This window comes from Euleptes europaea, chromosome 4 (assembly GCF_029931775.1).
Source record: "Euleptes europaea isolate rEulEur1 chromosome 4, rEulEur1.hap1, whole genome shotgun sequence".
Classification (NCBI taxonomy): Eukaryota; Metazoa; Chordata; class Lepidosauria; order Squamata; family Sphaerodactylidae; genus Euleptes; species Euleptes europaea.
Window position 1 is genome coordinate 50,422,918 of NC_079315.1, and position 72,089 is coordinate 50,495,006.

The 72,089-nt window shown below is 43.4% G+C and overlaps 1 protein-coding gene across 1 annotated transcript; it reads right to left on the reverse strand.

Annotated features, from left to right (window-relative positions):
* Positions 1-911: 911 nt before the first annotated feature.
* Positions 912-34,820, reverse strand: LOC130476981 (uncharacterized). The gene is made up of 9 exons (XM_056848982.1): positions 34,767-34,820; positions 29,592-29,672; positions 20,171-20,293; positions 16,609-16,701; positions 12,046-12,106; positions 9,370-9,482; positions 7,610-7,717; positions 2,892-3,084; positions 912-949 (listed from the first exon to the last, which is right to left on the reverse strand). The coding sequence occupies exons 2-9, from the start codon at positions 29,658-29,660 to the stop codon at positions 912-914; spliced, it is 798 nt and encodes a 265-aa protein (XP_056704960.1). The 5' UTR covers positions 29,661-29,672; positions 34,767-34,820.
* Positions 34,821-72,089: the final 37,269 nt, after the last annotated feature.

The following is a 72,089-nucleotide window of genomic DNA, read 5'->3' on the forward strand; positions in this document are numbered from 1 at the left end:
ACACCTCGCCCTCCTCTTTTTGCTTTTATTTTCCTTGGCCATGCACGCCACTGCGAAGCCCCTTAGGAGGCCTCCCAGCTGCGCCATTGCTGTGCCTCTCCCTGCTGCAGCACAGCGCCTGAGGCCTCAGGAATGCACTGTTAGTATAAGCTATCAGACACATATCCATTAATTATATACCTCTAACTACTGGCTTGAAAAATGATTAACGATATCTAATCTACAGAACTCCTACCAAGGCCAAAATGTTTTAAAACATTTTGAGATAAAATATCAAGCAATGGTAGTATTTATTCATCATTCCCATTTTAAACTATTTCTAATCTCATTCTATCTGGATCCTCAGTATTCCTTTAAAGGTTTATGGAAGAGGTGCATCACTCGACCAGCAGATCTCTTTTAATGTCTGTTGTGTGCCACTGACCAAGGTGCATTTTCCTAAACCTGACATAAAACCTAAGCAAGCAGTTTCTCTAGCCTAGGAGTGAAAGGCAGTGGAAGGAAGGATTTCTGTTCATGCTGTCGTAGTATGATTTAGGACGGAATTAAGCAATGGACTACATCAACACAGATGTGTCTATAGAGCATGTCTGTCCCCTTGAATACACATGGTAACACATGTGAACTGCCCAGGTTTAATTTTAATTTCATTTTTTATTATTACTTTATTTTTTAAGTTTAATTTTAAATAATTTTTGATTAAAAGAACTGTCCGGGTTTATTCCCTGTTCCAGAGATTATCTAGGGTAGCAAAGGACCACCAGACATGCCTATAAGAAATGATCCAGCTCCATCAGATTCTGGGATTGGATCATTCCCCACCCTACCTTTTCCATGTTTCTTTTTAAAAACTGGAGTTGCTGTGATATGCTAGCCAAAAATGATGGAAAGTGGGATTTCTTATGTAGTAATTAGTTCTTTATAGCTTCTTTCTGTTCAATCAACAATCCTGTAGAAGGGAAAGGCAATACACATACGGTAGCAAAAGCGGTCTTAATCCTGAACGGCCAGCGCCACCTGCTGCCCATCTGACCCCTTCATATGCTTTGAATTCCAGCACAGTGAGAGGACATATGAGGATTTTCAGTATAGTATCCCATTCTAGTATCCCATAGTATCCCATTCTATCTGATTTCATGCACAGAAGTAGCAGTTTTTGTTTCCTGAGCAAGATTCCAGCGCTAGAGATACGGTTCTAAAACAAGCATTCTTGTTTAGAAGTTGGTAACATTCTAAAAGGACAGTCTTTACATCAAACAACAATTTTCCATTGTTCATGTTCAAACAAAGCATACATAGATAATCAGAGTTTAGAATACTGGGATATTTGTAAGCTCCAGCATTTACAGAAGTATTGTATATATGTACTAAATGAATATTTGGAAGCTACCACTGCACATTGCTCTCATTGTTAGTATAAAGCCAAGCAAACAGAAGCCCTTAAGAAAGATTTAACTCCCAGCGAACACTGCATCCACTGAAATCCAAAAAGTTCTTCTAGTAGAATTAAATTAAACATTGGAACATTGCTAACACAAGCAAGAAACTCCCCCCCCCCCAATTGATTCAGGGGACTCTTGTACAGAAAACTTAAACATTTACCAGAAACATTTTCAATGTTATGCAATGAAAAGAATATCTAATGCTTTTAGATGGCTAATCTACATTTTGGGGGGGGGGGGAAGACAATTTAATCTGGAAATAGGGTTGCTAACCTCCAGGTGTGGGTTGGATATTTCCTGGAATTACATCTGATCTCCAAACTACATAGATCGCTTATTTGTTATTTATTTAAAAGATTTATTCCACTTCTCCTGGAACAAATGGCTGCTTTGGAAGGTGGACTGTATGGTATTATACCCAAATGAGGTCCCTCTCCTCCCTAAACCCTACCCTTCCAGGCTCCACCCTCAAATCTCCAGATATTTCAGAACTGGAAACTGGCAACCCTATCCAGAAACATCATGGGGATATTTTATCCCATATTGGTTTTATTTTCATTATGGTTACAAAACACATACAAAATACAGGAATGCTTTTATAACCCTTATACCAATTTTAAGGGACTTTAAATGATATAATGTGCAACAGAGTAAGAAGGGTCCATCAAGAAGACTTTCTGGAATAGGTCTAGAAATCTGTCAGTGATATTGAGCAATTTTCAAAGAATCACCAAGTTAATTTTTTCACTTCAGATCTGTTTCACATAGGTTTCCCCTCTACATGCTTACTGCACAATCTTTCTGTTTCACAACAGGGGCCTTTTCCCAAAGTTGATGAACTTCCTTCTGCTCCTTTGTCTCTCAAGAACTCTAAAAAGGAATCATGTTGTAAGCATATATGTACAAATTCACACACACACACACTTTCAATAATATTAAACTGTGCACTACTTATGCAAGTAGAAAACAAACAAGAATTTACTCAGAATCAAGACAGGAAAGTCTGTGAATGCCAATGTCACTTTCATAAATCTCCACTACTGGGACTGTGATTGAGAAGAGAAGCCAGTGCAGGGGGAGAGGAGCTTAGTGTTTAACCCTTATCCCTCTCACTATTTTTTCTGCTGAATATTGCTACCCCCGAGCTGTTTACAAGACTACATTTTTTTTCACCAGTAGGGACAAAGTCGTTTGGGAGTGAAATTTTGTGGGGGGAAGTGGTTGATCAGAAAAGGTTAAATAGTTCTTATTTCCCTGTGCTCATTTCCCCCTTACAATCATAGCTCCAGCAGCTGCCCTACATAAAATAAAAAGCTGGTAAGAAGGACCACGGAACTATATACAATGTGCAGTTCTCCCTCAGCATCTTGACATGTTATAAGCATGCTTCGTTTGCATGTTCCCTAGGGCCCTTGGAAAACCAAGCAAATATCTGGAGTTAATACTTACCTACTCTGTCCACTGATTTTGTCAACAATGCTGCATTTGCAATTTGAGAGTTACACCAATGTGCACTTTGTAGAAACTCACTGATATCTTTATAACGTTTCTGTAAAGACTCTTCAACCGTTTCCAAAGTTATTTTCACTTCCAATAAAAGTTTCTTTTGTGGCGAGCAATCATGTCCCCCATTCATTTCTACCTGAGAATATCAAACCAGACTTGGTCAGATTGGACAATTCCAGGACCTACTATAGTATGTGACCATATACTTATGTTTAAATTAGGAAGATGGGACAAAACTTTGCAAGGTTTAGATTAACAGATTATTCCAGATGATCAATATAATCTTCCACGAACAACAACTTCCAGTGTTTTGCTTCTGGGCCCAATTCAAGCAGCTGGTATTGACCTTTATAGCCCTATACAGCTTGAGGCCAGCATACCTCAAGGACAGTCTATTCCCATATGAACCTACCCAACCACTATGGTCATCTTCGGAGGCCCTGCTTAGGTGCCTTTTCCATCTGAGATTAGACTGGTGGCAACCCAAGAATGAGACTTCTTGGTCATGGCACCAAAATTATGGAATTTCCTCCCCCAGATTAATCTGCCCCTTTCTATCATTGTCAGCCACCAGCTTTAATGTTTTGACTGTTCGCCACCCTGGGAAACCTTTGTTTTAAATAAATAAAATAAATATATCCCCATTAATACAATTTTCTACCCCTTGAGAAAAAAAACAAGTAAAGATTGTGCATATGGGGCAATCATACATATGAGCTTCTACACTGAGTGCCAAGACTAACAGAGCATTCCTGAGCATTGGGGCCAAAAGTGCTTGGGAGGCCCACAGGACCTCGTGCTGGCGCAAGCAGCACTTACGTCGGCATAAGCGGGCCGGGCACCAGTGTAAATCGAGTTATTCCGTTGGCAGCAGGTGGCAGAGGGGGACGGCCACAAAATTCCAAGTGAAGGTGTTGAGCCTACCCTGGAACCCGAATATCTGCTGTCATCTGACGTGGGCTTCCCAAGCTCTACAGCCATGATTGCAAACCCACAATTCCACCACGTCGACCACCATGTTTTCCACCTCCAATCCTACCATGGCTCCCACCACCACCACCACCGCCAATACAAGCCCTCCTCACAGGGAGGGGAACCACTGCACTGTCAAGAACAGACAACCAGCTGGCACCCTCACGGAGCTACCCCTTCAGGTGTTGTCCATCTTCATAAGGGCCGCCTATCCTGCTAATCTCTCCCCAATCACACCTGACCCTCACCTGTGGATGCTCAGGGGAGGCTGTCCCACCCCCTTCCAAACTGGCTGCCAGCGTGTGGCCGCCGTGGCACTCAAATGCATTCCCTCATGCTCCACAACTGCCATTTGTACATCGAAGGTGGCCAGGATGTGGTGACAGACTGCATGGGAGGGGAGGGAGGGGGAGGGAGAAAGGGTGACTGAAAGGGCAGGGATGCCTTGGCCACTGGCCCGCAGAGCCCCCACTCTCATGGGGGTGGGGGATGGCTGTTCTGGGCAGCCACCAGTGGAGCCGCAGTGCCCACTGAGGGGGCGGCTGCAGGGGTAAGTTCCTCTCACAGCCAGTCTTCTGCCTCAGTCCGTGTGTCTGGTGAGACGGCCTGCTGTGGGGAGGCCCTCCATGGGCACAGAGGAGGGCTAGGGGGTGATGGCTCTTTACTTTGCCTTGCACGGTCAGGAGTCACCCATCTATGGGTCCCCCAGAAACAGTCTGCTGCCCCACCCGCTGGAGGGTCACCATCTATTTCTGCTCGGGTGGCTCATCTTGTTTCTGGACCAGCCAGCCTACAGTGGGGCCACTGGTGACCAGGAGCCCTTGATAAGACCCCACCTGGCCTGCTGGGAGAAGGAGAAGGAGCCCCTGCACCCCTGGGTGGAGACTGGTATGGGCCCAGGAAGGTGAGGGTGGTGCCATGGTAGGGGGGTGGGTCGGGTGCTGGTTACGACTCCCTGGAGGCCCCAGCAAACACTCTGTCCTCTGGTCTTGCAGGAGTGGCGAGTGGCCCCCATGGAAAGAGACGTGGCCCTTGCAGCCAGGTCGGACATCGCTCACCAGGTCAGGGCAGCGTCGTCCAAGCGTGGTCATTGCCAGGTGGGTGCCTCTTGGCCAGCCTCAGACACAGCAGGGGTCTGACAAGGGAGGCGCAGAGTCTCAGTTTTTTCCTGTCGGAAATTGATTCTGGCGAAGCCTCCACTGCCCTTCCAGTGATGGCCAGTGTCCGCATAACCCACCACCACTTGGCACAGCGACCTGCCACAAGGAGAGCAGTTGATGGGGACCCCATGGCCCAAGGAGTAACATTGGCTCCTTGGCTGCTTGCCTGGCCTCATCAGAGAGGCAGGGCGGGAGGGGCTGTGGTCAGGTTGTCAGCAAGCCCTCCCTGCACCATGGGTGGCCCACTGCTTTTCTCCGCCATCTTCCCCACCCCCTGCCTGTGTGTTCTTCTCTTCCCCAATGGGCCGGTGCCCCCCAAATAAAGACTGTTTCCTTGAGGACTGTGTCTCCTGACTTGGTGGCAGGGGAGCAGTGGGAGGGTAGGGGTGTGGCATGCCAGACGCAGCACTAGTGGACCCTGGGGAAGGGACGGGCATGTCTGTGGCAGGGGCTATTGTAGCGGTGTGTCGATGGCAGATAGCACCTGGTGACTGCAATCTTGGGAGGCTGAGGTGCAGTGGCTGACCAGCTCCCATGGTGGCCGCAGAGCAAGCAGGGAGGTTGAGAGGGCATGGCTTGGTGTCACAGTGCTGGCAGCTGCCAGACACCTTCGCAGAGATTTGCATGGAACCGCAGCTGTCCTTTGGTTGCCATCCGCTGCCACCCATGCCCTCCCAGTGCCAGCTGTGCAAGTGGGGGCTGGGCCCCTCTGCTGCCACCCAGTGCCCTTGACCCCCAAGTCCCCCAGGGCCACCATGACATGTCGGCCTTCCATCGCCACCCAGGTGGCTCGGCCACCGATCACGCAGCCTCTTGAGTTCTGGCTGTCTTCCGAGCTTGGACATCTCATGCCTATGAAGCTGGGATGCCTGGGGCCTGCATTGGCACGGGAACAGCCATCTGTACAGATGTGTCATTCCCGTGGCTGATCCTGGTAGCGGGATATTTTTAGCCAGACCGAAGTCAAAAAAGGGGCTGATGGAACTATCCATCGGCCTTTGCCCTACCCACCAGAGGTGCCCTCGCTTTTGCTTGGCACCTCCAAGCTCAGATGCCGGAAGACCCTCCCCCTCTTCAGGGGGTCTATCTTTCCCCTGGTTAAAAGACAGAGCTTGCAGTCACCCACTCTCTGTGGCTGACCCCGTCCCTGCAGGCCAGGCCATGGCCTCGAGTGCTGGGAGCGGCCAATGCGCTGGGTGGCCAGGAGGTGGTGGGCGATGGATGCAGACACTCATTCATGCAGGCGGGCTCCCAGCTGCAGAGGCACTGGTGAGGCGTCCAGAGGTTTGGGTCCTGGTGGGGGTCAATGAGGGCACTGTCGTAGCGGTGGAGGGCACAGCTGGCATAGAGGAAAGCGAGGAGGTCTTTGCAGCTCCCCTGAGTGGGGAGCCTTGTGGTGACCACAGAGAAGCAGTGGACCTTGCTGTCACGGTTGGCATCCAAGAAGGTGTGGCCCCATGTCCATGACGATCCGAAGAAATGCTCCAGGACATCTGGATGCCTCTGGCCGCTGGCACCAGAGCAGGTTGAGCAGGCCAGGGATGGTCCTGCAAAAGGGCACTGGCGAGTGCAGCCCACCCCCTCACAGCTCCTGTGGATGACTGCCCTGTGTAGGTGGAAGCACTCAAGGCCCTCCCTGTGCACTAACCACAGGATCCTGATGCTCTCCCTGTGTCTGCGGACCTGGCAATGGTGCTGCCAGCCATGAGGCGCCCGCAATACCGCTGTTGCCAGTGGATAACACCCTCGCCGCCTCTGCAGGGTCTCCCCAGATAACCAGGGACACAGACGGCAGGGGAATATGGCTCCTGGTGACTCCACATGAGCTTCCCTGTCAGATACAAGAAGGGAGGATCTGGTGCTTGGGTGCGACTACAGGTTGGGGTGCAGACCTGGGGGGTGGCGACTCCAGCCAGACAGCACCCCATATTCCTGCCACAGTGCTCCTTCTTGCCGCAACACCTCCATATCCCACCCAGTGCTCCTCTGGCAATCCTCTCCTGGCCTGGCCCTGCCCCAGCCTTCTGACAGCCCTTCCTGGCCTCAGCCTGCACTGTGGCGTTGCTGCGCCACCGTGGCCCTGCTCCTCACCCTCTCCCTTCTCGAACAGTTTTTTTCATTTTTTCGTGGTGGCGTACGCCACCGTGAGGCCCCTTTGGAGGCCTCCCGTCTGCGCCATTGCTGTGCCTCACCCCGCTGCAGCGCCTTGACTGCGGCCTCAGGAATGCACTGGAAATGTTACTTTAATGCTCTGTTGTGCAACTTCATGCAGTTTATTGCTGCCTAGAAAACAGCTGGGGCAGGCCAGAGTATTTAGGTTTTGCTTTGTTGCTTGAGGTGGACTTGCTGCACCAGACTTGTCTTGAGACCAATCAGTTTTAGCTCCCTTAATGCAGATAAAGCTCTCCCTCCTCCCATTCCACATCATCCAGCTGTTGTTTTTTAACAAGACCAAATACAGTAGCAACCAAGCGATATGTGTAATTGGATGCAGTGCTATTGCAAATGAAAGATGAAGGAAAGTCTCACCACAAAAGATTTAGCAATCTCATCAGGTTCTGTAGTCCCTGACTTCTGTGCTGTGAGATTAGACTTCATGTTGCCTGTATCTACACCTGTGGCTCTATTTTGTGTTACCTGAAAGAAAATTGATTTAGGGTATATTCGGTTAAATTGTACAACTTTTACCAGCAACACTGTATTCATTATTTAATTACATCTGTTGTCAACTTATGATGGAATTTGGAATCCAGGCTGCTGCCAGGCAACATTAGCTCTGCCTGCGCCTCTCCCAGCTATTTTCAGCTTCCATATATCATCATGTAATTGTCCACCTTCAGTGTTTTCCCTGCCTCCCAGCATTTTTTCTTAAACCCGCACTGGTTTCTAGAAAGATCATACTCAAACGGGTATGGTCACCATTTATAGTCCACTTTTCTCACTGGGACTCAAGGCGGAGTACAACAGAGTGAATCAATGTAATCAACAAGATGAGACATTCAATAAACCATGAAATACGATTTGGGTTGTAGAACCAACCAGTCTAACAGCCCATTCCTGAGAATGCGGTGTGCGGAGTTGGTGAGGAAGAGATGCAACGGAGCCTCTTCCTAAGCCGATTCATGCAGGCTGTGGAAACAAAAAAATATGTTTCACGCCTTTTTTTCAACGGGGCCAAAAGCGAGGCTGCACCTGCTAAATAGCCATTGTTTGGATTAAACAGCAGCTGCAGAACCGCCGTTCCGGCCGCTGGCCCAAGTGGCCGAAAGGGGATAGGAAGCCACCTAGCTGGTGGCTCCTCCTCCCAGCCCGCCCTCGGACGCCCCCCTGAGCCGGTGCAGCCTCTCCATGCCATTGCCAGCGACATGTAGAGGCCGTGCCAGTGGAGGGGCGAGGTGCGGTCCTGCAGTGCTCACCCTCTGGCAGGACTGGCCTCGCCGCCTGCATAAGTACGTTTAATCATGCGATTACGCGTACTTACACTGGTGGCGAGGTCATGCCGCCTCCTATTGAGTTTCAGCCCATTTTTCAGGAATGGGCTGTAAAAAACAGAACTGAAGCAAAGCATAAGTATCAACATGACACACCAAATGATGCAAAATTACACAACAGAATCTAACCCAAAGCAAACTATACACAGTAGAAAAGACCACAGACCCCAATAATTTATCCAAGTAACTTCAAGAAGCCTTTTGTTCAGTGCTACCCTATTGCCTGCATAGAAAAGCCCTCTTGAATAATTCATTTCTCCAAAGTTTCCCCATAGGCTTCAATGGAGGCATTTTGCCTCCATTAAAGCCTATGGAGAATCCTAAAAAGCCAAAAAAAAAAATGAATTTTTTCAGGTTTTTCAGATTTAGATTTTTTGGCTTCTGTTTAAAGGGGCTACTTTTTTGGTTCAGTAAAGCTGAATGCACACTTCTACTTCTTTGTGTGAAGATAAAGGAAATACTACAAAAATGCCTCCAGGAATCCTCCAAGAGGAACCAACCCAGGCAAGCACTAGCCCTTGGGACTTATCACCATTTAAGGAAGTAGGGTGTGCATAATAAGGGGGATAAAAATACATTAGATAGATTTAAACATTAAAGGCTTGACTTCCATGGAAACAACCATAAGAAGGTAAAAACAGTTACCATTAACAAAAAAGAACAGACAACTTAGGATATTACTGAATTCCAAGACTACAAAGACACAAGATCTCATAGCTATCAGTTAAACTGCTCTTAAATACATTGACCATTTTAAAGCATTTTTATTCTCAAAACAGAAAGTTGCAAGACACTTACCTCATCTGATATAATTAATGCTTTTTGTTGGTCACAGGGTAAGTCCATCTGAAAGTTTAGAATTTTCTGTACTTTTTCTAGATTCAGCCTACTCTTCTGAAGCTCTTCTATAGCTGAAGAGAGAGAAAAGAAGAAATGGCCAAAATTAATTACATTTTAATAATTCTTACTGCACACAGTGTTTCACTCTGGTGGTGGGAAATTCACAGAGAAATTATCTTATAGAGCACTTAGCTCCCAACCCAAGGGGAAGAGCAAATCTCTTTGTTGTGTGACTAATATGTTCCAACTCAGAACCCATACAAGCACCCCATCTCCTGAGATGGACACCAAAGTAGCAATCACACACTGACAGGTAAGCAGAGGTGGGGAACCAGCGTGCTCGACCCAAAAGTCCACACCTCCTCCTTCTCCCTTGCACATATCCTGGGCAGCGCCTTAACAATGCAGGCTTCTATAGCCAAGGTTAGTGGTGTGTGTATATGCAGGCAACCTGAAGCAGCTAATCCCACAGTATGCCCCATGTCATGCGATGGGGCATATTCCAAGGAAGATGCATCTAGGAGTACTGGCTACCAGTGGTGATAGTGGTAGGAATGCTTGCATCCCTGTTCCAGGTTGTTAGAATGGTCCCTTATTTATTTACAACATTTATCAGCTGTGTGACTAATATGTTCCAACTCAGAACCCATACAAGCACCTTGCAGAACTCAACCTTGAAGAACTCAAGGTTTACAATGTAAATAAAACAACGCTTTTTTAAAACCTATAACATCACAATTTAAATCTCAATTAGCATCCTTGAAATTAGGTGGAAAAGAAAAGTAGACCTGGTGTCTGGGGAGAAAATCCCTCCCACCCCTGCACTTACCTTCTTCTGAGAAGCCAACAAGCCTGCCATGGGAGTGCCGGGAAGCCTCCTGTGGCCTCCACTGCTTGTTGGCCCCACCCAGATGGCAGGAGCCTCGGGCAACCATCCTTGACTGCCAAAGAATGAGCAGGAGAGGGAAGGTGAAGTGACCCCAGCAAGGGGCAGCTGAGCGGTAATGGTAAACTGGGAAAAGGAAGGGCAACCTCTGGGGACTCCCTGGAGAAGGCAAAAGGCCCAGCAGGCCAGAAACAGCCTAGGAGAACATGGGATGGGCCCTAGCTTTGAAAAGGAGGTGCTAAGAGAGGCTTTTAAAGGCTTGGAGGAGAAATGGCAGACTGGAGAGGTTGGAGGCTCCCAGTGGCTTCAAACAGATATTAAATAGCATGGTGGATAACATTGAACACTGCGGAACTCCACAGACCAATGCCCTTGGGGCAGAGCAGGAATCCCCTAAACTACCATCTGGGACTGACCCCCCCCAGATAGGACTCATACCGCCATAACATGGTGCTCCTTAGTCTCAATGCTGAGAGGTAGCTTAGTAGGACACTATGCACGATAGTATCAAAGATCACTGAGTGATCCAGCAGAACTAATAGAGTCATATTTATCCTGTCTAGTTCTCAATAAAGCTCACCATCCAAGGCAACCAAATTAGTCTCTGTTCCCAGTCCCAGCCTGAAGCTAGACTAAAATAGGTTCAGAAAATAAGTCTCTTCCAAGAGCCCTTAAAGCTGAGAAGAAACCACTTGCTCTAACACCTTGCCCAAGAATGGAAGATTGGAGACTGACCAGCAGTTCTCCAACATAGAAGGGCTCAGTGAGGGTTTTTTTTTTCAGGTCAGGTCTAATAACTTCCTCCTTGAGCACAGTTGGAATAATTATTGTTTTCATTTTTTTCTCCATTGGGGGCCACATATAATTGGTCCCCCTGACCCAATCTGTACCAAACTCAGGGGTTCTTGTAAGGAGAGTCACCAGCAACTATGCTGCAAATTTGATGCCTCTACCTTAAAAGCAGCTCCCCCAGAACCCTGCAGAGATTTTCTATAGACTACAACAAACATACACCAGACCATAGAATCTCGCAGAGATAAGATTTCTCAACCATAGCCGATAATGGGGAGGGGAATGCCTTCATTATTGGCTCTGGGGAGGCTGTTATTTAAGGTACAGGGACCAAAATTGCTGCTAGTTACTCTCCTTAAAAGAACCCCTGAGTTTGGTAAATATTGGGTCGGGGGGGTCCAATATTATTGGCCCCCATTTTCCTCCATTTTGGGGACAATAAAATAGGACCCCCTGACCCAATCTTTATCAAACTCATGGGTTCTTGTAAGGAGAGTAATGAGCAGTTATGCTGCAAATTTGATGCCTCTACCTTAAAATACACCCCCCAGAGCCCCACAAAGATTCCCCATAGAGTATAATGGAGCCGAACTTTTTAAGATATCCAATAAGCCGAAAACCCCTCAAACCAGTATGGGGATTCAGCTTATTTCAGAAATACCAACATTTTTCAGGTCCACTATACCAAAATCCGAAAATTACCAGATTTTTATTTGGTGCACACCCCTAACCTTCAGTATTGGACTGTAAATTTTGTGCTTTCTCACAGTCTACTCATAATATAATGAATGGCATGCTCCAGCAGGAATCTGTTCTATGTTTTTCAATTAGGAGGTGATTAAAAGCACATAGGGAAAACTTAGGCATTAGATGGAACTGCAAATGAAGCTCAAAGAATGAATAAAGAAATTAATAATGGGGGCACTGCTAATTAATTAAAGCAACATCACACTTACTTAAGGTATGCTGGGTATAAAGACAGTCTAACTTCTGAGAGGTACTTTTAAGTAGACAAGCCTGAAAAAGATTAATAGCAGGAAATGAGTACCTTCAGTTTCCTCATAGAACAATAAGAAAAGTGACATAATTTGCAATCCACTCTACGCCTACAGGAGAGAGTAGGCCATGGCTTAAATAAATAAATAAATACGCAATAATAACATTGCATTAAGAGGTATATCAATTTTGGGAGAGGGGTGTGGAAATGAAAAAAACATTGTTTTCCAAGGTTTGTACATTGGCTGGAATACAAAGTTTTCCTGGTATTTGTCACCATACTCCACACTGTGTCGAGGGAGAAAGAGAGAAGGAAAGGAGCAGCCCCAAGAGAAGTTGCAGGGAAGAAGAAAGTCAAATCAGCCCTCCTCCAGTGGTCACTAGCGAACAATTACAGGAAAGTTACCTTATTGTAAGTAATACCTCACTCAGGAGTAAATGCCTACACAGGTAATAAGGCCAACTAATTACAATATCTAAATAATTTATTTCAACAAGTAAATATTAAAGATGTATATATAATGCTGGTTACATGAAATTAAAATCCTGTTTTATACTATAATCCTTCTTTGAGATAAACAGTTCACAGAAAACCTCCAGGCAAGGAGTCAAAAGTCCTATTCCACTTTGTAACCTTTCTCTTTTCCATTCTGTGATCTTTCTCAAAGGAAAATCTTTGGCAGTTAAATTTGTAAACTGTCTTCTCAGAATGGACAGATAGACGACTTCTGACCGGTGGTCAGCTCTTGCCCCATTTTGAAGTAGTCTTCATCAGAATAATTCTTATTTATCCATAGTAATAAATCTCAATGCATTATCATCATTCAAATAAATAATCTGCTCCAGAACTTGCCTCTGAGGAACTTGCAGTGGGAGATCCTCCAGAACTTGCCCCTACAGAAGGAGCTACTCCACCAGAACTTCCCTCAGTCCCACCAGGTCCTGGGACAACTAAATTCCAATCCAGGACTTGGTCCACAAGCCCATCAGAATCTGCTTCCATCTGGCAGGAGTGGCAGAGGCCGAGGACTCATGCCACGACAGCCCAGTGAAGATGTGGTGCCAGGCTGGCAGCCCATGCTCTATGTCCTGGGCCAGATCATGGTGGATGTAATTCATTGCAAGACTCTAGGCCCAGTTAAGCCTGGCAAGATGAGTCCTAAGTGCTGCTTAAGCTTGCGCACATCAATAAACCTGAGCCAAAAATAAACCTGAGAATCGCCTTTTCAGCTTATTTCGAGCTTTGGGTTTACCAGTAGCAAAAGGCAGGGGAATAAGCCAAGCCGAGTAGGAGATTCCCGGTAAAGCCGAATAGAGAATCGCCTTTTCGGGATTCGGCTTTCCCCCTGCCTTTTGTTGCAAGGAGAGCTATCTCCTTGCTTCCTGGTGCAGCCTACCTTGCTTTTCTACTGGGGAGGACAATCTAATGTGTGTGTGGAGGGAGGAGGGCTATGAATTCTCATTGGCCAGGTCAGGAAAAACAGTGTTCTTTGGCCAATCACAGAAGCTGGAATTATTTTCAAACTTTTCTGTGCTTGGACAAAGACTATCAAAGACCAGGCCATTCCTCAGAGGTTTGAGAGAGTTTAGTGGCTGCCTGGTTCTCCCTCTGCGTTCCTGGGTCCTGGTGCCTCATCCTGACCTGCTGGTTTACTTACCTGCTGCTTGGGTTGCATGGATTGGATTGGATTGGACTGGATGCCTGCCTGCCTGCTGCCTGGAGGAGAAGACATCGAAGGCTTTGACATATTATCATTTTCTTTTCAACCAGTTGTATTTGGAGTTCATTTTCTAAATTTTGCTAGTGGGGGGTAGTTTGGGGGCTGATTTGATTATTTTATGGGTGGCGGAAAATCCTGTTTCTTTCTCCTGTTTGCTTGCTCTAACACAGGTCAAGTATTTGGGTTTTGGGCCTTTCCATTTATCGTTACATTCTGCTATAGGCAAGCTGGCCTTTGTCCTCCTGTTGCTTGGTGGGGGGGATTGAATCTTTGAGGGGGTTGGCTTGTGGGCCCTCTGTTCTGATTTAATTTTGGTAGAATTTTGTTAAAAGCCAAGCCAGCCTTGCTGATTTTATTCTTTGGTTGGTTGTGGGGGGCGGGGACTGCTTGGCTTCTGAGCCCTCTGTTCTAAATTTTGGTAGAAACTGGCTCAGCAGGGCTTGAGCTCTTGGTTGGTGTGGTTTTCCTAGTTTGAATGGCTGATTTGATCATTTTTTGGGGGGCACTTCCTGGTTTTTGTTGTCATTGGTCTCAGTTTGTTTAGAGAGAGTTTCTTCTTGTGTTCTCTGGTCTCCAGCTTTTGGTGGATTATATCACTCTCTTGGAAGTTTAGCAGTGTGACTTCACAGTCACAACTAGCTTTAATGAGGGCCCCCACTTTTGATTTTGTTGTGGAGTGCTGTGTTTCAGGGTTTTTGTAGAGAGTCTCGGCTCCGTTAGACTTATCTGTGTGGTTTGTTGTGCTGTTGGATCGGGTTGGTGTCTGGTAGTGTAGGTAGGGCTTGTGTGGGTTATTGGGGAGGGAGGCACTGGCCTGAGCTTGTCTCCGCTTTTCCACTGGAACTTAGATCTGTCCTTCCATAGCTTGCAATGGGCCATTTCTTTTTGCATGGGCCCATGCAAAGCTATGATGGGCAGTCTATGGGGATTTTTTTTTGAGGCTCCTGCAGGGGTGTTTTTGGAGATAGAGCCCCCACATTTGCAATGTGGCTGCAAGTGACTCTTCTTGCATGAACTCCCAAGTTTGGTGAAGATTGGGCCCAGGGGTGCAGTTTTATGGGGTCTGAAAGGGGTCAACCCCATCCTCCGCCATAGAGAAGAAATATTGAAGTTGCTGTGGTCAGATTCTCTATTGCGAACTTTGCTTTGCTTCTCTATGGAGGAGCCTGGTGAACTTTCCCACCATTGACATTGCTTTCAGTGTTGGGAAAGTTTCTCCTCCATAGAGAAGCATAGCAAAGTTTGTAATAGAGAATCTTCACCAAACATGGTGATTCATGCAAGGAGAGTCCCATACAGCTATGCTGCAAAATTGGGGGTTCTACCTCAAAAAATGCACATCCAGGAGCTTCGCAAATAATCCCCATAGGCACAAATGCCTGAATTTTTTTGGGTTTCCCGAAAATAAGCCTAATTCCCATATTTACCGGTATGGCAATTTGGCTTTTTCGGGTTTCCTGAAAAAATTCGGGTCCAATAAACCGAAACCGGAAATTTACCAATTTGTTTGTGTGGGTGTGCACAAGCTTAGTGCTGCTCTCCTCTCAGCCTTGCTCTGGGAGGGGAAGGAACCCTGTGGTGCAGAGTGGTAAGCTGCAGTACTGCAGTCCAAGCTCTGCTCACGACCTGAGTTCGATCCCGATGGAAGTTGGTTTCAGGTAGCCGGCTCAAGGTTGACTCAGCCTTCCATCCTTCCAAGGTCGGTCAAATGAGTACCCAGCTTGCTGTGGGTAAAGGGAAGATGACTGGGGAAGGCACTGGCAAACCACCCTGTAAACAAAGGTCTGCCTAGAAAACGTTGGGATGTGACATCACCCCATGGGTGCTTGCACCCGTGACCCGGTGTTTGCACAGGGGACCTTTACCTTTTTTTTTTTTTTTTTTTTACCTGGGAGGGGAAGCTTGCTAGATTAACTCGTCATTAGGTGTAAGCCTGTGTCCCTGTTTCAGCTCCTTGCCTCCAACTCCTGTCAATGCTCAACTTCTATATCCAAGATGGAGGGCACTGCCACTTGATGAGACCTGTCTGCCTTGGCCTGCAGAACAGGCCAGTAAGATTACATGGGACAGTAAGATTATATTTTTTAAAAGGATGCAGACAGGAAGGAAAAGAGTCACTCTCAAGCTAGTTCATGCTATGCTATGCCTGCTCTGCAAAAGAGCTTTCTACTTGTCCATAGAATGGATACATTTTCTTCTACCTGCTTGAAATTTGTTCAAGATTTGTAATCCCTGAACATTTAATCCTAGTTGGAGAGGCAAGCACATTGATTTCCTACTATGTCTAGTTTTACTTTTGATATTAATGAAACTGATTCAGATATCAACAACCCTATTCCAAGGCCAACCTCTTGTTTTGCACACACCCTACTTCAGACTGCTCATTAAAATGATAGGAGGGTCCATTTAATAATAATAATAAGAGAAGGTTTTCATACCTTGCTTTTCTCTACCCTAAGGCATTCCTCCTCCCACCCCAACAGCCACCTTGAGAGGTAGGGTGGGCTGAGAGAGTTCCAAGGGAACTGTGACTGGCCCAAGGTCACTCAGCAGGCTTCATGTGGAGGAGTGGGAAATCAAACCCAGTTCTCCAGATTACAGTCCACAACTCTCAACCACTTCACCACGCTGGCTCTCATTTAAAATAATCTACATATATGTGGACATCTATATAACTTCATGGGTGAAGTTATAACTTCATAGTGAAGACAAAAATAATATAATTTTAGCTTTAAAAAAGCAAGTTAAAATTATCCACTAACTTCCTAATGAGGAAAAGAAGCCATTCTTGTTTTGAGTTACCTTTTCATTATCCCATTCCTCCTTTTGCAATCTTATTTGTGTTACAAGCTCTTCATTTTCTTGGCTCAGTTTATTGTTTTCTTCCTCCAGTCTCTGGATATATAATGATAGGGAAACAATGTTACTGTTATAATAGGTTGTAGAAAAAGAGTGTGGATTTGTCCTGATCTAATATCTACTCGCTTCCTCTACAGCAGACTGAATAGTTGAATGCCTATCAAAAGAGCAGCAAAACAGGGCCTCCAACAGACTAGATGGGGGGGGGGGGCTTTCTTCCTCTTGGTGGAACCTCAGGATATACAGAAAAATGTTACTTTACAATTTAGACCAAAAAAAGACACACTGCCCCATGAAGGCTGATCATGCTGTTTGCCTCTGTGAAGAAATTAGGGTTGCCAACCTCCAGGTATTAGATGGAGATCTCCTGCTATTACAATTGATCTCCAGCTGATAAAGATCAGTTCACCTGGGGAAAATGGCCGCTTTCGCAATTGGACTCTATGGCATTGAAGTCCCTCCTTTCCCCGAACCCCACCCTCCTCAGGCTCCACCCCAAAAACCTCCTGCTGGTGGTGAAGAGGGACCTGGCAACCCTAGAAGAAACACAGCCAAATGGTAAGCTTAAGAAGGTGCTTATTTATTGAATCCAATTATATACAGCTAACTATTCCAACACCGCAATACAACATAAATAACCAAGAAGATACGAGAACTAGATAGTTGAGCAGTTTTCCTATTAGAACATAAATTAGGCATAACATCTGTCCTTAATTGTTTGCAGATACATAAACCAAACTGATGTTGGTGAAGAGACCTTGAGAGTCTAAATATAGACTTGGAAGTCTGAAGATAGATATGGAAGTCCGGAATCAGTCAGTTTCATTCATGAAAGAACTTCTTCATTCATAATATAATGGCAAGCTTAGGAGACACTCTGGTAGTCTTCACATATGAATATAATGAGTCAGTTACAATCAGATCATTGAATGATATCTTCAGACTCTCAAAGTCTCTTCACCAACATCGGTTTGGATAACGTATCTTCAGACAATTAAGGACACATGTGCCTAATTTATGTTCTAATAGGAACATTGCTCAACTATCTAGTTCTCTTATCTTCTTGGTTATTTATGTTGTATTGTGGTGTTGGAATGGTTAGCTGCGTATAATTGGATTCTATAAATAAGCACCTTCTTAAGCTTTCCATTTGGCTATGTGCTGTATTTGTATGATTGCCTCTGTGAGACATGGAATGCTGAAGACAGTTGAGCATCAGTTAAACAAAAAAGAAGAAGAAAGAAAATGTAATGGGAGAGAGCTGGGTAGGGCTCCTAGTAGTATATTGAATGCCTGACTGTATATTGAATGCCTGACATGTGCCAGGCATGCATCTCCACCACCCACTAATATTCCCACACTGCATAAGAATGGGAGGTAAAAATTAGCTCTTCCACATTGGAATATAGCAGTATCTTGTGTACAAAGAAGATGATGATCCTGCAGGGGATAGCAAACTCTAGCTAGACAGGACTGTAGGGGGACTACCTTTTTTCTAAAGCAGCAGTCCCCAATATGGTGCCTGTGGGTGCCATGATTCCCGCTGAAACCTTTTCTGGTGCCCACCGAATGTTTTTAGAAAGTGAGTAGAGCCAGGTGGGGCTTTTGCTAGCAAGGCTTCTGATTGGCCATTGGAGATTTGATTGACTGTGCAGATTTTTAAAAATGTTGCTTTGGCAGCAGCTGACCCCACAGCAAAAGAACCTTCATTGTGTAACTGAAGGTAAGTTACCAGCCATTTTGTGGCACCCATTTTGTGGCTGTGCCCATCACCCTGTGTTGGAATTGCAAAGGTGTCCACAGGCTCAAAAAGGTTGGAAACCCCTCTTCTAAAGGGGCGTTTCCTTGTCTGTCTGAAGAATGCTATACTTAGGCTTTTCTTCCAAAACAGTTTAGATCTCTCTCTCAGCAAGGCAGCCAGATTTATCTCTTCCTCTTCCTCTCCAGTTTGTTAGTTCCTAAATATGACTTTCTTTACTCTTTAATCAGTTCAGTGGCCTGACTACTGCACAGGCACTCTGCCAGCATTCCACACATGATACAACTCAGGTTGCTCGCTCTTTACACTAACTCCAAAACTTTGTAGTCAGTGCCAAAGGATAATTATAGTAAAGGGCTAGACTACTGAGCTTCAAGACAACAAGGACTATTTTTCTTAGTTACCCTCAGTGTTCCCATGATACTGCAAAGTGAGGGGAAAACTCCCAACTGTTTATTCCCCATGATTTCTCACGGATATAATAAGCATAGGATTTGTGACATGCCTCCATTCTCCTTACTCAGTGAAAACTGTAGGAAATGGCATAAGTGTATTGGAATACATAGAAGTGACAATGTATTACTTTAAGGCAGGGATGGGGAACCTCAGGCCCGGTTTCTGTGGCCCTTGGTAGCTCCGGGGCCGGGTGTGTGTGTGTGTGTGTGGGAGGCGCGGAGGCTGGGGCCTGGTTGCGTGGGGCCGGCATGCGTGTGTGTGTGTGTGGGAGAAGGCTTTTCTTTCTTTTCTTCCTCTTTTTCTGTCACTCTCCTTTCTCTCCCTCTCTCCCCTTTTCTGTCTCTTTGTCTGTCTCCCTCCGTCCTTTTCTTTCTTTCTTCCCCTCTCTCCATTTCTTTCTCCCTTTCTCTCTCTTTTCCCCTCCCTCCCTTTTCCTCTTTCTCTGTTTTCTTTCCTTCCTCCCTTCCTTCCCTGTGGATCGGCTGCGGGCTGTGCCCCCCTGGCGCCTCGTTTGCTCGGGCCCACCGCTGGCTGCCCTCCCACCTGGGGGGAGGGAGGACGACGGGAGCAGGGGTGCCCTCCAGGCCTTCTCTGCGTGGCCTCCCCTGGGGTTGCCAACTGCCAGGTGGTGGCTGGAGACCTGGCAACCCTAGCCTCCCCCCCCCACGCCGGGAGATCTACACCTGGTTATGGCCCCCGAATGATGTTATAAATGTGCAAATGGCCCTTGGCAGGAAAAAGGTTCCCCACCCCTGCTTTAAGGCATCACCTCCTTACCAATAAACAGCTAAGCAATTCTCTAAGATGTGAAAGAAGTCTATTCACTGTGTGTTGACTCACATAGCATGTTATGCCCTGTGCATACAGAATAGTCATACACCATCTAGATCTTTTTCCTTTTCAAACAGACCAAAAAGAATAGTGGTGTACAACTCCATGCACTGCCTGATGGTTGATGTTTTTAAGGCCTTTCTTGTGATTTTGTGAAGGTGTTGGGATTCATATGATGATCACTGTAGCCCATCATAAAATAAAAATGTTTTATGCAAATTACCTTACAGTTAAATTTCATAATAAGGAGAGTTGAAAGTAGTTCAAAGAACAAATTAGCAGTTAGTGCCTCAAAAAAAAAAAACGCACAATTTTGTTTCAGTGAATTTATGCTAAATAAATGACCTTATCCTGAATAGCCTTCTTAAACCCCTTGGAAATGTAGTAAGCAATTTATGAAGCATGCATGTAACCCTGCTGATGACTGTTAATTCAAAGTGCCTATATTTCTCATTTTACCTTCATTGTGACTTGCCAGTCTTGGTTTTTCCTGTCTATCAGCTTCTGATAGGCTTCTAGATGGACTCTCAGGATCTTCATTTTGTTGGTGTATTGATTTTTCAGTGCCGTTATGGCTTGCTCCTGTCCAATATATTGTGCAGAAGAAAATAAGCCAACTTCAAAGGCAACTAAACATGGAAATGAACCATTTCAACCCAAATCTTTGAATCGTGCTACTTTCTTTACAGCATGAATGTTTATGCACACCAAGCATGAATGTGTTATGGTCATCTGGCTTCTTGTGTTAGTATTACTACCTAGTGACACCCTTTTAAAGTTTGAAAATGCCACTGATGGTGTTGTTTAAATAAATGGAGTTGGATCCTATGAACCACCACCAGCAGGAATACAGTCATGATCTTTCCCCCCTCGCCTTCCTCCAGCACTCCCTGAGACCTCTGAAAACCTGATAAGGTGGAGATGTCACAGGAGCTTAGTGGACAACATGTCAGGGGACATGGGGGCTGCAGTGAGAAGCAAAATCACCTGTCCTTGTTCTTCACTGGTGGAAAGAAGCTTTTCCCATTAGAACTACTGATTGGTTACACTACTGAATGGTATTCTTCTGTAACAATACCACAAAAAACCCCAGAAATAATGTGTATGTGTGTTTGTGTGTTAAGTGCCATCAAGTTGCTTCAGTCTCATGACGACCCTATGAATCAATGTCCCTCAAAATGTCCTATCGCCAACAGCCCTGCTGAGGTCTTGCAAACAAATACAATGAGAAATTAAGACACTTTTTCAAATCTAGTCTTATCCTAGTCTTTAGGCTTGTGCATGTCTTTTACTGTAATGATACTGTTGATATGGCCAAGTCAGCCCTGAACAATGTCACACTGAGATCAAAATAAAGAAAAAGAAAAAAAGGAACTATCCAAATAGCCCATAAGAAAATTAATATTTTTTAATCTTGATTGACTGGGAAAGAAATTTGGCAACTGCCAATGTAGTATTAAAATCCACCCCTGCTAAAAGAACCCTCAGATTATCCAGTTTAGAGACAGATTCCCAGATAAAAGGCTTTCTCCATCTGTCTCTAGCCTTATTGAGCAAGTCGCAGCTAAACAAGGAATGCTAAAGAGTGTCTATTTGGCAAGAACTACATTGACATACTCTCTCACAGTGCGGTACCCTATTTAAACGACCTATTAACTCCCCTGATGGGATGGCATTCAGTCTAGCCAACATAAATAATCATCTGTATTGTGAGATTGTCAGAAAATCAAAATACATTGGAAGGGCTTGCATCAAGCTTAGACCTAGGTATAGAGGTGAGCATACTCTACATGCTCTTATTGTAGTGCTTCCAGAATCCAGTTTTTGCAAGCAGCTCAAGATGGAAGAAAGAGCTGCTGATGACCCACGCTCTTTTAGGTCAGAAAGAGAGATTCCTAAAGACTGGATATGACATTCAACCAGTTTACTCTATGGAGTTTGATAGGAATCAGCTTGAAGGTGTAAATATCCATTTAACTCCATGGAGAAATAAATCTTAACCCAGAATATAAAAGTTGCAGCCCAGATCTGAGCTTCAAGGGTGCTAAGACCCAGTTTGGGATGCAGTGATACCCCAGCAATATAGTTAGGAGCACCAGTAATTTTATGAGGAAAATAATTCAGAAGGGTATCAATAGATTCTCCACAAGCTTTGACCCAGATAGGTGCACTGTATAAAAACTGTGATTGTACTTTATTGTTGAATACAGTGATGGCAACTGGAATGTATTGAGCACCTTTAGAGTAGAAGAAATTGATTATTGCTTTATGGCAGTGAGTGCTTCGGTCCATGCATTTCTGATATGGATTGGAAATAAACTCCAAGATATTTAAACTGACCTGATCAATAAGGTTACCATTAACATGCCAAAGATGTCTCTGCTAGGGCTGTCAATTCGGTTCAGCCCGAACTGAAAATCAGCCGAATTTCCCCTGATTCGGTGGTTTTTAGTTCGGGAGGAACTGAACTCAAAACTGACGGGCAACCGGGGGGGGCCCGAATTCAGCGAGTTCGGGAGTTCGCGAATAAATTCGGCAAATTCGGCCATCAGTAAGCAGCATTCTCCTCCCCCGGCCAATCGGTGGGCAAGCTGGGTCTTCTTCTGGCCAATCAGTCAGGATTGAGTACTGGAGGAATCAGCTGATGTGCGGCCCGGCCAGGGAGAGAGAAAGAGAGAGCGAAATCCTCGTGTGTGTGTGTGGGGTGCTTGTGCACATTCGCTCCTTTCTGTGGCTGCAGGGGGCGTATTTTTTGGGGTACAGACACAAAACTTTCACTGGAGCTTCAGATGAAGCTTCTTAAGGTACCCCCCAAGTTTTGTAAACATTGGGTCAGGGGGTCCCGAGATATGGGCTCCCCCCTTTTTCTTTCCATGGCTGCAGGGGGCGCATTTTTGGGGGTACAGATCCCAAACTTTGAGCGGAGTTTCAGACCAGTGTTCTTAAGATACCCCCCACGTTTTGTAAACATTGGGTCAGGGGGTCTCAAGATATGGGCTCTCCCCCTTTTCCCTCCCCCTTTTTCCATTTATGTGACTGCAGGGGGTGCTTTTTTGGGGATATAGCCCCCAAACTTTTAGCATAGCTTCATTCAATTATTCTTAAGATACTACCCAAGTTTTGTAAAGATGGGTTCAGTGGGGGCAGAAATATCGCCTCCCCCCTTTTCTCTTTCCATGGCTGCAGGGGGCGCATTTTTGGGGTTACAGATCCCAAACTTTGAGCGGAGTTTCAGACCAGTGTTTTTAAGATACCCCCCAAGTTTTGTAAACATTGGGTCAGGGGGTCTCGAGATATGGGCTCTCCCCCTTTTCTCTCCCCCCTTTTTCCATTTATGTGGCTGCAGGGGGCGCTTTTTTGGGGATATAGCCCCCAAACATTTAGCATAGCTTCAGTGAATTATTCTTAAGATACTATCCAAGTTTTGTAAAGATGGGTTCAGTGGGGGCAGAAATATCGCCCCCCTTTTCTCTTTCCATGGCTGCAGGGGGCGCATTTTTGGGGGTGCAGATCCCAAACTTTGAGCGGAGTTTCAGACCAGTGTTCTTAAGATACCCCCCAAGTTTTGTGAACATTGGGTCAGGGGGTCCCGAGATATGGGCTTTCCCCTTTCCCCTTTTCCCTATTGGGATGAATGGATCAGATCCTGTGCATCTTCTCCAGAGCAAAACGTTCCGTGCCTAATTGGAATCATCTTGGATTACAAGTCCTCTCTTCAGCCCCTCTTGATGGAATTGAAGGCAGCCACAGTAAGACCCCTTTGGGGGCTTTAATCTATAATTTTTCTCCTGTGTATGTGTGTGTGTGTGGGGGGGAAAGCAGAGTCTGTGTGTGTGTGGGGAGGGAGCAGTTTCTGTGGGTGGGGGGAAGCCAAAGGGGGCTTTCGTCGGTTCTGCCTGGGGTGTGTGTTCCCCCTCGAGTCTCTCGCTCCCTGGTTTGAGGGGGGAGGTTTCAGTTGTGTGTTGCAAAGGTGTTGTTTAACAAGGTTGTGTTTGCAGTTGTTTTGCTAATTTCTCAGCTGTTGTCGGGGCTGGGAGCTTTGTGCGTGGGCGGCAAGCTCTGCTGAGAGATGCACATTAAGGGTGGGGGGGACCCCTTTCAGGGCCCATATCTCAGCCCCCCCTGACCCAATCTTTACAAAACTTGGGGAGTCTTTCAATAAACGTCCTTTGAAGCTCTGCCAAAAGTTTGGGACCTCTAACCCCAAAAATGCCCTCCCAGAGCCGCAGAAAGGCGCGATTGTGTTTTTAATGGCTTTATTCGGCCGAATTTTTTTCCGAACTTTGAATTCCCGCCGAATTGAACGGATCCGAAGTGGGGGAGTTCGGACTTCGGCACGTACCGAACCCACAAGGGCCAAATTCGGCCGAATCCGAACTGTACCGAATTTTTTTTTTGACAGCCCTAGTCTCTGCTGGTATGAGGACTTAGAGAACTGTATCACTTTAGATTTACTATAGTTTATAGCCAACCCTCTGAGCAGCAGTATTCTGTGAAAGCGCTCAGAGGTTGACGTAGACCCACTGGGGATCTAGAAAGTAGCTTCATCAGCATACAGTAGGAGTGGGATAGGAGTTTGTGCCAATACAGGGTGATGGAACTGTTGGTTATTTCATATGAAGGCCATATAGTTGATATAGAGATTGAACAATGTAGGGGCCAACAGACAGCCCTGTTTTATTCCCTTTGTATAGAAAAGGAATTGGACAGATACCCTTCCGAACTACAGTGAACCTGGGCAACTGAAGATTCGTATAGTTTTTGTATTAGCCACAAGAGTCTCCGGTCGATTGCGGTCCTCCTTAATTTTTCCCATAGATGCTTCTTAAGGACTGAATCAAAGGCTGCTTACAGATTGACAAAGGCCACATAAAGGCATCCTTTTGTAACATTTCTTAGCTAGGTGATATAGCAACATGCTGTGGTTGAAGTCTGCCTGCTCTGGACCAATGATGTTCTCTATGGAGGTCCAATAAAGTAAGTGACACAGTAGATCAGAAGCATAAATTTTCCTCAGTACGGATAGTAGACTGATAGTCTAGTAGTTACTTGGATCGTTTTTGTCCCCTTTCTTTTGGATAGGAACAATTATTGCCCTTTGCCATATGTTAGGGATTTGACCTGTTTGGTTAACAACAGTAAAGATGGCCACCAATATATCACACCACCAGTCTAGATCAGCCAGAAAAAATTCAAGTGGAACTAAATCCAGCCCGTGTGAAGATTGTGCATATTGATATATCCGAACCAAAAATAAACCCGAAATTAGCTTTTTTCGCAATATTCATGCTTTGATTTTACCGAACGCCAAAACCTGGGGGTCTGTCCAAAGCCAATTACATGCTCCCCCCAAAAGCCGAATACATATACACGATTCCCCCCAAAAGCTGAATAGATATTCTGCTTTTCAGGTTTTGGCTATTCGCCTGTTAGGAACTTGTTGGGTTACATTTCTCTCAAATTTAAACCATAGCTGTAGGGCTGTTTCTTGCTGATTAGGCTTCTGTTAGGCCTTTAAAAGAGTGAAGGATTTGCAAATACTTAAATAAATAGCTTAAAAAGTAATTGGTAGGCTCTCCTGGGCAATATTGAGTCTGGCTGTGGTTAGAGTTACAGTTCCACGATTAGGGAAGCAGTTCCTTGTAGAAAAACCTCCTCCTGGTTCCTTGGGAATTCAGTGGCTGGGTTTAATATCTCTTCCTCAGGTACTTCCCATTTTAATAGGGTTTAATATCTCTTCCTCAGGTACTTCCCATTTTTAAAAAGTTTCCTAATTCCATGTCCAGCACAGTGTGAGAGGTTAAACTTGGACAGGTATAGACCAGGAACTCACCACTAGGTAGTTGTTTAAAAACAAACAACAAATTGTTAACTCAAGGATAGGTTAGGGCCTCTGTTTTTTAGTTTGTTTACAAAAAAAACCTTAGTTTTCTTGGGAGAGGGTTTATAAAAAGTTTTCAAGGCAGGGACTGATCATAGTACAGGAAAGATAGCTAGGCACTTAATTTCCCTGCATTACAGATAGCCCAGGGGAACAATGAGTGGCAGGGGTGCAGCTCAGAAGGGCCCTGGGGCAAAGTGAAGGAGAAGACTGGAGGGGAGGGGAAGGGCTGCGACTTTCCCCTGACCTGCGTGGAGACCAGCTCTGGCTGGAGTGGTGCGATGAAGAATTCACACAAGACTCTCTTTGTCGAGGGGGCCTCTGGAGAAGCCCCACCTGCACAGGTGACCGCAGGTGCTGGCACTGGGTATGTGTGTGGGGGTCTGCTGCTGTTGTTGACCCTTCCCAGCAGCAGCAGGAGGAGGAGCAGCCTGGCCTGTCTTCTGGGCTAAGCTTCATGGATGCGGGTCTTTTGGAGCTCATCCCAAAGTCCAGGAGGAGCTTGCAGAAGTGCTGGGCCAACCATCACCTTCGCCTCCTTCACACCCCAGCAGTCCTTCTGAGGGGAGACTGGAGGAGAGGGTGGAGGAGGTGCAAGAGGAAGAGATGGAGGTGCACCCAAAGGTGCAGGCATCTCAACCCCTCCCCCCGCCACCATCTCCCCCTGTGTCCCCTAGACAAGGAGTGTCTGCCCTGAGCTTTTCAAAGGAAGCACCTCTGGTGGTGCCTGTAGCTGCTAGACAGCATGGGTGCCCCCTCACATCCTTGGCCTGGAAGCACTTCCAGGTAGTGGAGAATTCACGTTACGCACTGTCCCAGCTGTTTAGGGCCCAGATCAGTCGAGGGAGAGACCTTAATAATCTCTCAACCCCCAGAGTCTAGAACCATCTGACGAAGCACCACCACTCAGTGCTTCTTCAGGGGGAGAGAGAGGCTGTTGTGCCGGTGGGCCAGGAGCCAGCTGAGGGAAGAGTTGATCACTGCCCTTACCTCATGCTCTCCCTGCTCCACGCAGGGAGGGTCTTCAGTAGGGAAGGGATGCCAAGTAACTCTGTCTGAGATGCTTGGTGAGGGTGGCACTGGTAGGGTACCAAGAGGTGGAATTAAGGTGGCAGCGAGAAGGGCCACTCATCTCATTGGCGTGATGATCACCCTTGATGGGTTACCCTTCAGCATTGTAGAGAAAGTCGGCTTCCGAAGGGTGCTCTGGGACATGGCTCCCTGGACACGCGGGCTGTGATACTCTCATTGTACACGGCTGCCAAGGAGTATGTGAAGGCACAGATTTCCTGTGCTGCCGGGAGAACTGTGCACTTCACATCCGACAATTGGAGTATCCCGCAGTTGCAGCATGGGTTCCTCTCCACTGTGCATTGGTGGCAACCCAACGAGGTTCTAGGTGGGGGCGGGGGGAGCAGTGCTAGGCAGGGTCAGGGCTGACAGGCCAGCTATGGCCAGGCTCTGCTCCGCATCAAGCAGTTCAATGTGGTACACACATTGGACAACATTGCTGCCGCCATCAGACACCAGCTAGCATCCTGGGTGGGCAGGGGCTTCACCAAAAGCTTCATGGTGACAGATGGTGGCAAAAACATCAGGGCAGTGGCATTGGACCTGGAATCACAGATTTACTGTGTGGCCTGCCTTCTCCACCTTGTGGTGAGGGGTGCCCTGGGCCTGGGCTCTTCAGAGGATTCCAGACTGGACGCTACGACTCGTGGCTTCCAGGATATCTTCACGAAATGCTGGCATCTCACGACTCACTTCTCACGAAGTTTGAAGGACAAATTTCTGCTGCGTGAGAAGCAGACCCAGAAAGGCGTTCCAGAGCACCGCCTTAAGGTGATGTCAGCACTTTCTGGAACTCCACCCATGCCATGCTTGAGCGTTTGGTGGAGCAGAGGAGAGCCCTCAATGCATTGTTCCATGAAAGTGATGTGTTGTGGCATGAGAGCCACCTCAACCAGGACAAGTGGTTGACTATCTCTCAAACCATGGAGCACCTTGAGCCCTTTAAGGACTACACACATTTGCTATTGTTTGACACGGTGACGCTGGCTCTGGTCATTCCCATCATGCACGCGCTTCATGAGAGGATGGCCAAGTTTCTGGAGCCAGCCAAAGGACATGCAGACTCTACTCCAGCAGCATGCATGCTGGTGCAGTCGGTCTTCATGTTGGCGACCATGTGTGACCCACGCATCAAGGGCAGCATCACCAAATGGGCTGACCAGCTGGTGCGCTGGAGAGATGAGCTCTCCCAGCATTTGCAGCAAATGCAAGGCCAAAGGGGGACCTTGCCAGAGCAGGAGGAGATGGGGCACCCAAGCAGCTCCTCTGCTGCTTGTCCCTCACCTCCCTCAACCTGCCATGTTCCTCCCAAGGCAACCAGCAAGATGAGCCTGGAAATGGAGCTAATCGGGCAGGCACTCGGCCCCTCTGGGAGGATGAGGCACATGAGAAAGGACACGGGGCTGCAATGGCGAGGGGGTACATTGCAGAGCCATACGAATTGCTGTCCACAAGTCTGCTGAACTACTGGGCCATGAAGGAGTCGGTCTGGCCGGACCTCTCTCTAGTGGCCCAGAAGCTCCTCTCTTGCCCTCCAGAGTGAGTCCGTTTCCCCCCCCACACACACTCAGCCCACATCGCTCACACATGGCATCCTGTTTGGATGGCAATGTTTCCTCAGTGTTATCAGTGTCAAATGGCAGTGGTACTTATCTATGTGTATTTGCCTAACAGTTATAATTGAACAGGTGTTCTTCGTCATGAACACACAAAGCTGCTGTATATCACCTTATACCATTGGCCTACCTAGGTCAGTATTGTCTACTCTGACTGGCAGCAGCTCCCTAGGTTCTTAGGCAGTGTAGTGATTAGAGCGGTGTAAACAAGACCTAGATTCAAATTTCTGCTGAACCTTCACCTTGGGCCAGTTAATCAGGTACCTAGACTACCTCACAGGGTTTTTCTGAGTATAAAGTGGAGGTGTAGAGAACAATGGGTACTTTGCTTGGAGGAAGGGTGGGATAAAAATGTCATAGATCTGCCATTCCTTAGAAAGGAGGAGAAACTAGCCCTCTCACTTGAAGGGGGGAAATATCACATAAGTGTGTATACAGTTTCTATTAAAGGCTCTGACGGTAGAGATACTCTGTGATATCGGAACTCTATTTATTCGTCATAGTTCCATATTCCATCTGCTGGTCCTTTTGGGGTTTCTCTAGTGCCTCTATACTCTATAAAGTTAAAAAGAATTCTAATTCTGAGGGCCATTTCCTGTAAGTTGTACCCTTTCTTTTAATGCATGTGCTTTTGCTCCTGAAAACCAGCACCAGAGGGAGCTATCATCTCATGTGAAAAATTGGAGCTTGGGTTTAAAGTTTTAAGAGCACCATGGTGCATTTGTAACTCAGATAAGCACAGCCTGGATAGCGAGTATGATGCACCAAAAAGCATCAATATTGATTAATCAAGACTTAGTGGAAGACTCACTAAAATCAGTTTTTAAAAGAATGAATATAATTAAAGTAAATAGGTCTATTGCAGAATGTTAGCCTGATGCTGTGTAGGAACATCGAAGACCACTCATTTTGATTGAATTAAGTTTGCCTAATTGTCCATCAGATTTATGTAAGATCTCCCAAAAGAAGTAAAATTAACTGTATTTCATGAAAATTGTGTGTGTGTGTGAGTGTGTGTGTGTGTGTGTGTGTGTGGAAGGGGGTCATAACAACTTGGTTTTTTTTTTTTTTTTTTTTTTTGCAGGTTCATTACAATTTAATTTATTTACTTAACTTTCCTCCCATTTTTCTCTTCAGGGGAACCAAACAGGCTTACATCATTCTCTTCTCCTCCATTTTCTCCTCACAATAACCCTGTGAGGTAGGTTACACTGAGAATATGTGACTAGCACAGTATATTGCTACACATTTTTCTTCACAGTAAAATATGAAATGTACAACACTTGGATTTTATCTTCATTATGCAAGTCACCTGGTTTTCTTTTCCTATACGCTCCAGCTCTTTGATTACCTTCACATACCCAATTTTCATCTGGTGCATGTCTTTTACAATCTGTCAGAGAAGGTAAAAGGAAACGATCAGCTCAGCATTCTCAATAACTAACAATCACACTTTCTTCCCATATTGTGACATGGTTCAATAAAAGCTCTGCTCCAAGTCTAGCCTCCCCATTAAAAACAGTGTCTGGAACAGGGTATCATAGTTGATTAACTCTTTGGGGGGCATTATAAGGGGGAAAGTACTTCCAGAGATAATTTGGACAAAAACTGTTGCAGACTTTAGAGGTCAAAACAATATATTACTATTTACTGATTGATCTAATAATCTAATAAAATAAATATTTTTATTTTAATCTAATAAAATAAATCTAATAAAATAAATCTAATAAAATAAATATTTTTCAAGTGAGGCCTCCAGAACTGCACACAGTATTCCAGGTGCGATCTGACCAATGCGGTGTACAGTAGGACTATGTCATCTTGCAATTTGGATGTTATGCCTCTGTTGATACATCCCAGGCTGCATCAAGCTTTTTTGTTGCTGCATCACACTGCCTGCTCATAGTTAGCTTACACTCCGCCCATACCCCAAGATCTTGTTCATACACACTGCTACCCAGAAGTGTATCACCCATCCAGTATGTGTGCTTATCTTTTTTGCTACCCAGATGTGGAACTCTGCACTTGTCCTTGTTGAATTGCGTCTTGTTCATAGCCACCCACTTTTCCAGTGTGTTCAGATCTCATTGAATTCTATCTCTATCTTCCGGGTTGTTTCTACTCCTCCCAGTTTGGTGTCATCTGCAAATTTAATGAGTAGCCTCTCAGATTGTTTGAAACAATATTGAAAAGTGCCAGGTCCAGAATCAAGCCCTGTGGCACCCCACTGGATACCTCCCTCCAATCAGATGAAATGCCATTGACAACTTTGGGTGTGGATCTCTAACTTGTTCCCTATCCACCTAACTATCCTAGATTCCAGTCTGCAGTCCTCCAGTTTACCCATCAGAACATCATCGGGAACCCTGTCACAAGCTTAACAGAAATCCAGGTAAATAATGTGTCCTGAATGCCAGCAGACCTGAGGGACAGAAGAGGGTAATGTAGTCAGATAGGAGTCAGAGGGTCATTAGTGGGATGTTCTAGGTCTGGATCCAAAGCGTCAGTATCAAAAGAAAAGTCCAAATGCCAAGTCATAGTCTGTTCCAAGGTCAAAGCCAAAACAGTATAAGGAATAATCAAAGGATCAACCGAACACAGGGTTGTGGTAACAAGTTGTTCTCACATCAGCCTGGATGCAAGCGTCTGCTTAAATAAGCCTCCTCTAACTCAGCACCCTCTGCTGGAGGGAGCTCATTATTCTCATTGATGTCAGCTTGTAGTGCTCCTTGTAGTGCTTGTAACCTAGCACTCCTTCTGTGCTTGAGTAGGAATATTCCGCACCTTTGGTGCCGCTGCTCCAGTTGCTGTGAAGGGCTGCTGTTTGACACAGGTGAGTCCCCTGCCCTGGATGGCTGTAGGCACGGGGTACATTCATCCATCTCTGCCTTCTCAGGTTACTGCTGTTCCTCTCTTCCACTGCCTGCTGCTTCAAGGTCCCCTTTGTCTGAGGAAGCCTCATTAAACTGCCCCAGTTCCCGTGATCCAGTAAGCCTGTCACTTGATCAAAGAAGAAAACGAAGTTGGTCTTGCAGGACCTGTTGGGCACAAATCTGTGCTTTCTTCCCTGGATCACCAAGTTGTCCAAATGCTCACAGATTGACCCCTTTAAAATCTGCTCCAGTATCTTCCTTGGGACAGAGGTCAGATTGATTGGCCTGTAGTTTCCTGGGTCACCCTTCCCCCCTTCGTTGAAGACTGGGATAACATTCCCCCTCCTCCAGTCTTGTGGCACATCTCCCATCCTCCAAGAGGTTCTGAAGATGAAGGACAAAGGCTCTGCAAACTCTCTAGAAAGTACTTTGAGTACCCCCAAGTGCACACCATCTGTCCTGGGGGATTTGTACTCATCCAATGCAGCCAGGTGCTTCTCAGCAACCACTCTGTCCATGTCAACCAGCATCGCGGACACCATGCCTTGCCTACTACTATCTCTAGACAGGTCTGTCCTCTTCTTCAGGGAAAAAATCTGAGGCAAAATAGGCATTGAAATTTTCTGCTTTGTTTCTGTCCTGTCAGAGTTTCTCCATTTTTACCCAACAGCCAGTCACCTCTTTTATCTTGTGTTTTCTCCTCACATATCTGAAGAAGTTTTTCTTGTTATAGTGAGCCTCCTGACCAACCTCAGCTCACTCTGAGCTTTGGCTTCTGATGGCTGGCCTACAGTGCCTAGCAACCCTCAGATACTCTTCTTTAGAGATATGTCCTTGCCTTCATTTCTTGAACATTTCCTTTCTTCTGTAGCTCATCGTGGAGTTCTCTGTTCATCTACATTGACTTCTTGGATCACCCACCATGTTTCCATCTGGGTGGAATAGTGATAACTTGAGCTTTCAAGAGCTCATTTTAGGAGAGCCCATGCTTCACTTGCTCCTTTCCCTTCCAGCAGTCTTGCCCATGGAATGACTCTCATCATGCCTCTGGGTTCATTAAAGTCTGCCCTACTAAAATCTAACATACACATCTGAATACAAACTTCCTTGGCCCCCCTTAGCAAAAGGGATTATAGGAGGACATGGTCACTTCCCCCTAAGGCCCCACCACCTTCACTCCTTTGACCAAGTCTTTCCTATTGGTTAATATTGAGTATGACTGAGCCCCTTGTAACTTCCTCACCATTTGAAAAAGAAAGTTATCAACCAGGGAGGTCAGGAGGGTGACTCTGGATGCTTAGCAGGGTTTGTCTCCCAGCACACATCAGGGAAGTTGAAGTCACCCATAACTACAAGGCCATGTTGCTTGGATACGCTGTCAAGCTGCTCAAAGAGGGCAGAATCCACCTCCTCACCTGGTCAGGTGGTCTATAGCAGACTCCACCACAATACTGTTTGTCCTTCTTTCCCATATCCTCACCCAGGTACTTTCCACTTGGAAACCCTTTCGTTCTTTTCTTGAACTCATATCCATCTACTACTACATTCTAGTCATGGGGATCATCCCACCAAGTCACTGTAATGCCTACTAATTTATATCTCTCTGTCTGCATTAGAAGCTCAAGCTCTTCCTTCTTACTGCCCAAGCTTTGGGCATTGGTACATAAGCACCTGAAACCCCATACCTTCGGCTCCTTTTGACCTGGTCTTCCAAGGCAGGCCTCTGCTGTTTGCTTTCCTTCATTGAAATCCCTACATTGGTCTTCCCCTTCCCGTTGTGGTGTCAGTTTAAAGTGCTCCTGATGAACCTCCCCAGATTCCTGCCACATTCTTCCCCAGCCTTGATAGGTGAAGTCTATCGGATACTATTAGGCCATCTCTCATGGTCCCAGAATCTAAATCTTTCCTGCCAGCACCACCAACACAGCCAGTGCTTCACCTCCATTTTCTTCTGTTCCCATAGCATTCCTCCTCCTCTGACAGGAACGATTGAAGAGAATACCACCTGTGCCACCATTCCCTTCAGCTGCATTCCGAGAACTTCATAGCCTTAATGTGTGTGATGGTGTTCACATCCATGCGGTTCATTCCCACGTGGACCATAACAAATCGGTAATGATCTGTAGGTTTGATCAGTTTTGGCAGCCAGTCTGCAATACCTTTAATCTTTGCCCCTGGCTAGCAACACACCTCTCGGGGTAGGGGGCTATGCCTAAACACATGACATTCCAAACCCCTCAGCAGACAGTCACCGATGACGAACACTTTCCTTTTCCTTCCAATGCCATTTCTTCATATTCCCATGCCCTCCTCACTCTGTCTTTCATATCCTTGTGGTTCTTCCACTCCGTGTTTCCATCTCTGTCACCACTGCAAGGGCATGGAATCAATTCCCGAGCTCCAGAAGGAGTTGGTTTTTGTATGCTGACTTTCTCTACCACTTAAGGGAGACTCAAACCGGCTTACAATCACCTTCCCTTCCCCTCCCCACAACAGACACCCTGTGGGGTGGGTGGGGCTGAGAGAGCTCTAACAGAGCTGTGACTTGCCCAAGGTCACCCAGCTGGCTTCGTGTGTAGGAGTGGGGAAACACTACGTGTGTAGGAGTGGGGAGCGGTAGAGTCTGATCTGGAGAACCGGGTTTGATTCCCCACTCCTCCACAAGAGCGGCAGAGGCTAATCTGGTGAACTGGATTTGTTTCCCAACTCCTACACGAAGCCAGCTGGGTGACCTTGGACAAGTTACAGCTCTGATAGAGCTCTCTCAGCCCCACCTACCTCACAGGGTGTCTGTTGTGGGGAGGGGAAGGGAAGGTGATTGTAAGCCGGTTTGAGTCTCCCTTAAGTGGTAGAGAAAGTCGGCATATAAAAACCAACTCTTCTTCTTCTACATATCTAAGAAACCTCTTTGGGACCTGAATAATTCAGGCATATTGTGGAAGCCCAGCCTATTTCAGGCCTCTCCCATTTAGATACTCCAATGGAACAATGTTATGGATGAAAAAAAATGTTATGGATGAAAACATAGGAAGAAAATGTGAAGAAAACATTAAGCTGATTCTTCTCAATTGATCTAAAATTATTTGATCCCAAGATAAATATATTTGGAATTTCTGGTATACATGAACACTTTAAAAATCTATGGATATTGTATGTGAACAAGAATTCCATCAGTGCAAACTCCAATGTGTCTTTCTCTGGCATACCTTCCACAAGGTAAGGTCCTGTAAATATTACTATAAAAATCTCACCAGTTATTCACATGAACACATGAAGTTGCCTTCTACTGAATCAGTCCACTGTCCATCAAAGTCAGTATTGTCTACTCAGACTGGCAATGGCTCTCGGGGTCTCAAGCAGAGACCTACTCTATTCAAGTGGTGTACGTCTAGGAACAGATATTTATATAGGACTGAAGCTAATAAATCTCTGCAGAAGCCACCCATGCAAAAGAGAATTTCTTATGTTTATAATAATTAGCATTATTAGATCTGCTCTGAGTGAAAGTGTACAACAGTGCGCAGCAGTGGTTTAAATTAATAAGTTGATGCATTTGTAGTGAAATATCAATTACTGTAAGATCATATCAGAAATTATTTTCATTGTCTGTTTACCTTGGTAATATATAATGTAGCTAATCTGTATGGGATGAAGGACTGTTCTTCTTTGGACAGACATCCACCCAGCTTGTTGTCATGAGACAGTACTCTAGGAGAACTTGGATGACCTACGATATATGATATGTATGCACATAAATATTATCAATATATCTAATTTTAAACGTAGCCAAATCTGTGGATAGTTAAATCCAGAGATTGGAGCCATGAGCACACAAGACAGATCTTTCTATAAACCTGAAAAACTCCCCAGCTTTGCAGAAAAATCTGAAATTTAAAACAAACAAACAAAAAAACATTGTGAGTTACGCCCCCCCCCCCCCCCCAGTAATAGAAGCAGTGCCTGTAGTTTTAAGAAATGAATGTCCTCAGTGGCTATTGCTGGGTAATCACACAGTATTGCCAACCTTCAAAACTGGCAGTAAAAGGCAGGGGGAGGACTATTTCCAGGGATATTTTGGCCTTTGAAGGAGGAGGCGGGGCAGACTTGAGGTGAAAAACAGCCCTAGAAAAGGGTGCCACCTCTGCTTGCCTGCCCCCCAAAGGAGGGAAGGAGAGAGAGGAAGAGGCAGTCTGCCTGACCTCCCTCAACTTCCAAAGGCCATGTGCCCCTCCAATTGGCCAGGTACTGCCTCCCTCATCTTGGATGGGTGTCAGCTCCCTCGCCTTGTGTGGGGCTTTGGCGGGCCAGGTGCCAGCTCCCTCACATTGCCTTGTGAGAACTTGAGTGATCCAAGTGTGACCTCCCTCATCTCACATGGGGCTTAAGCAGGCTGGGCACCACTTCCCCAAAACCATTTGAAGTTTGGGAAGACCAGATACAAACCTTCTGCTACTGGGCTTGCTCAGCCCAGGTGGGAGGAACACCATCAGACCACCAGGAGTCCTGGTGCTCATAATGGCCAATCTGCTTTGTGTAAGCACTGTTTCCATCATTTATATTTCCAACAAGCCCCATTTTGTGTGCTTATTGCTTCCATATCCTAAAAAAATCATTGCCATTTGGTAAAAACATTTGGTGAAACGTAGCAGCCCCCCACCCCAAAGCTGGTGTTTTATAGTGGTTAGAGTTTTGTTCTAGGATCTGGGAGAACTAAGTTCAAATTACTACTCTGCTTTGGAAGCTCATGGAGTTACCTTTGGGCTCTTTCTCAGCCTACCCGAAATGATAGGGTTGTATGCTATACCCTAAAACTGGGAAGGAAACTAGTAATACAGTCCTAAACAGCTACTCCAGTGTAAGCCGACTGAGTTCAATGAAGTAACTCTGCATAGGATTGCATTGTAGGCTACTTGCCTTCCCTCAAAGCAGGGGGAAAATGTGGGATCTCTGGGACCTTGTGCTGAGCTACAGAGAGAGGCTCAAGGAAGGGCAAGCAGTAGTGTGTTGGACTGGGATTTGGAAGACTCAGGTTTGAATCTCCATTCTGTCATGGAAGCTTGCTGGGGGACATTGGGCCAGTCACACACTCTCGGCCTAGCCTACCTCATAGGGTTGTTGTGAGGATAAAATGGAGAAGAGGAGAATGATGTGCATCTCCATTAGGGAGAAAGTTGGGGTGAAAATGAACTAAATAAACTCAAAAATCTTCCTCACTTGCAAATTTATCTAAACTAGTTCTCAACACATGCAAAATACTAATTCAGTGACTATACTCTCTACAGTCATTTATATGAGGGTGTCTTCACATGTTCACATGCAAGTGTCTGCCTTTAATGTGAAAATGGTCAGATGCATCTCTAATGTTCATGAAGACCCAGGGCCATTCAAAGTATTTTGTTTCTCCAAAATACCCCCATTGCCTCCTCTTGTATCACCAAACCAAGCAACGATGGCAACAGTAGTGTAGGCTCAGAATGTGATACCCAGAGCCTCCTGTGCCAGCAATGGCTGGGAGAAAGACAAGCACCTGTGGTGAGCTGGTAATTTTCTGCTTGTACTACTCTGAGCAGTCGCTTGAATGGCTTGGCTGGGGAACTGGCCCTCTAGGCAGTTACCACTCAAAATACCCATAATATATAAATGTATGGAGGGCCTCAGCTGAAAAGGATTGCACGTGAAATGACGGCAGATAATATGAAAGCTGGGTCTACAGGGGTTTATTCTATGGTAATTTCCCCACAGACGCTTTGTTCCAGCTTGGCTTCTTAACTACACTGGCTTTCCCTAGCCCAGTGGCAGATCTTCTATGAAACTAATGAAGCTTAAGCTTCAGGGCCCCTAATCCCGGAGGGGCCCTGAAGCAACTTTTTTTAATGAGTGAATTTTTCAACAAAATCAATGGAGTTTTTTTAAGTGTTTGTTATTAAAATAAGGCTATATTAGTGATAGAATCATAAGACAATGGGTTGAAGTACTTAATATTGTCCTTAGAATATGTTTTAATACCCATTTCATATGGCTTCAAAATGTCCCTGTAATTGGTCAAATTTCAAAATTTTCTCAGGGGCTTGCAGTGCCCGAACCCCCAGCTATATGGGCTTGCTGAGCTCACCAGTATCTATTCATAGCCTACATTTTGGCAGCTGGATCCTCAAATCCTTCGTTGGTGCATGGCTTAATAGTTCTATAGCTCAGCCCTTAGGCTAGAGCTAATTGGAACCGTAAAAAGACATATGAATTTTCAATTCAGGCTGCAATCATCTCGCTTGTGCACGTTAACACCAAAAATCAGATTTTCACCTTTTATCCTAACAAGCCCCCTCTGATGACCTTCTGCCTCTCTATTAGAGAATGAACCAATACATCTGCCATAGTACAACCCCACTGAAGAAGATAACAGTGGTTACCCAGACCTCATTGCTCTGCCATTTGGGCCTCAAGGTCCTTGCAAGGGCAGCAAGGCCCTTTGGATCTTGTTAGATGCTGCCCTATTGTTGCTGGTTGCGAAGGGCCCCCCATAACAGTTCAGGCTTCAGGGTCCCAAAAATGTAGGTCCACCAATGCCCCAGTCTTACACACAGCATGATTTGCAAGAGGTTGCTATGCCAGCTTCCAGCCAGCTTTCCCCCATGTTTTATCAGACCACCTTTATGCGGGTGTTTCCCAAAGGATGCACTGGAATAGGTTTTTATGGCATCTGTGTGGTTTGCTGTTGTTCTGGAAGTGCTACCTACATGCAACCATGCCTGCTCCAAGCCACCCTCCCTTTCTCCTGAGCAGCCACCATTCTCTCCTTTACATTACCCATCATTAAAAAAAAAAAAAAACCTTGCAAGCATGTCAATACACGAATGTACTGCTGCGCACACATTTCCTGTCCTTTTACATGAAAACTGCATTCACCTCAGGACCTGCATTCTCCACAACACTGTATCAACTGAAATCAAGGTGTTGCTAGTGTGGGAATTATCAGCTCAGTATAGCCAAAATATAAACATGATGGCTTTTTTCACCCATGGAAGTCACAGAGTGATAGGTAAGCAAGTTTGTGTACTGTTCTCAAGAAATATGTCTGGCAAAACTAACAAACCCATGCCCTCTGCACATACATCTTAGGCCTGTAATAATACAATAATTCTTCTTTGGGAAAGTTAGCATCAATAATGTGATCATGATGCCAGCATATGTGTAGTGATCACAATGTTGTGGCACTGCTGTACTATATTCATTTTTCACAGACCAGGAAAAAGTGTACTTTATTTATTTTTTAGCAGAAAGCAGTCTGAATCATAGAATCATAGAGTTGGAAGGGGCCACCAGGGTCATCTAGTCCAACCCCCTGCACAATGCAGGAAATTCACAACTACCTCCCCCACACCCCCCCAGTGACCCCTACTCCATGCCCAGAAGATGGCCAAGATGCTCTCCCTCTCATGAACTGCCTAAGGTCATAGAATCAGCATTGCTGACAGATGGCCATCTAGCCTCTGCTTAAAAACCTCCAAGGAAGGAGAGCTTACCACCTCCTGAGGAAGCCTGTTCCACTGAGGAACCACTCTAACTGTTAGAAAATTCTTCCTAATGTCTAGACGGAAACTCTTTAGATTTAATTTCAATCCGTTGGTTCTAGTCCAACCTTCTGGGGCAACAGAAAACAACTTGGCACCATCCTCTATATGACAGCCCTTCAAGTACTTGAAGATGGTTATCATATCCCCTCTCAGTCTTCTCCTCTTCAGACTAAACATACCCAGCTCCTTCAGCCTTTCCTCATGGGACTTGGTAGGAAGTAGGAAATATAAATCAAAATCATCCAAATTCTGATTCTGTAAATCATACAGAAATCTTACAGTTGGGCAGACTTACCCACATGGGACATCCAAGAGAACCACCCAGATTCATTTAACTTGTGTAAATTATAAACAGATTACCTGCACAAGGTAATCTGTCTTGCTGTGGGAATCGCACTATGGAATGACAAGCATAATACTTGCTTCTAGTTATGTGGAAATACCTTTGGGGGCAGGTGTTTTGTTTCCTTTCCATTCATTGAGACATTTTAGAAAAGACAACTTATTCTTGTTAAATCCAAGTTTGTTCAGCCAACTTTGTCCCTGCTTGATTTCACCTGTAAAAATAAAGCAGGTTCTAAATCATTTTGGGAAGCATTACAAGTCTCTTTCATTAGTTGCCAATTATCCCTGACTAGAAAGATACGCTCATTTAAGATTTTTTTTTTAATTCTTCAGATTATACAGGATGTTTTATCACAAAATACCAAGCAGAAAAGTAACTGAAATGCACTTAAACATTTTGCTTAGTTTATGCCACATTTGAGATAATGTATTGCCTTGGCTCCAGTGATCTCCAGTGTGCGTATGGGGGGGGGGCAGGTGGATTTTGGATTTAAGATCTAGGCAGGCAGATGATCTGATTGCCTGGTGAGTCAGATGTCTGACCTAAGCCATGCCAAATGTGATCCAGGTTGGTTTATAGATAAGGCTGCTTCTTCATGGTGATGATTCTCTGTGTAGCTCTTCACGTCACTAGTGTCCACAGGGCTATTTCCCCCCATACTTTCCTGGCCTCAGCCTCTACAGCTGCTGTTCCACCCCTGTACCACTGGAGAGCTTTCTTTAAAATCTGCTATTGGTTTTGCACAACAACATTATGACAATCTATTGCCCATGATCTATCATCTCCTCTCATGGCAACAGATTGTTATAACGTCATGGTATAGCAAACTGCTGATTTTTGTTAAAGCCTGTACATGTTTTATTTCAGTGTAGATTCTATGCAGAAATTTGCAGTAAATTTTTAAGTCCTATTTTAACAAATAAGTTACATTCTTCTGATTCTCTTAGTGCTGCTTTTCTATTGAACAATCGCTTGCCTGATGCATTGGAGAAAGTAACAAACAAGATTATACCTATGCTGTACACTTAGGAGTGAATACAAAACCACAGCACCATTGGCCCCAATAATGTGATGACAAATATATAACCCTAAATAACCATAACACCAAACCATGAAGGCTATAATTGTATTAACAAATGAAATTGCTTATCTGCATATGGGTGTATACCTAGCAAGCAACAATATATGTTACAAAATTAACTGAAGTATTCAAACCATACACAACATATTATGAGTCCGAATCATATGCTGTAAACAATCCGTACAACGCCGCTGCCAAAAACACAGTCTCTCAAACAATTGTTGCCAAGACAGTCTCATTGCTGGATCAATCCCGGTAGGTGTGATCTAACAGGAATCCGGTATTTCCGTGTTTCGCTGGATCTTCTTCAGAGATTCTAAGCACACTCTACAACATAATATGCTAACTCAATACATTATCTAATATGCCAGGCCTTCACATAATTACAAACATAATAATTGAAAACTCAAACCGTATTAACTTATTAAGGTAAATGTAACAGTAATTGAAGGGACATGGATTCTGAAATCACATAATTCATGTTAAATCTAATGAAGCATTTAACCCTCTAGGGATCAACGTATCCAAAAGAGATAAATTTAGCCTCCTGCTGCATTAAAGCCCTCTCAGTGTTAATTCCCATTAATTTTTTAGATTGTAGTTGTCATAAAACAAAAAACAGAAGATCATTATCTGTATGCCCCACATCCATGTACACTTACCTTAATAAGTTAATTCTATGCACCTGGAACTCGCTAGTGCATGTTAAAATAGTGTCTTCCCTCGGTAGGCTTTTATGACATGAACATATTTGTTCAAGATAGCTTGGGAACTAGCAAAATGGCAGTCCACAGTAAGTGGCATTGGGTGTATAGTTGGGGCTTGCCCTCTACCAGCCTGGAAGTAGGAGTTAAGCATAAGCTAAGCCATGGCTTGTCTGACCATGCCACCTGGAAGGATTGCAAGCTCCAGGCAATGGACTATCACCTCCCTGTTCTGAATAACTTCAGCCAGCCCTGCCTGTGGGAAGCAGAAATCTGTCTCTGTAGCAGGATTAGTAAAGGAACCAGTGTGAAACATGGCAGGCAGCTGTTCATGTTAACTAACATCAGGTTCTCTGGGTTACAACCTAGTAACCCTAACTACATGAATGGCATTTTATTTTATTCTTGCTTATTTAATCAAATTTATAGACCACCCTCAATTCCCAGACAAGCTGGGCTCAGGGCAGATAACACTCTATAAAATCACATAAAACCATAAAATATCAAGTTAAAAACATAACATCACACTAATTAAAACAACAGTAAGATGGCATAAAATAAACCAATCACCATTAAGGGACTGGAGTACAGCAGATTATCCCCCACTGATGACAGAAATGGGGGGAGGATGGGGAGGCCAGCAACGATGAATAACTCTCGGCTGACCTCAGTTGTAGGCCTGGCAGAGTTCTGTCCCTCTGAGTTCCTTGGTGGTATACACACATGCCAAGTAGCTAGGATCCAGGTAGCCTATTCATTGCATGATAGATGTTAAGATCATAATATCCCAGACTTTGGCTGGTGGTTCACTGGTTTGGCAGGAGTACTGATTTATAGCTTCATGGAACCCAGATAAATTGTCACTGTAGGGAACTCTGTGTTGAAATCCATGTGCACTGGAACTGGGTAGCCAAGGCTGGGTGGGATAAATAAAATATATAGATAATGAAAATATAATTTATTTAAATCGCTATGTCAAGATAAAAAATAGTTTTAAAATGTTAAAACAGCACAATGGCATTTCCTAAGGTTGATATCTATAACCACATGCCAGACGCGTTTCGGCCTGTTTGGCTTTCCTTGGTGGTCAATTGAAACCCATGTAAAACACACACATTTACAGATATATATACATATACAGACAATATATTTCAAACTAGGCATGTATATAGGTTGTATAATATATTACCAATTATACAAACATCTGGTAAGATTGTCTCAAGTTGTTATACTTGGCTGTATATGTCTCCCATATAAAATGTCATTGTTTTACCAGGTTGACAATTGCACATATTGAGATATATTGTCTGTATATAACCGTGTCTGGCATGTGGTTATAGATATCAACCTTAGGAAATGCCATTGTGCTGTTTTAACGTTTTTTAAATAATTTTTATCTTTAAATAAATTATATTTTCATTATCTATATATTTTATTTATCCCACCCAACCTTGGGTACGCAGCTTCTGTTTTCTAGGTTGGGTTTCATTCCCCTCTTTTCCCCCCTGAAATCCATGTGCACACCTGCATGCATATAACTTAAACATTTAATGCTTGTTGCACACTCTTGTTTAAGTTGCTGTATGTGTGGAAAATGACCTAATTCTTACCATGTCCAGCTTCCTCGTCAACGGCAATACTTTTCACTGCATGTGAAGGATGGACTTGTATCTCATCCACATAGTCAGTAATGCTGCCAGGCAGAGGGGCAGATGAGATTATGGTTCCTTGTGATCTGGGTTCCGCATTACTTCTCAATGAATCTTCAGTTACTTGAGAATGTGAAGGGATAACTGTTTGAACCCAGGCTTCTGCAACAGTAAGACTTTCATCAAACAGAAACAAGAGTGGGAAGATAGATTGCACACATGGTTACTGGGATTTTTTCAGTATTCCTGACCTTACCTAACACTCTTTTCTTGTTTGTTGTGCCCCCTATCTGACGCTGTCAGCCACCCAAGATTTCCCCCCTGTTCCCTCAAATGGCTTCCATCACCTGAACTCCTGCCTCAAGCACTTACTATTTTCTTTTAAATTTCCTCTCTTTTCCATGAACTGCCTCCTTACACTGATTTTTTTTATTTGTCTTAAACTTTTAACCCTTGCCTCCAGAAGAAACAAAGCCTGTATACAAGTAACAGTATATTCAGACCCTCCCTTTTTTGTACTTCCTTCACTGCCCATAGTTGTCCTTCTGCTGCTGAAATTAAGCTTGAGCTTTTCCAAATGGTAACGATTCTTTGTGAATCATTCTCTGCCAATGTGGATGCAGGGGCATTTTCAGTGGCAGTAGAGCATCTACATGGAAATATTCCCCATACTTTCCTTGCCTCAATCCTTCACAGTTGCCATTCCACTTCAGTACCACTAGAGGGCTTTTAAAAAAAACACAGCAGTTGCCATATCAGTATAGCATTGTTACATTTTAATGATCAATCTACTAGGTGCTCTGAATTCTTATTTATCTTTTTAAAAGTAAGTCTTTAACCCCTTTTATTATGGAGATATAAGAAGAAAAACAATAAAAGGACAATAGCCTTTTAAAAAAACGAAAGCAGGGAATTCAGAGGACACAGCAGACAGATCATTACAATGTCATAATGCTACAGCAATATGATGATTGCTGAATAAAAAGCTTTCTGGTAGTAGGGGAAAATGGAAGCTACAGACGAGCTGACGCAAAGTAAATGGTGATGATGTGGGTGTGAGCACCTGCCTATCTACATTGTTTTGGCTGAGGGCCAAACTGGACAGTACAGCATTCACAGGCTGGACCCTTGGATACAGTAATGTCTAGTTTCACCCTCTGATCTTTCCATAAAGGCTGGACCAAACAAAGTTTGGAACAGATCACAGCAAAGCAGGGGAAAACATGGGAAATGGATAATGTGTGTGGATGCTAGGAGGAAATAAAACAATGCCCTGATTTGGAGGCTAAACTGGAGCAAAATTGCAGAGGGGTTAGAGTGACTCATGATAGCTCATATTGAAATAAATGTTGATACTCTTTAAGGTGCTGCTGGACTTATTTAACTGGAGTGAAATCTCTGTATATAAGCAGCATTGGTCTTCATGGCAAAGACCTGTCTTGCTTTTCTATTCCATTTTTGCTTAAGTAACCCTGTAACGCTGTACATTTATACAAACTACTACTACCCAGAGATAAATTTTGGAGAACATAAACCCTTAATCTATTTATCTGATTATTCTAAAAATGGTTTTATATGAACTGATATTATTAGCAAGGAATAAAGTAGTATAATATAATTCACCATTTAAAGCATCTGAGAACTACATACATGACAAAACCCTAAGAAGAACTTTGATAACTTTACATTAAAATATACTTAAGTAATTAACAGTGATACCCCAAGCAGAGTTATATCCTTCTAAGTCCATTGACTTCAAATGACTTAGCAGAGTGTCATTTTGCTTAGGATTGTACTGCAAGACATATTTTGTTTATCCAGTTAAAATGTACTGAGAAAATACATCGGATAGGATAGGATTCCTTCAAGGTGCTAAACATTTCTGCAAATCTGCATACATTGATTTTTTATCAATAACATTAAGTAGCCGAACTATATGCATATCTTCAATCTTGGTCTGCATTCTTTATCAAATGAAAACACACACCTACACAGATCAAAACATAGTAACATGTGAATCAGCTGGGCTGGGTGATACAGGCAGAAGGTGAGTGTTAACTTTTGCATTTTGTAAAACTGCTGGGAAGGCTCAGTTAACTGAGGATTAACTAACTGAGGTTGCTGGTAGAGGCTTGACTGCTGTGCCTGAGGGGAGAGTGGGTGCTTAAAGCCTGATTGCTACCTTCTAAAGAGAGGTTTTTTTTATTGGTGCTGGGTGGAGCTTGTGTGTGAGAGGCGAGGCTGTGAGCATATAAATTGCAAAGGCTCCTCCTTACCAGAGGCTGCATGTGAATCAGCTGGGCGATACAGGCAGAAGGAGGCTACAGGGTAAACTTTCAGGGTCTCTGGTCACTTTAGGAACCCATGTACCTAGGCAAGCCATGTTAATTGTTTGCATAGGCTGCTCTGGTTGGATCTGTAATGGGACAGGGAATTTTGTCTGTAGGGCCATGGTGGCTCTTGGTAGCCCTGTTTGTATTTCTGTTACACCTTGCACACAACCTTTCAGCTAGTGATTGGTCATGGCTGCTTACCCTGAAGGTTGGAATAAGCTGCTCTAAGTCCATGAAATAAGATCAGTTTCACTTTATATGACAGCAGGAGGCTTGTAGCAGGAAACCCAACCACAAAACTACCAATAAACAAGGAAGTAATTGCACACACTGTGGTTTTAGATGCCGGATCTTGTGATGTAAATACAGGGTGAAAAGACGCACCCTCAATGCTAAGGATTTTCAGATATACCGGATAATTTATTTAGCTACTTACATAATATGAACCACTTTGTATTGCTCCAAAAACAAGATACCCCTTGGCTCAGAATACCAGATTATGGAGTTCTGCTCCCAGGCTAACAAAACCCCCTTCCAGGGATCCTCCATAACAAGGTGCAAAGCATCATAATAGGCTGCTCCCAAGAGAAGGTACAGAAGGACCTTCTGCTTGTGCATTGAGCATTTTGACTGAAAGCTAAAAGACAAACACTTTTTATATGATGTAATTTTTTTTCAAAATAGGCATTGGAAATTTCTTTTTGTACATCAGTCTGCAGTCTCACAAATGAGAGAACTGATCAAATTGCTTTAACTGCTTCAAAATTAATTTTTGAAAAATAGACTCAAACAGCTCAAACGACCTGGCCGAAAGCTCCCCTTTCAGTTTGAAATACTTTGACTTTAAAGGAGGGAACTTCTCTAAAATGAGAAACCTGGTAAAGAAGAAGTTGAAAAGAACAGCTAGGAGGGTTGGATCTCTGGAAAAGGCTTGGTGGTTACTCAAGTCCACATTACTAGAGGCACAGCTAGATTGTATACTGCAAGTCAGGAAAGGTGGTAATAAGTCCAAGAGGTCACCTCCATGGCTAATGGGTAAGGTGAAGGAAACTATTAGAGAAAAAAAAAGGCTTCCTTCAGAAACCATAAGGATGTCTTGTAGAAAAATAAAAGCACAAAACTTTTTACAAGACATTATAATTAATTATATCCCATAGCACTGTTGTGGTACTTATCTTAAAATTTAAAAATATAAATTGTTAGTTGCATTTTTTCAAGAAACGATTTTTTTCCAGTTTAAAACTGTGTCCCTTAGGCCAGTTCTGCACCCCTCTGAGGTCTGCCCCCTAGGTGACCACCTAGTTCGCCTAATGGTAGCACTGGCCCTGATTCTAGTGACACCTAATAAATACATTCTACACATGCAGTAACCTGTATGTCTCTTTAGACGAAAGAGACAGATTCACAGGCTCAAAAGACAACACTGAGATTTCAAATTGTGCTTAGTTGTATCCTGTAAAGGAACTGGATAATCTCTATCACTCCTTGTGTTTCAAGCATAACTGCTCTCTAAAGTATGTCTGCCCTTCTCCCAGAATGGCTGCCTCCCCAGAATGGCCTCATCTCCTCAAGGACCATTTCCTCTACCCACAAACCCTCAAAACCACTCCTCCTTGTAAATTCACTGGAAAGCCTCACATTATTTGGTCACTTTGAGGCTGGAAGGTCCCCATTGCTCTGTCACAAGTTACACTGGCCATTTTGTGCAGCAAGACAAAATCTACAAGTGGTTTACAATGTCAATATAAGGGACTTTAACAAAAAGCAGCACCCTGACCTGGACGGCCGAGGCTAGCCTGATCTCGTCAGATCTCAGAAGCTAAGCAGGGTCAGCCCTGGTTAGTACTTGGATGGGAGACCACCAAGGAATACCAGGGTTGCTGTGCAGAGGAAGGCACTGGCAAATGACTTCTGAACATCTCTTGCCTTGAAAACCCTACAGGGTTGCCATAAGTTGGCTGCCATAAGTTGGCACTTTCCACCATTGCATTGTGATGGAAAAGCCTCATCACAAACTATACATGTGTAGAGCGGGGAGGGTAGGGAAGAGGCAGAGCAAAGAGAGAAACACACCGAAGAGGTGAGGGGGGACAGGAAAAAAGAGGCAAGAGAGAGTGATGGTTGAGAAGGTTGGAGAGAGAAAGAAATTAGACCCATGGTGGAGGTAGCAGCTGCAGTGTGTGTGCATAAGAAGGAGGGAGGGGGCAAAGGACTGTGAAGAGAGTAAATGTTAGGCAAGCAGATGGCTAAAGAAAGATGCTGATAGAAAGAGCCAGGTAAGAAACTCGTATGCATGAGACAAAAGAGAGATGGGAAAGAAGGAAAGTTTTTTTCCATGACTCGTTGATTGGGAGTTATTGGGTGGTGAGAAGGGCTGTGGCCACTGGAATTTACTAGCCAAAACATTGACTGTTGGCTTGCACTGTTATTCTAAAGTTACATTCCTAGTGAAGAGGTTTTGGCAAAGAGGGATCACACAGGATTGCATCACTGCCTCCAAATAGATTCAGGCATGCAGCTAAACTCCCTTATTATCTTTCCCATTAAGCTCTCAGAGTGCTTTTGAGATTCACATGGGAAGACTTCAGACAGTGAGAGAAATTGCAGTAATGATTTGCTATTGTTATAGGCCATAATTATTCCTAATACTGTTGGAGGGACATAATAAACATTATATAACCTTTCAGTCATCAAAAGAGGCTGCAAAAATTATGCCTTGCAATGTTACTACACGAATGCCAGAGATTGTATAGCATCACCTCCTCATCAAGCTGAAACAATAACAGAGCATAATTTTCATGTTCAGCTCAGCATTTAGGAACCTCTGGCTTCTAACTGTAATGTTCATTCACAAATGCTGTGGAACTAGAGCAGAAACTCACTAGCTCTGTTTTAAATGACTGTTTCATTGCCTTCCTGGCTCTTTGTTGCCACTCATCCCCAGTAGTACCACTTTTTGCTTGCTCTGTTGAGAGAAGCTAGGAGGGGAATTTGAGCTCAGAGCCTGCTGGCTCCAGATCTTTCCATGCTCCAGAGACTGTGAGGCTAGCCTCCTACTGCTGACCCCTGGGCAAATCCCTACTAAAAATCAAGACTTCTTTCCTCCTCAGAAGAAGACAAGTTGAGGAGGAGCATGGAAGAGAGTGAGAAAGATCCCACCTAGCTTGCCTTCCTAGGCATAAAGAGCACTCAAAGGAGGCAGTACTGGTGATGACTGAAGTGCGCTCAGAGGTTTTGGAGCAGCTGCTGTGGGAATGTGTTCTTCTCCCTCTGGGTCTTTAGGGCCTTCAGTGCTTTGTGCCCCCATTGTTCCTTTTTATGCCCCGGTGGTCTTCCTGTGCGATGTCATTCTGGGTCTCCTCTAATGCCTTTTTTCTTCTTTCTGCACATGCAGTTTGCTCTCTTTGCCCTGTGCATGTCTCATTGCATGCCCCACGCCCTCTGAGTTCATATGTATATAGTGCTGGATTGTGTCAGCAAGCTCTAACCTGAAATACATAGAATGTTTGGCATAGCCTCTACATACATACAACTATACAAACTATAAATATATATGGTCTTTATGCAAGGAAGTTTCCTAATCACATGAACAAGCATATATATATACAGTTTGTCAAGCTATGAACACATTAAATGCATGTAGGTTGGGGGTTGGAGTTTAGGATTGGTGCTCCTTATGCATTTTCAGTGGGAAGTGTTAGACAAACATTCTAATAGTGAGAATGACTTAAACATATATTTGAAGCATATTGAGCAATGTTTTCAGTGAGAGACTGTGTTTTCTGTGGCTGACCATTCACATGTTCAGATGAATACATGGAGCGGGTCAGAATTTAATTTTTTTTACTTCATTTAATATTCTGCCTTTCTCATTAATGGTGACCCAAAGCAGCTTATATCATTTTTCTTTTTTTCCATTTTATCTTCACAACAACCCTGTGAGGTAGGTTAGGCTGACAGGGTGTGCCTGCCCGAAGATCGCTCACCAAGCTTCCATGGGGATTTGAGTGGGAATTTGAACCTGGGTCTCCCAGATCCCAGTCTGACACTTAACTACTATACCACAATGGCTCTACATTATATCATGTTCATCTAAAGGTCCTAAAGAGCCTGTATATGTACAAGCCATATCCGTTTTGATCTTTTTACAAAACCAGGAACCTTGTACAAGGAATAGGGTCGCCAGCCTCCAGTGGTAACTAGAGATCTGCTGGAATTAAAAGAGATCTCTTGGTGACACAAATCAGTTCACCTGGAGAAAATGGCTGTTTTGGAAGGTGGAATCTATGGCACTATATCCCACTGAAGTCCCTCCCTTCCCGAGACCCTGCCCTCCTCAGGCTCCACCCCCAAAATCTCCAGGTCTTTCCCAACCCAGAGCTGGCAACCCTGAAAATAAAGGGTCCCTACTTGTGTGTATAGTTCTGTGCATGTAGGCTCTAGTCAGACTTTCTGCTTAATGTATGGAAGTTAGGGTATGGCTAGCAGGTGTGATCTCATCCCCGACCCCTTCTCTGCTCTCTTTCCCTCCCCAAACTCCCCTCTCCACAGGCAGTGTTCCCAAATCTCCAGAAATTTCCAAGGACAGAGTTGGCAACATTATTCTGAGACCCTGCTTCTCTAATTTTGTTCTTCTCTTGCACTATATACAAACATAGAAAACTGGACATTTACTTGAATTATGCTCATGAGCTGTAACACCTGGAAGCAAGTTCTGCAGTGTCTGTTATTTTCAAAGCAGGTGTTTTTAGGACAGTGGTGGAAATGTTTAGAGCAAGCATTCTTGTATCATTCTCTAGATTTCACAATTTCCTTGTAAACATTTTAAAACTCTGAAGTATGAAATGGTGCTTGGAAGGAAGCGAAGTTAATTTTACCTGTTTTGCTCTGGCTTTCAGTAGTAGGGAAGACAGCATTTCTTTTCTTCCCCATCCAAGATTGGGAAGACATAGGGATATTTTCTTCAGTCGTAAGATATATGGCTAGACAGAAATAAAACACTAACATTATTTTTAAAGCATCAGTTGATGTAGGAAAACTGCCTGTCATCTGATTTGTAATTAACTAAGAACAAATCAGATGAGTTTAAAGGAAGTCTGTTTAATTTCTAGAAAGTGAATACAATTGTCTGGATTGGGCGTGTAGGCTCTGAGGAGGCCTCATAGGCCTTCTCTGAGGCATGTAGGTCCTGGCTAGAGGCAATGATGACATCACCAAGCAGCAGTGCACGTATCCCAATGCCTCCGACACCACTGACTTTAATAACACCTATCTAGACTCCCAGCTGCCCCTCACTAGTTTAATTACATTTGGTCCAGGGAGCATCTGGGAAGCACGGTTCACTTTGAATCAGGGATGTGCAAAAAAAAAAAAAAAAAAAAAAGTAAATTTTGGGTTTATTGGGCTTGATTTTTTCCAGTAAACCTGGAATAATCCGAATGCCCATACCAGTAAATGGGTTTCGGCTTTATTTCCCGGTTTACTAAAAAAAATTGGGTCCATAATAGTCTATGGGGATTTTTTGAAGCTCCTGTGGGGGCATTTTTGGAGGTAGAGTTCCCCAAATTTTCAGGGTAGCTTCAAGAGACTCTCTTTGCATGAACCCCAAAGTTTATGAAGATTGGGTCAGGGGGTCTAATTTTATGGGTTCCAGAAGGGGTTGCCCCCTCCTCCATAGAGAAGTATGGTAAAGTTTACAATGCTTCTCTATGGAGGAGGAGGTTGATCGCTTCCGGACCCCATATCATACCCCCGACCCAATCTTCACCAAACTTTGGGGTTCATGCAAGGAGAGTCTCTTGAAGCTTACCCTGAAAATTTGGGAACTCTACCTCCAAAAATGCCTCCCCCAGAGCTCATTAAAAAAATCCCCATAGGGAAAAGCCGAAAAAAGCAGAATACCTATTCAGCTGATTCAGCAATTGGCTATCTGGCTTTGGCTTTATCCCCAGGTTTTGTTATTCGGTAAAACCAAAACCAAAATATTGCCAAAAAGGCTAATTTTGGGTTTATTTTCGGTTCGGGTTTATCTATATGCACAACTCTACTCTAAACACTGCAGGCTTTTGGCCCTCTCAGTCAAGCTGGGCATGATGGGAAATTCCTGGGGATTTGGAAGTGGAGCCTGGGGGGGGGGGGAGACTTCATCAGGGTATAATGCCATAGAGTCCACCCTTCAAAACAGCCATTTCCTCCAAGTGAATCCACCTCTATAGTCTGGAAATCATTTGTAATTCTGGGAGATTTCCAGGCCCCATGTGGAGATTGACAATCCTTAGTGATCCCAAGCGATTCCAAATTGGTCCAGTTACTGGGGATTTCAGATTCCAGCATTTCAAGCAAGCATCTATGAAAGCCGTTTTTAATTTCTAGTATTTATTGTTATAACCCCAGGTTCTTGCCACTTCTTTCTTAGTTGTCTGAAAATAAGGAATCATGGTGCAGCTGATCTAGAGGAAGATCCACCTCAAATCGACTGTCTATCCAAGCAGCAGTCAAATAAGCATCTCAGAGCTGTTTGCAGGCATTAGAGACAAGCCAAGGAATAGGTCCTCAATAACTACTGAGGGCAAGAGTCACCTCACAATAGCTCTTCCTCTAGTTAATGGGCTGATTGGATTATAAGATTGACCTCTCCCTGTTGTAATAAGGAGGTGTAGCCTTTGGGATGTGAGTGCCTAAGATGTATTCCTTTTCCTTGTTTCCTGGTGGAATATCAACTGTTCTTCCTTCCATTTATAGTGCAGGCTCAAGTAGGAATTTGTTCATTGTTTTCATTTCTAGATGGGTGGCATAAATGAAGAGTGTAATTTGGTGCCTAAATTCAGGACAGATCAGGTCTAAACTGTTGGCTTTAAACACATACCCTACTTTGATGTGTGAGATACCCACTATAGCCCCTCACCTCCCCAAACCCTGCCCTCCTCAGGCTCCACCTCCAAATTCTCCAGGTATTTCCCAACCTGGAGTTGGCAACCCTAGTTAATTGCTTTCCTTTTGATCCACAAACTTTGCCTTTATTATCTAATTTACACAAACACACAGGATTCCCTCCCTTCTCCAGGAGTAAAATTCTGTAGTTGCAACATTCTTTGACACAGTTTGTTTCTAGCTCTTCCTCATACCACTATAACCACAAAGCTTTCTTGACCGTTCAAGTTCCTTAGCTTTAGACAATAAGGTTACTTAAGAATTGCCCAAAAATGTTCTTAACTCTGTTCCTTTTAGCAGCTTCAAAATTCTTAGCTGTGGGTTGTTGTTAAAAACAACAACAAAAAACACCACCCAATATGCCTTTAGGGCTGACTGCCTTCTTACCCCGTGATAGTAAAAATAATTGAAGGCAAATTTATATACAAGGAATGATATATGGATACAATTAGCAGATAAAGCAGGAGAACAAGAGCCTAGCAATTAATACCTCCCATTATTACTCTCTGTAATTTATTATGCTTGTGCCCTTTGGCAGTGTTGCATTTTGTTCTAACTGATCAAATTAAAATTATACATGTTGAGGGAATCAAATGCAGAACTGCTCTAGCCGTACAATTTACCCTAACAATTATCTATGGTATATTGAGTGACAGTACTGATCCCGTAATTATAATATTGCTCATATTGTGTTAGGAACTCTTAGCATGTATGTAAAAGCATTACATGTTTTAAATACTGATCATATAAACTGACCACCCACAATGCTGGTCAAGTGATGCTAATTTCATTTGGACAGTTGGAAAAAGTGGACTGGTTGCCTATCTTGTGCTCCTGCATTTCCCCTCAAAGGGCCCACAGAAGCTGATAAGAGGAATTTGAGGCGCAGAAAATGGTGCAGAAAGAAACAAAATTAAACCTTCCCCTGCACAGCACTGCAGCCCCAACCTTATTTAGGCCCCATAATTATTGCTGTTTAGCAATAAAATGTGGAAGGCCTACCCACAGATCTTCCAGAATCTCATCTGATATGGCTACTGGATGCAATTTAAATATATACAATAGTTCTCCTACAGAGTTCTGTTTAGGCTGCAGTGCAATGACCACAGTATCAAGGGAAATTTTTGAGGTACATTGCTGGCATTACAAGTTGAGCCATTGCCAACATCATGAGCTTTCTTCAAAGTGGCACTGTGCAAAGCTTTTACACAGAGAAACAATGTAGCAGCCACATGGCTTACTAAGCAGCATGCTATAAGCTTTTTCAGCCACATGCATCCCATAGCCCTGAGAACCTATACGGATAATATTTGGAGACAGGGCTGTATGTATGAGTACAACTTGAACTGAGCAACAGCAGATCCTGCTTGTTTTTTCTTTCTGTCTGAGGGACAGCTCTCACAGAAAGCAATAAGTGTTTCAGTAACAAGAGTCCCCACATTTAGGATCAAGCCATAATTGCCCAGGTCTGCTGAGTTTGTAGGATGCTGCACAGATAGCCAGCGTGGTGTAGTGGTTAAGAACGGTTGTTTGGAGCGGTGGAGACTGATCTGGATAACCGGGTTTGATTTCCCACTCCTCCACATGAGCGGCAGAGGCTAATCTGGTGAACTGGATTTGTTTCCCCACTCCTACATACAAAGCCAGCTGGGCAACCTTGGGCAAGTCATTCTCTCTCAGCCTCACCTACCTCACAGGATGTCTGTTGTGGGGAGGGGAAGGGAAGGTGATTGTAAGCTAGTTGGATTCTCCCTTAAGTGGCAGAGAAAGTCGGCATATAAAAGGCAACTCTTCTTCTTCTTCTTCTTCTGAGCAAACAGCTGGGCATCATTGGGCTCTGACTCTATGACTTTTGGGAGCAATGGCCACAGTCCCTGGCAAGGGGGTCCTAAAATTGGGTGGGGTTTAGCAGGCAGGGTGCAAGGAAGAGAAGGAAGAGTAGTGCCTACTCAGGAAAAAGATCTTTTCTGGATCTTTCTTAAAGTTTATTACAATTGCTAAATTTCTTTCTTTTCCTATGGGGCACTGGAAAACAATAAATAGTGTTGTGAATGACAATGCAACTTCATAAGAAATATAAACACCGGTAGCAGGAAAGCAAGTGAACAATGGGTTGAATATGCAAGAGATAACTAACTGTCCCTTAAATAAAAAAATAAGGGCATCTGTATGATATATAAGAATAACCCTATTAGATCAAGTCTTGTTTCCTCACAGAGACTATCCTGAAGTCCCAGCAGGATTGTTAGCAGAATATGATTTTGAAAGTTTACAGGATTAGTGTCACAACATACTAATTATTCATTCATGTATTTATAATAAATAGTAATAATATTACTTTTATTAATAATTGGATGAATAAATACTATTAGTTGCCTGGTGTTATTTTTTGGTAATCTAGGAATAGTTATACTAAATGCAGAATTTTACCCTCTTCATATGTTATGTTTTTATGATACATACAGAAAAAATAGAAAAGACAAATGCACATTTTCTGTCACTTTGGAGAATGTGTACCAAAGTTAGGATTAGCCTCAGCTTCTTACACATGGTGGTAAACACATTTAAACACCAAAAAGGAAGAGGACATATTTCAAGCAAATTTGCATTAAAGGGGCATTTTGAAGCATCTTTTGGGACAGTCCCTTTCCTTGTCACAAATATTTGCCACTGTATAATATATGACACAATCCTGATTTCCTGGAGAATCCCATAAGTGATGTCTCTGTGAGATTGTTCTTTTCTTTCATTCCTTTCCCTTGGCTACCATTTCTTTTTACATTTTTTCCATACCCAGTACATGAACAGAAACCAACTTAAATGACAAAGAATCCTTAAATGAGGTTATACATGGGTACTTAGATTGTATACTTAAGTATATCATACCTCACCCACCATCAAATTTAAACTGATGACTACTTAATTTCGTTGAATAGCAGAAGGCTGTCTAATAAAGCTTAACATATTAATAGATGTAGTTGTATGATGTGATCATTTATTAACAGAAATTATGTATGTAAAGTTCAAACTGGAGTGTGATTAGATTTTTGCATCATCTGAATTAGTATCCAATACTGTTGGCATTATTGCAAACAAAAGGATAGTCACCCTGCAGTTGTACACTGAATGCTCTAGACCAGAGTGCCTCACTTGATAACCAGCAATTCATTTAAGATGATTTTTGAAACAAATAATGTCAGTGATATGTACTAGAAGCATCTGTTACCCTCATTAAATGTCATCCAGGTACCACCAATGATAAATTAACAGAAGTCACTGAAATGATTAGTCCCAGTAAAGACTGTTAATTAAGAAGCCCTAGTTGTTGCAACCCTTTTAATTTGATGGCAGCCTTATAATTGGATGACAGCAGAATAGTAGGTAGTCTTAATTCCTTTTACTGGCATTTGTCGCCGCCCACAGAGTTAAGAACATAACAATTGCCCTGCTGGGTAAGGCTGGATCACTTGATTTATCTCACCATTCCTCTAAGAAGCTTAGGGCCCATTCCTGAAAAATGGGCCCAAAGCCCTTAGGAGGCCCACTACGGCCTCCGTTGGCACAGGGGCCCACACCAGCGCCGGCGTGCAGGGCCAGGCACCGCTCCCCGACCGCCGTCGCTGGCCTCTGGCCGCCGGCACAGGCTGCGGTGGCAAGCCAGGAGGCGTTCAGTGGTAAATCTCTTGAACATTTAATGTCAAAAGATCAAGCACATCAGAGATTTCTCAATAATATCTGTGTTCGTTACTACATCCCTGACAACCTCTTAGATGTTTCTTCGGACAATTTTCTCCTTGGAGATTGGGTGTTCAGGATGGATGCATTGATCGTTAGAGCATCTATCTGGAAATCCAAATTTTCACCTTGGTTTAAACTCATTAAAAAAGATCACCTCAGATCTTCATATCTGGTCAACCTCACAGTTCGGAGTCTCAGAGTGGCCTTTACTGCTTTACGATTTCAGACCATGTCTTCGGCCTTTTTGTTAGGTCAGTATAGTCAAACACCAAAGAAACAGCGTATATGCATCTGTGGAATCCCATTTCTGGAGGACATATTTCATTATGTCTTATTATGCCCTTTGTATAGGGAGCCCAGAGCAAAATTTCTGGATGGGATATTGAAAGGCATAAACTTGTGTTTTGAAACCAAAAACAAACTCTCAAATTTACTAATTTTTTCTTGCTTATTTGTAAAGGCAGTGAGAGTCTTTAGTGGAACTTAAATTACAGATTTCTGTAGCAGATGGAGTGTTTCCTGAGTGCTAAATTTCTTGCCAAACAGGCAGACCACTTTTTTCCTGTTGTTACGGTTTCATCATGGTTAAGCCATACCTTAAATGCAACAGCCTGGTTTCAGAGTCAGGCAACAGAGAGAAATGGATTGCAGCATTTTTTGTGTTGTGCAGCAGTGACCTTTCAAAACAGTTTTAAAATATTTGAAATTAAAGAGTGGCTTTATCATGAAAATATTCAAGTTGATGATAAGGGCTAGATCTGTTCTGGAGGTCATCATGTATACACTTATGCTTATTTATTTATAAGCATAAGTAAACATACACCTCTGAAAGTTACAGCACCCAACCTCCCATTTAAAATTCGGAAACAATAAATTTCTTGCAAAGTTTAAATAAAACTATTATAGTCCAGCCACGTATATTGCACTTTCCCCCCTTGATTCTCATAGCTTTATGGGGTGTGTGTGAAGGGTGTGCATTTTCTTCTGCCCTGCTGAAATAGTTCCTATTTAAAATATGAAAAATGGGTATAATATTTTTGTTCTACTTAAAATCTTATGAAAGTTTTCAAGTATGGTATTAAAACAAAAGCTGTATTTTCAAGCAGTGGCATTCAGGCTTTATAAACAAGCAATCTCCTTTAACAAACAATAATTACACAACCCAAATCTGCCACTCCCACCTGATATAACTTTGCTGAGCAAACAGTTTACTTAAAAAAAAAAAACTACAGCAAATTTACCTTCTTCCATGGTAAGCAAACAGAAGATTGTGGATAATGGACTCATCCATGTAAAAACAAAACACTTAAGGTGCATCCTCTGCAAGAGTTTGACACAGAACATGTTTAAAAATGCAAGAGCCTTGATAGGGAATAGGATATCACTTTCCATGGAAACGAAGCAATTCTTCTGATGGGGAATCAGGTTTCTTCTTTGGCCAGGAGTCAGACAATTAGCTGAAAGTACACCGCTGCAGTCCAGTGGTTCTGCTGTACATCTGGAGGCTCTGAAACCATCCTCTTCAATAATCAGGCAAGCACCCTGTCTGCACTGTGAATGTCTTCAAATAGACTCCCCCCACCCAATACTGAAACGGACACTTTTTGTCTTCTTGAACAAAGCACCATAAGTGCATCTGAGCTACATGGAGCTCTGGATTAAGGCCTCTGTCAGGATTAGTGCCTACATGTTGATTCCTGTGCTATTGCTATGCTGTTTTTGTTAGCAAATGGAATGTGAGACATACTATTTATTTGTTAATTAAAACATATCCTACCTTTCCTCATGGTACAAGGTGACGTAACATAATAGTTAAAAACATTTTCAGTTAAAAACCAAAAATAAAATAGCAAACCTGACATCTCTCCCCTCTTCCTCCTTAAAAGATGCCTGCCATTCAAACCCACTCAAAAGCCCTGGCAAACATGCAGAGTTTGTAGCACCTTGTGAAGTTCTTCACCTCTTCAAGGAGCCCATTCCACAGAGCCTGAGCCACCATGGAAAAGGCTCAGGTTCTGGTCGATGCCAGACGGGCCACCCTAAGTGGTGGGATAGCCAACAGAGGTCTGCCTGACCATAGTTGGCGCATGGAGACATTGTTATGGGCTCTGGCATTTATGAGACAATTAGGCTAATAGAAGCACATGTATCTTGCAGACTATTTAAAGTTTAAATGCAATAATAGAATACTTAATTAAGAAAGTTGGGCCTAAACTATTTAGTATATAAGTTGTTTGTAATAGCGACAGAAATGATTTCCTCTTTGAAATACTAGGCTGTGTGTAATATTTCCTCTGTTACTAGCCTTACAGTAGGAACCTGGCAAGCCTAGACATGTCTGACCATTTGACCCTGTTTAAAATACAGGCAAGAGCACTCGGTGAACTACTCCTGGAATCCAAACAGTAGCCTGCCTGATCACGCAGGATACTGCAGGATACGACACAAGGCCATGAACAGGCTGTGAGGCTATGATTAACAGGAAGAGGATCTTCCTTATATGGACCAGGAAGAGAATCTCCTAACATGGTGTTCGTGTGGAATCCACACAATGGTGCATAACTGCAGAAATCGGAAAGGGGGCTATAGTTGTAGGCAAAATAAGAACAAATCCGGAAAAACCGGGTCCCAAAAACATATAAAAGGAGAGGCTCTTCTGGCCAAAAGGCAGAGAGTCTCTGACAGGTTAGTACCCACTGGCAGCATGGGCCAAACAAGATGGTTCCTCTGTAAACAATATGGATCCTTCCGTGCACTCCCCTCTCCCCTCCTGTTTTGCACAAGAGCCACAAGCTCCGGTCAGAGATTTACAATTGTATGGAGACCCGCCCGTGTAAATCTTTCATCTGATACCGGGCCTCGCTCACAATGTCAGGAACTCCACCAGCCCCTTCTCTGATTGCCCTTAAGTATCCAGTACTTGGTTTGCTGAAGTCGTTACCGGGAGAAAGAAATCTCATTGTTTCCTTTGTATTGCTGTAACTCAATCTCATCCATTGTATCCGTTCTATAAATATAGCAATGTTCCAATGCTCTGTATTCTAGCCTTCTTCTTCTCTACTGAAGTCACTGACGTTCAGAATACACCTCTGAATCACTGCGCTGTCTGGATTGGAGTTTCTATTGCCTGAAACGCTGTGCATTTGCTGAAGTCAGACAACCTCTTTCTTTAGCATCTTGTAGGATTTTATATTTTGCCCGGGGGGGTTTCCCTTGCCATACAAATGCTGATATATCCTTCTGCAATTGCTTAAATACACTGTAATTTCTCAAGACAGGTATTGTTTGGAATAGAAATAACATTCTTGGTAGAGCAATAATTTTAATTACAGAAATTCTCCCCAGCAATTATAACTGTAGTTTGTTCCACCTTGTCAAATCCTTTCTAATTTCATTCCATGTCTTAACATAATTGTTTTGAAATAACATGCAATTCATGTTTGTCATCATGATACCCATGTATTTCACCTTTTTCTCTACCTTAAAGCCTGTTTTTTTTCATCGGTTCCAACTGGTCTTGTGATGTCCTATTTTTTGTTAATACTTTCATTTTCTGTTTATTAATTTTAAAACCTGCTAGTGCACCAAATTAATTCAACTTCAACATTAGAAACTCTGCTCCCTTTAATGGATCTTCCAACATAACTACCAAATCATCTGCAAATGCTTGTAACTTATAGGTCTCCTTCTTAATTTGTATAACTCTAATCCTCTCATCAGACCTTATGTGTCTATTCAATATTTCAAGAACCAGAATAAACAGAAGAGGAGACAGTGGGCAGCCTTGTCTAGTTCCCTTCTGTATCTCACAAGATTTTGTTAATTCTCCATTAACAATTATTTGTGCCATCTGCAGTGTATATATTGACTTCACCCATTTCGTGAAATCCTCTCCAAAATCCATATTTTCCAAAACCTTAAACAAAAACGACCAATTCAAATTATCGAATGCTTTCTCACCATCTAAAAACACCAAGGCAGCTTGTTTTCATTATGTTTTTCCAGGTATTCCAAAACATCCAATACAGTTCTAACATTATCCTTTAGCTGTCTTTTAGGTAGAAATCCATTTTGATCTTCATGAATAATCTCTTTTAATACTATTTTCAGTCTATCAGCTAAAATTGTTGTAAATAGTTTATAATCATTATTCAACAACGATATTGGTCTGTAATTTCTTGTCAAAGTTAAGTCCTGACCTTCTTTAGGTATTAGCGCTATATTAGCCTCTTTCCAAGACTCCGGCATCTTTCTTCCTTGCAAGATGGAGTTCATTGTATTTTGCAGTAGTTGTAAGATTTTGTCCTCAAAGCATTTATAATATAGGCCTGATAACCCATCACGACCAAGAACCTTTCCTAATTTATTTTTTTTAATAGCCTCTACTAATTCCCTTGTTATCTTCCCATTCATAATGCATTTCTGCTCCTCTGTAATCTTGGGTACATTTTGTTTTCTAAGATATTAATCTTTTTTTTGTAATGAAATCTCCTGACCCTTATATAAATTTGAATAATTATTATAAAATGTTTTTTGGGTTGATAAATTATCCGTTAGTGTATTATCCCCATCTTGTATTTTCATTATCAGTCTTTTTTCTTTTCTCAATTTATTTGCAGATTCAAAATTTTTCACAAAAGGATTGTAAAATGAAAAAGAGAGAAGAAATAATGACAGACAGGAATTAGTTTTTTTATGCACAATTATTGGATAGATTTAAAATTGACAAAAGTTCTTATGGTTTTGAAGATGGTAAAACTGAATTTGAAACAGAACTGTGTACAAATTATAATCATGTTATTGTTAAAATGTATAAGCTCTTGCTGCGATATGAAACGGAAGAAGAACAAGTAAAAGATTGCATGGTGAAATGGGCTACTAATTTTGGATATAACATACAAATGGAACAATGGGAAAATATGTAGTTAAAGGGCCTTAAGTTCACTTTAAGTTCTAGTCTCAAAGAATTTTTTTACAAAATGATGTATCATTGGTACTTGACTTCAGATAAATTAGCTAAAATGTATAAAAATGTCCCAAATACATGTTGGAAATGTAAAAAGCATGAAGGGACTTTCTTTCAGTTATGGTGGACTTGTAAAAAAGTTTTTAAAAATTGGTCACAATTACACTCTATGATACAGAAGATTTTGAAGGTTATTATACAAATGAAACCAGAAATGTATCTTTTGGGTTTTATGGATAGTCAGTTGGAAAAAAATATGGATGTTTGCTATGATATATGATTTCAGAAGCAAGAATATTATATGCACAAAAATGGAGATATACATATATACCTACAATAGAAGAATGGCTTGTCAAGATGTTAGAATTAGCAAAAATGGCCAAACTGACTGCTTTGACCAGAGAAAATAACTTATCTAAGTTTGTGAAAAATTGGAAACCATTTATGGACTTTTTGCGTAATACGGAAAAGAACGAACTGATGATTTGTGGGTTTGAAAAGTAGAAGATAAGAATGTAGGTATGATAGAGAAAAGTTTGATTTGTTAGTTGTAAGAATGATTTAAAATAATTTTGTATATGCAGCTAGAGAACAGGTTGTAATTTCTTAATTAGATTTATATTAGATACAAATGAAAATGGAAGTATCTTTTTGTCTCTGTGTTTGTTTTTTCATTTCTCCCTTTTTATTTATTTTGTTTACTGTAATTTTCTTAACAATAAGTTTAATAAAATAAGGAAGAAATTAATCACAAACTTAAACAAGATGTGCTGATAATCATAAGTGACTGGAATGCAAAAGTGGGAAACAAAGTAGAATCAAATTTTGTTGGAAGATTTGGGCTAGGAGCATGAAATTAAGCAGGTGAGTGACTCATAGAATTCTGTGAAGACAACAATTTATCCATTGTGAACACGTTTCAGGCAACTGAACAGACAACTGTATACATGGACATCACCAGATGGCCAATATAAAAATCAAATAAATTACATTATCATAAGCAGAAGATGGAGAAGCTCTATTCTCTCTGCTAAAACAAGACCAGGAGCTGACAGTGGTATAGACCATAAATGGTTAATATAAAATATTAGAATAAGGCTGCAGAAAAACACCAGCACATTCATAGTGCCAAAATAAAATCTAAACAACATTCCTGAAGAATTTAAAGACCATGTAAAGAACAGATTTGCATTACTAAGTTTAAGTGAACATGAACCAGAAGAACTATGAGTTGAAACCCAGAGATATTATCAGGGAAGAATGTGCAGAGATTGTTCCTGTAGCTAAAAGAAATGAAAAGCCTCAATGTATGACTGATGAAACTCTTAACATTGCTAAAGATAGATAAGAAGCAAAAGTAAAAGGTGACAGAAATGGAATCAGAAGTCTAAATGCAGCATTCCAGTGACTGGCATGTAGAGATAAAGAGAACTATTATAATAACCAGTGTAAAGAAATAAAAGAGAACAACAAAAAAGCAATGCCCAAAATTTTACAACGTGTGCTACCATATATGGAATGAGGAATGCCATATGTTCAAGCTGGATTCAGAAAAGGAAGAGGCAGTAGAGATCATACTGCAAATTTATGTTAGTTAATGGAGCTTATGAGAGAATTTCAGAAGAACATCAGCTTTATCACAGCAAAGCTTTTGACTGTGTGGATCATGAAAAGAGATGGTTGGTTTTAAAAGAAATTAGTGTTGCACAGCATCTAATTGTTTTGATGCGCAACCTGTACTCTGGACAAGAGGCTACTGTTAGGACAGAATATGAAGAAACAGAACGGTTTCCAGTTGGGAGAGGTGTGGGACAAGGATGTTTTTTAAAACTCCCTGGCCATTTGTGCATGGGAGGTTTTGCCTCGGATTTGCTGCTCTCTAGATGCACATTTCCCCCATCCAAATTCTTAAGACTCAAAAATAAGCCCCCATGTAGAATTTTGGGAATTCGGACGGGGAAAATGTGCATCTATAGAGCAGCAAAACCTTCCATGCATAAATGCCCCGTCTCTTCAATCTATATGCAGAACACATCATCCAGAAATATGGATTAGCTTTAGATGAAGATGAATTGAACATTGTAAAGAATTAATGTTTAATTTTTTTGTTTTCCTAATCACTTATATAACACTTGTTGTACTGGATTGCCAATTTTAAGATTCCGGGGGGTGAAACTTTGTGCATTAATGAGCTGGTGTTTCACTTTCTTGCTTCCAACTAGTATTCCAACTAATTAACCAATTTAAGGTTGTTTTCTGTTTTGTTCAGGAGGTGCCTAGCTGCAGATGGATATCTCCTTGAATAAAGTAGAATGACCTTCTGGATCGTGGTTGGTTCCAGCTGTAGGTAATTAACCACTCAAGCTATCTTGGATTTCTAATTGGGTATGTGGCCACATCTGATGGAAATTAAGAGTATAACATTTTCCTTTTCATTCCAGTAGTTGGCAACCCCTCGCAGCTGGTCTGAGAGAGGTTCTATTCGTTTGGGAAATGGCTCTTCCAGGGCCAGCTCCTATTCGTGTGCTTTTTCTCTTTTAGGAGGAATGCTGCAGTGGAATGTTTTGTTTTGCAGCCTGGAACGATGGACTCTTGGTAACCAACCTTTGCGCCTAGTTACTCTTTGCCAATGTGTCTTTGTTTAAATGTATAAGTTAGCTTTGTGACCAGCTTATTTTATAAATCTCTCAAATTTGCCCAAATTTTCAGGGTAGCTTCAAGGGATTCTCCTTGCATGAACCCCAAAGTTTAGTGAAGATTGAGTCAGGGGGTCCAATTGTATGGGTTCCGGAAGGGGTTGCCCCCTCCTCCATAGAGAAGTATGGTAAAGTTTACAATGCCTCTCTATGGAGGAGGGGGGCAACCACTTCTGGACCCCATAAAATCAGACCCCCCCTTACCCAATATTCATCAAACGTTGGGGTTTATGCAAGGAGACTCCCTTAAAACTACCCTGAAAATTTGGGAACTCTATCCCCAAAAATGCCTCCCCCAGAGCTCACTAAAAAAATTCCCAAAGGGAAAAGCTAAAGCCGAGAAAAGCTGAATACCTATTAGGCTAATTGGGCGATCGGCTATCCGACTTTGGCTTTATTCCCAGGTTTTGGTGTAAAACCAAAAACCGAACATTTCCCAAACGGCTAATTTTGGGTTTATTTTCGGTTTGGGTTTATCGATATGCACAACCCTAGTTACTGGCAACCAAGATCAAGATAATTCATGCCTTAGTATTCCCTATTACTATGTGTGGGTGTGAAAACTGACAGGAAGAAAGTTGATTCATTTGAAATGTGGTGTTGGAGGAGAGTTTTACAGATACCGTGGGCCGCCAAAAAGACAAAGAAGTGGGTTCTAGATCAAATCAAGCCTGAACTCTCCCTAGAAGCTAAAATGATCTGACTGAAGCTATCGTATTAAGGTCACATTATGAGGAGACAAGAATCACTGGAAAAGACAGTAATGCTTGGAAAAGTTGAAGGCAGCAATTTGACTCAGTGTGGCCAACAAACATCTGATGTAGATTGGTACATTAGACAATGATGTATATGTTCATAGATGCAAATCCTGGCATGAATCAAGTTCAGAAAAAGCACTTTGTCATGTTAACTGCTAAGAGGCAAGAAAAACTGGCCCTATTCAACATGACAGTTACATCTTATATTTAAAAGGCTGCCTATCCCTGTTTTGGGTGTCTTTGATGTATTTTACCTTTGGGAATATTTTTTTTTCTGTGAGTACTTTAATGGATGGTTTGGCAACGGAGGTCTCACTATTCCCCCCCCCCCCTTCGGGTCTATGAGTTCGAATCAGAGCTTTAGCTACACGTTCTTTCACAACCACAACCTGGGTTACAGCACATCCCACTTACATGGATATTTTGCAACAATGTTATGGCAGCCAGTAAAAACTGTAAAATGCACTAATCATTTCCATTCTTAGTTCTTGTAGTAACTCTAAGACTTCATCATGTCATGATAGTGCCAGCTGTCCTGATTACAACCTACTATTATTTCTGTTGGACTTTGCTATAATGCATTAAAGCTTTACTGGCAGCCTTTATTACCCCTGGAAGGCAAAGAGAGTTCTGTATTAATTAAACCTGTGATTAATACAAGTTGCCCCTTCAGTGACAATGAACCGCTCTCATGATGTCTGAAAGCACTTTTCCTGCGAGAGTAAGGGGGATGTTACTTAATTGATGGCCATCTAAATGAGGGAGGCTATTTGCTATCTGTCAGCAATGCTGATTCTATAACCTTAGGCAGATGATGAGAGGGAAGGCATCTTGGCCATCTTCTGGGCATGTAGTAGGGGTCACTGGGGCTTTGTGAATTTTCTGCATTGTGCAGGGGGCTGGACCAGATGACCCTGGTGGTCCCTTCCAACTCTATGATTCTATGATTTTCTGGATAGACCACCTGAGGTGGGAGATGGAGAATAAACCATGTTGAATGAAAGGGTAGATGATTTGGGCTGATTTGTAATGTCTGAAAATAACATTAAGGTAATCGTTGTGTTTTTTTAAAACACAAGTTGTCTAGCATCCATCTGAAATTGGAAGTTATTTCTAAGAGCGATCAGCTCTAATTTAGGTAATAGATGCCAAATGATTTCATAAAACCCACTTCATACTTCCTCCCTAAAAGAATGCACAAGTACGCTGCCAATAAGAGCTCAAAGCACCTCTCTGTCAGATACTTCTATAGCGAGGAGGCCAGTAACTGATGCCTACAACCACACCCTCCTACCTCCCTCTGAAGCATAGCTAGCAGCTGCCCAGAAACAACTCTTTAAACAGGAAAGACCAATAATGACAAAGGACATGCCAGTCATCACAATCAGCCCATCCCATAGTCCAGTAGGGAGAAGCCTGCATGTGGTACCACTATGTAGGAAGCCTCCAGGAAATGGATTTGGGTGCACAATGTGCTGTATTAGAATCTCAGTGAGGGGAGAACAAAGAGGAATGCACACTACAACAACAAGAAGTCAATATAGGTCAACCAGCAGGTCAGTGAGAAACAGCAATGTATGAGGCAAATAGAGAGGTGGCTCAATCCTGACCTGGCTTCCACTAGGCAGGTGACCTGTATCATCCTAACCATGAGTCTAGGAGAATCTGGCTCATGATGAGGTCTCCGTACTCTACCAGGAGCCTTGTCCATTACATGCTCATCTTCCTGTGTCTCACCCAAAATGCCAACCATATAGTCAAAGGGACAACTATGTGAATCTGTTTCTCAGTAGAAAAGCATGGACAGACCACACACAGTTTGATCCCTGACTACAGACTCCCAGAAGAAAAGGTTGGGAGAAGAAATGTTCCCCTGAGAACAATAAGCTAGCCAATCACTAGCACAGGGACCGGAAACTTCATGTAGGAAAATGATACAATTCATAGCCCAGTATTCTTCATTTTGTACAATCCTCCTGCTTCCAACTAGCCAGACCACTCCCTTGCTAATGTTCGTTTGGTTGGTTGTCAGGAGTTCCCATAACACCTTGTCACTCAATTCAGTATATATGATTTTGATAGGATTTCTTTCCTGATCTTACGATTTTCTGTGTAAAGTGCCTTAGGCTATTTTCAACATGGGTTGTAAATAGTTCAAATAACTATATAAATGGTAGCAACACTGGCTCATTATTACACCAGTAGTAACTAGGGGAGAGTGAAGAGGGCTCTGAGTTGAAATAATCTCCTTTCTCCCTTGCAGGTGTTCCTGTGGCAGCCTCTCTCCCCCCCCCCCCCCGGCATGCTGATCCGGGCTGCTGGCTGCAAGGCCCCGGGACTGTGCCTCCCCGCTCACCAACCCAGGCCACAGTTGGCAGGCCCCACTCACCCAGGATGTCGAGAAGCTGCCTGTCAGCTGTTCTGAGGGTGGCAGGGAAGCACAGAGGAGTGGCCTGGCTTCTCAGGCGGCCAAGGTGAAGGGAGCCAAAACTGCCTGGCTATACAGAGGTGGGATATTTAAGCAAGTAGGAGTGGAGGCCAAGGAGGGTGGTGTTGTAGCCAGACAGAGATTGCTCAGTGGAGTGAGAGTAACCCTGGCGACGTCAGAGGGGGAAGATAGTTCTGATTCCCCCTCTGAATGGTCTGAGGCTGAGGAAGCCCCGCCTGGGCATCAGGAAGGCGTCTTGAAGACCTCGGGCAACGGAGCAGGACCTCACACAACCCCTGTTGCAACAGTAGAGCTGAGGTTCCTGATACAGGTAGGAGGACCAGTGTGTTGTAGCAGTACGAGTACTAGACTAGGGAATTAGGGTTCAAATCACTCTGCCATAAAATTTGCTGGCCGGGTCACTCACTCTCAGCCAAATCTAGGGCTGTTGTGGAGATAAAAAGGAGCAGGAGCAGCAAAGGAGGCAACGTAGAGGTGAATGGGTGGTGGCTTGAGCTGTGCATGGTAGAGTGGAACTATGCTAGTATCACTTACTAAAGCCATGCAGGCTTAAATCACTACTCAGTCCAGCGCTGGGGGCACATTCAGTGCTTTATGCAGGCATCCTACTGGTATCAGAGCTCTGCTGGTGCTGTATACCACTGGTACCAAGGCTTACTGTTGCCACATATAACTATTATGTTGATGCAACTATTATGCTGCTTTTTTAAGCTTGCTGCTATATGTCCTGCTAGTGCAATATCATGTTTCTCCAATCCTTTCTCAGCAGGCAGAACTGAAGGATGGGAGTTAGATTTCTCTTTCTCTTTCTCCCATTGCTAGATAATGGATAGCTTTTCATTTGGGTTAGTTTCACTGAACTGGCATTCCAAAGCCCTGCCCAGTGCGAATGGTCTTCCCTTCTTCTAGTTTCATAGGGTACTGTGACATTCCCAATAGATGAATTCATAGATTGCCACATTGCAAAGGAACTTCCCACACACTGGGCTGTGCAGGAAGCAACGACAGCCAAACTGTTTGCAAAACTGAGCTGGCAAAGGGAGTGCTGCTGGGATTTGCAGCCCACAAAAGACAACGGAAAATTTTTTTCACCAATAGGAGTCTGTGCCTCTGAGTCATGGAGCTGCTGCTTGTCGGGCCATGCCTAAAGGCACACGTTCTTTTCCCATGCAGGGAGGAAACACCTCTTAGTCACTCTTTTTCATGGATTACCAAAGTTTATGTTTCTTTGCCATGTTAATTAGCTGCTGTCAGACAGATACTGAATGAACCAAAGTCGAGATGTTAGTAATGGTGCCATTGCCAGCAACACTGCTGCTATTGTGTGTGTGTCTGTGTGTGTGTGTGTGTGCTGAAATGTTCACTGTTTTCTTTATAAAAAGCAAAGGTTTGACCTCCTACCAGGTGGACATATTTGTGAAAGCTAACTCCTGGGTTGGCAACCCTATCTGCCACCCATGTGCCCTTCCCTTGCCTGTTCATGAGTGCTCTGCTATCTGTGCTCCTGGCTGTACATGGTATACAGCATAGGTGCTCAGAGCATCCATGGAAGTGGCACTCCTAGCAACATGCACTGCCCAGCAAACTCAGGAAAAGAAGAAGAGTTGGTTTTTATATGCTGACTTTCTCTACCACTTAAGGAAGAATCAAACTGGCTTACAATCACCTTCCCTTCCCCTCCTGACAGATACCCTGTGAGGTAGGTGGGGCTGAGAGAGTGTGACTAGCCCAAGGTCACCCAGCTGGCTTCATGTGTAGGAGTGGGGAAACAAATCCAGTTCACCAGATTAGCGTCTGCCACTCTTGTGGAGGAGTGGGGAATCAAACCCGGTTCTCCAGATCAGAGTCCACCGCTCTTAACCACTACACCATACTGGCGTGGGTGTAATTAGTGGGAGGATTTACAAGTGAGCAGGAGAAGAATGTGCAGGTATGTGGGGGGCAAATTTAAAGAGACATGAGTGGGGGATCTGGTGGGGCCAGTGGATGGACCTGGAACCTGCCCTGCCTATAGGTATGATTGTGCAAAGGAGGGGGAAGTGCTTAGGTTGGACTGCCTCCCTGCCTGAGGGTGTCATTCAGCTGTTTGATGGAGTCTGCATAGCACATGAGACTAAAGATGCATTCCCAGTCAGGTGCTAGATGACGGAGTTTGTTTCCTTTTTTGTTGATGCCAGATTGGATCCACAAGGCACTCTGTGGAAATATGGATTGATCTTGCTAAACCAGCTGAGATGATTGTCTTTGGGTATACCTTTTGGTATAATTTCCTCCCATGCCCATACATATTCAGATATCCCTTTTCAACTCATTGATATTCATGTGCAGAGAAACCCACACTTACCAAAACCACACTGGCTGGATCTTTTCCAAGGAAGGGCATGCAGGAGGCATCTGGCAATTGTGTACCTATCACTAAGTCCCCCCTTCATAAATGATGACTCTCATGATGGACTGATGTCTTGCATGCTGACTGGCGATGAGTGCAGCAGCTGGAAGTTAGGGGAATATGAAGAAAGAGTCAGAAAAGGCAACATTATCAGCAAGCAGGATGAAGGAATTTAGACAGCTTGATAGCAGGGTGTGTGTTCCTAGAGGGAACAGTGGAAGTCCGTTCTCGGTGAGGATGCAGTTCTCATGTTACAACTACGTAGATACTAGCAGCTGAGTAGTTTTAATACACAGCTGGGTCTTGCTAATTAGGCTGACTACGCCCCACCTATTCTCTCCTGTTCCCTTCCCTGTTACTCAAACCAAACCAATTAATAAATAAAAGATAAAATAAAAGGAAATATTCTAAACCTAACCTGGGGGAGTAACCAAAACACCTTTTACTATAAGATAGGTTCAGCGTGGTAAATACTGTGTGTTGCTTCAAGGTCGAAACAACCAAGATAATTATAAGTAAAGAGAAAAACAAAACAAAACAGAAACCTGAAAGTCTGACAAATGATCTGAACAACCCCCAACGAATGTTCATCCATCAGGCACAACAAAATAAAATAACTAATTTTTTAAAATAAAAATAAACATGTCAAAGGAACACTGTAGCCTTTGTAGCCTTCAACAACGTTACTCATAAGGAATAAAATTAATTAAAAGAACGTGAATGAAAAGCCGCAGCAGCACCCCCTCCCCAACCTGCCAGCCTAGTTAGCAATCGCAAAAGCTAAGTTCAGCATTTCAAGAGCGGGAGGGGAGTGGCTGTTTGAGTCGATCAAAGTCAGCCACTTTCAAAACAAACTAAATACTAAACAACCAAAAACTCTCAAAAGAATATCTGAAAGAAACTGAAGAGATAAAAAAAAACAGATACAACTAAACTAAAATATTTAGTATTAAAACAAAACTAAGAGCAGCAACTACACACAGCTGGAACACCACCCAACCCAGCCAAAAGTCCCAAGGATGCAGTTCTGCATTTAGTATGTATGGATATATTTGACTATATGAAACATGGCAGCAGTTGTAGTTTACAAATTCATTTTCACTGTTAACACCACTGACCATGGAGTGGAGGACAGGTCTATCACTGGTCACTAGCCATGGTAATAGGGTTGCCAGGCCCCTCTTTACCACCAGCTGGAGGTTTTGGGGCTGGGGCCTGAGGAAGGGGAGGTTTGAGGAGGGGAGGGACTTCAATGCCATAGAGTCCAATTGCCAAAGCCGTCATTTTCTCCAGGTGAACTCGTCTCCATCAGCTGGAGATCAGTTGTAATAGCAGGAGATCTCCAGCTAGTACCTGGAGGTTGGCAACACTACATGGTAACTAAAGTGAACCTCCACATGCAAAGGCAGTAAACCTCTGAATGCTAATGCCAGGAGGCAACATAACGGGAGGTCTTGGCCTCTATGCCCTGTTGTTGGCCCTCCATGGCAACTGGTTGGCCACTGTGTGAGATGGGATGCCGGACTAAATGGACCACTGGTCTGATCCAGCATTGCTCTTTGCATGTTCTTATGTTCTCATCACCAGTAGCGAACTCAGTACTAATCGACCTCCTTCATTCATCTGAGTGGGAAACAGTTGCAGAGAAATCCCTTTCTTCATTTCAGTGGGCAGTTTGTTTCCAGTGATGTGGGTGTGTCTTTTGGCGAAGTCTCATGTTTAGCCTTCTGACAGAGAGCAGCCAATCGGAAGGGTTGCAGGGATAAACTTTGGTTGCTAGGTGCGGCTTCCTGATGACTTTATAAAAACCACAAGCCTAAAGCTAGAGTCCTGCAGTCAGAAGTTTTCCAGACCAGACGACAGCCGTTCAGAGTTCTGTAAAAGGTATGATTTTTTTAAAAAGTTTTTCTTGATGCTTGTTGATTGTAGAAATATGTTGCTGGCATCCTATTTACTGAATATTACTTATTTGTACTGTTTTCAAGAATATGTGTGTAGGACTAGGATTGGGGTTTGTCTCCAAGTGGATATATTAAGTTGTCCGCAGACTACATTTTTGGCTCGCTGGGCTAGAGCCGCGAATGTTGCGTAATTTCTAAACTACCAAGGCTGCTTTACATTCCTCCCTCTGAGAGTATAATTTTTTAAAGACTTTCAGCAGTTTGTTCTTGCGGAGGAGGGGGATTACCATGGAAAAAGCAAATTACTTTTAACCACTAACAAGAGAGTTATAAAGAAAAAAAATGCGCCTTCCTTCCTTCGATGGAATTTTTAAAAAAAGTGGTTCTGACCTTGCTTAACTGTTTGACACTAGTACTGCTTTCACTTTCTTGCCAACATTAAACTGTGAGCTTGGAGAATGCAAAGGAATTAATTGCTCACCCATTAATTAGTTTTATGTCGTTAGCTACTCTAGGTATGAGTGGGAGTTGCAGAATCTCATTCCTAATATGCCCAGACTTTCCACAAAGGCTTTCAGGGGAGGGTGTGGCCGTTGGTTCCTGTTCTGTGGGAGGTTTTTGTGCTCGAGGACAGGTTTTTCAAGCTTTTGGCACATTCGTATTGTTTGTTGGAATTTTACAGAAGTGCGGGGTGAGGACAGAAATAGCCCCGTGCCTGCTGGGTGAGAAAGCTTGCTGTGAGCCTATCCTGAACACTGTGGGAAATTCTTTTGTGTCAACATGTTACTGAAAGAACTGACACGCATGCTTACACGCTCCTGCAGCTAAAGCATTATGGCTCACTTGTGCAAACACAGAAATCCTTCTTATGTCTTTATACAAACATATTGCATGATTTGGCAGAGATTTACATCATCCTGAGAGTTCTTTCCCAACAAAACATTTGCAATAATCCATTCCAAAAACAACGGCTTTTCACTGGGTAGTCCATGAAAGAGAAACACAGCCCTTCTAAGCCATTTATGAGTTCATTCACTCATATGACACATGTATTGTATTAACTGTAAATTATCTTCAAAAATATAGCATTCCTAAGTGGGCCATGGATAGAAGATATGAAGCATTTGTCTGTGGTTCTTCACAACTGCACTCTTCTTAACCCATTTCAGGAGACCTTCACTTCACTGTCACAACTGCTGGAGTAATTTTGCTCCATCCCTACTACAAAGGTTGAGATGAAGGGGCGGGGCTTCATAAATCACGGCACCAATTAGGGAAGGTGGAATTTGGGCTGCCAACCCCAGATTGGGAATTTTCGGGAGATTTCGGGGTGGAGCCTTGGGAGGGGAGGGATGTCAGTGGGGTAAAATGCCATAGAGTCCACCCTCCAAAGCAGCTATTTTCTCCAGGGGAACATTTCTGCTAT

Coding starts and splice junctions, on each gene's coding strand:
- LOC130476981 (XM_056848982.1), bottom strand. CDS start 29,660: ATGCACCAGATGAAAATTGGGTATGTGAAGGTAATCAAAGAGCTGGAG. Junction 12,107..16,608: donor AGGAATGGGATAATGAAAAG/GTAACTCAAAAC, acceptor AATCTTTTTCAG/GCTTGTCTACTTAAAAGTAC. Junction 950..2,891: donor AAAATCAGTGGACAGAGTAG/GTAAGTATTAAC, acceptor TCCCTTCTACAG/GATTGTTGATTGAACAGAAA.